General features: G+C 44.1%; 2 protein-coding genes across 2 annotated transcripts; both read right to left on the bottom strand.

Annotated features, from left to right (window-relative positions):
* Positions 1-14,367: 14,367 nt before the first annotated feature.
* Positions 14,368-55,132, bottom strand: LOC139381897 (F-box/WD repeat-containing protein 4-like). The gene is made up of 8 exons (XM_071125751.1): positions 54,865-55,132; positions 53,689-53,784; positions 53,102-53,191; positions 52,755-52,887; positions 52,402-52,487; positions 17,711-17,851; positions 15,463-15,604; positions 14,368-15,393 (listed from the first exon to the last, which is right to left on the bottom strand). The coding sequence occupies exons 1-8, from the start codon at positions 55,089-55,091 to the stop codon at positions 15,268-15,270; spliced, it is 1,041 nt and encodes a 346-aa protein (XP_070981852.1). The 5' UTR covers positions 55,092-55,132; the 3' UTR covers positions 14,368-15,267.
* A 4,790-nt stretch (positions 55,133-59,922) lies between these two features.
* Positions 59,923-66,673, bottom strand: LOC139381515 (fibroblast growth factor 8-like). The gene is made up of 5 exons (XM_071125128.1): positions 65,739-66,673; positions 65,605-65,641; positions 64,402-64,582; positions 62,340-62,446; positions 59,923-61,134 (listed from the first exon to the last, which is right to left on the bottom strand). The coding sequence occupies exons 1-5, from the start codon at positions 65,768-65,770 to the stop codon at positions 60,850-60,852; spliced, it is 642 nt and encodes a 213-aa protein (XP_070981229.1). The 5' UTR covers positions 65,771-66,673; the 3' UTR covers positions 59,923-60,849.
* Positions 66,674-72,089: the final 5,416 nt, after the last annotated feature.

Here is a 72,089-nt window from a genome sequence, read left to right as displayed (position 1 = left end):
CCCTCGCTTTTAATTCATCACCTTTTCCGTGTACCCAGGAGAATGAAAGGGGTTCTTCAACAAAAAGTCCATAACATTTCCAGCAGCGTTGGCCATTCTACCATTCTGGCGGAGAGAAATGCACACTCGCACTGGTAGCTAGCCAAGCTACTGAAGTTAGCAAGGCAAATTTAAATAATTGCACTAACTGGACACAAAAATAAAGTTCTAAACCCAAGAAAACAATGTATAATATACCTCCTCCATCTCCTGTAATTTGAAAAAACTCATTTGAATTGAATAATGTCCCAAAAATACTCAACTATCACTCTTAATCTCTATCCAACAATGTCACCAAGCTTCTCAACACATAGAACCCCATAATGCTCTGTGGCACAATCCCAATACAACACACTAGGTTCATTCTCTGATCCTACATCTATGATTGGATGAACATGTCAGTTCATACTGCAAAAGCTTTGATTGGTTGGAGGACGTCCTCTGGAAGTGGTCACAATTACCATGTATGTCTATGGAAGGGGGTGAGGCCTACCAGCCTCCTAGGTTTTGCATTGAAGTCAATGTAGCCAGAGGAGGATGAAAGCTAGCTGTCCTCGGGAGGACACCATGTTACTAGCCCAGACAGTGCTGTTGAAGTTACTGTGGACCTTCATTGCAAAACAGTGTATTTTAACCAATTATTTAGTGACATATGAATATATTTAATATCGTTTTATCTAAAAAAATATAACTTTTTTAATGCTTCACTATTTTTATTTTCATGGATGGTCGTCCCCTTTATTTTTATGGATGGTCCTCCCCTTCCTCCTCTGAGGAGCCTCCACTGGTGTGTGCCTTTCCAAATCATGTCCAATGAATTGCATTTACCACAGGGGGACTCCAATCAAGTTGTAGAAACATCTCAAGGATGATCAATGAAAACAGGATTTACCTGAGCTCAATTTTGAGTCTCATAGCAAATAGTCTGAATACCTTTGTAAATTACGATTTTAATGTAAAAACATTTTATTTATAAACTCTGTCTTTCAAAGATAATTCATAAAAATCCAACTAACTTCACAGATCTTCATTGTAAAGGGTTTAAAGTTTCCCATGCTTGTTCAATGAACCATAAACAATTCATGAACATGCACCTGTGGAACGGTCATTAAGACACTAACAGCTTACAGATGGTAGGCAATTAAGGTCACTGTTATGAAAACTTAAGACACTAAAGACGCCTTTCTACTGACTCTGAAAAACACCAAAAGAAAGATGCCCAGTGTCCCTGCTCATCTGTGTAAATGTGCCTTAGGCATGCTGCAAGGAGGCATGAGGACTGCAGATGTGGCCAGGGCAATAAATTGCAATGTCCGTACTGTGAGACGCCTAAGACAGTGCTACAGGGAGACAGGACAGACATGTGATCGTCCTCGCAGTGGCAGACCACGTGTAACAACACCTGCACAGGGTCGGTACATCCGAACATCACACCTGCGGGACAGGGACAAGATGGCAACTACAACTGACAGAGTTACACCAGGAATGCACATTCCCTCCATCAGGGCTCAGACTGTCTGCAATAGGCTGAGAGAGGCTGGACTGAGGGCTTGTAGGCCTGTTGAAAGGCAGGTCCTCACCAGACATCACCGGCAACATCGTCGCCTATGGGCACAAACCCACCATCGCTGGACCAGAGAGAACTGGCAAAAAATGCTCTTCACTGACGAGTCGCAGTTTTGTCTCACTAGGGGTGATGGTCGGATTCGCTTTTATCATTGAAGGAATGAGCATTACACCGAGGCCTATACTCTGATGCGGGATCGATTTGGAGGTGGAGTGTATGTCATGGTCTGGGGCAGTGTGTCACAGCATCATCGGACTGAGCTTGTCATTGCAGGCAATCTCTCGTTCAATTTATGTCTCAGTTGTTGAATCTTGTTATGTTCATACAAATATTTACACATGTTAAGTTTGCTGAAAATAAACACAGTTTAGAGGACGTTTATTTTTTTGTTTAATAGTTTAATATCCAGATTTGATTTGTTTTGTCATCATGGGGTATTGTGTGTAGATTGATGAGGGAAAAAAAATAATTCATCAATCAAATGTATTTATAAAGACCTTTTTTTACATCAGATGTCACAAAGTCCTACCCTAAAACCTCAGACAGTAAACAATACAGATGTAGAAGCACGGTGGCTAGGAAAAACTCCCTAGAAAGGCAAGGACTTAGGAAGAAACCTAGGGAAGAACCAGGCTCTGAGGGGTGGCCAGTCCTCTTCTGGCTGTGCCGGGTGGAGGTTATAAGAATACATGGCAATTAAGAACAGATTGTTCTTCAAGATTTTTAAACGTTCATAGATGACCAGCAGGGTCAAATAATAATTACAGTGGTTGTAGAGGGTGCAACAGATCAGTACCTCAGGAGTAAATGTCAGTTGGCTTTTCATAGTAGAGCATTCAGAGGTCGAGACAGCGGGTGCGGTAGAAAGAGAGTGAGAGAAAGACAGCAGGTCCGGGACAAGGTAGTACGTACGGTGAACAGGTCAGGGTTCCATAGCCGCAGGCAGAACAGTTGAAACTGGAGCAGCAGCACGACCAGGTGGACTGGGGACAGCCAGGAGTCATCAGGCCAGGTAGTCCTGAGGCATGATCCTAGGGCTCAGGTCCTCCGGGAGGGGAGGGACAGAGAGAATTAGAGGGAGCATACACCAGATATAACAAATTACACCAGATATAACAAACTGACCCTCGGCCCACAGCACATAGACTATTGCAGCATAGATTTCCATTTTAGAATAAAAACTCAAGGGGTCTGAAAACCTTCCTAATGCACTGTATTTAGTTGGGCCAACTTTTTGAATGTATAATATTGTATGTTTCTGGTTGTGGTACACTATATCTTTGTTTAGACAGGCAGCCCAAATCTGATTTTTTTTCCACTAATTGGTATTTTGACCATTCACATCAGATATTTCACATTAGATCTTTTCCAGATTTGATTGGTGAAAAGACCAATTAGTGAGCTGTGTCAGACACGGGATGTGTCGGTCAGGGTGTGTGTGTGTGATCAATTAATTCAGCTAATTAAAAGCACATTTTCTCCATTACAAAGTTCTACCATTGTCCCAAATGATACCCAATTCCCTACATAGGGCACTGCTTTTGACCTGGCCAATAGGGAATAGGCTGCCCATTTAATAACGCCATAGTGAATTCGAGGGGTAGCTCTGACTAGGACTCAAACGCGTGTCCAGCGACTGACATCCCAACACCTTAGCAGTTACACCGAGAGAATTGGAACTCTCGATGAGGTTGTTAGGTGTTGGGTTAAGGTCACTACACTCCCTCCTTCCTTCTGAAGAGCACTACCTCCTTCCTCCTTAAGTGTACACGCCTCTCCGATGGCCTTATGGGCGCCCTCCCACCACTGACACGAATAGCGGAAAAAAAAATATGAAAAAAAAAATGGAATTTATTACTCATGTATTAGCAGATAAAAATACTCCTCAGCACCCCCAACCCAAAACATCTTCCCGCTGCCATGCTTCCACCATATAGTGCTTTCAAACCCAAGGAGGAGCTGAATGAAGGCATGAGGAAGTCCAGAAAGCACAGGAGAATGCAAACTACTGCAGCTTCCTTTGTGGTCCAGCCTTCTGTTTCGGATGCAGTCTCACCTTACGGAGCAAAGGACTAGATTGATGTTCACCTAAGAGACCTTTTCTGATGTAATAAATTGGTCTCATTACTTGCCTATTTATTTTCCACCGATGAATGACTCAAAAACTGTGTGTGACAAAATACAGAAATCTGGCCAGTATGATGCATTTTGCATCATATTATGTAATTTTGCATCATATGATGTAATTTGCATCATATGGGCCACATTTTGGTATTTTGAAAGTTACATATCTTGAAAACGTGATTGCTGACAGGCAAAATATTTTGGGACTATATCAACAATGGACTAATGAAACAAATACTGTACCAAAAAATAGTTTTCGGGTGGAGTTTTCCATTAAGTTTAGTTTTTGCTTTAATTTCGGTTTCGTACACCAGCTTCAAAAGGCTGAAAATACAATATTTTTGCTTCGGAAAAATGTATTTCACTTTGGTTTAGATGGTAAAATGATTCTCTACACTATACTTGTTTTGGCACATACTCTGAAAATAGGCAAACTATTCGAATTTTAGCAACTAGGAAATGGTGGTTTAAAACTTTCTTTAAAACTTTCTCGATACCTGTAGAATAGTTGTATCAGAGTAGATAGCTGTAAACTTTCCTTTGGTTATATCTATATTGTTTATTACATATTTATTATAATATTAGGCATATATGTTGTTATTAATAATAATATATTGAACTTTCATACAGAATCTCAAAGTCGCTTTTCAAAAAGCTGGCAGTTCAAGGGAGACTGTCTTCCACAGCTAGATTATACAAATAAACAAATGTCAGAGAGAATAGAAAACCTTATGATAACCCTATAACCTTATATAACTTCCCTGGCCGGCCCTGTCCACCACACGTTTTCATTGGCTGAGGCGCATTCGCATACTCGAGTTGGTATTCATGTCATAAGAAGGAATTCCCCCCGACCATGCCCATAAATTGGGGAAAACAAACATTATTTCCCATTGACCCCCATCGTAAAAGAGCAAACTTCGTTGTCTATTTTTTCTCATACAATTTACTTTTTAAATGCTGAAAAGCTGCTCTGTTGTTCAATGCACATGTAACCAGGTCAACATGCTCCCATGTAGGGAAATGGAGCCTTCGAGAAGAGCTCTGTGGCTTCAAGCTATTCGGCGTGGGAGAGTGGGAAATGTGGGGAACCAGTGTCCAAGTAGGCTACATGTAGCTGTGTGTGGAAAACATTTTATGAATGGAGTTTAGGGTTAATTTCTGGATGACTTGATTGAGATTGATTCCATATCTCATTATCCTGGAATCTATAGGAAGTGTATACTGGATGATGATCAATAGCTGGAGAAGACAAAATAGTGCACTTCTAGGAACATGATAAAGGCAATACATTAATGTGACATTGTACAAAAAAACAAGAAAGCCCTACATGCTTGTTATAGAAATTAAATGTGGATCTCTTCCTCTCTTTTCCTCTGTCCCCCCTCTCTCTTTCCCACCCTCACTCATTTTCTTTCTCCCGCCCTAGTTCCCTCTCTTTCTCCCTTTCTTTCTCTCTCTCTACCTCCATCCATCTTCCTCTCCCTCTCCCTCTCCTTCGCTCTATCCCTCTCTCTGCGCTTGGTGGTTTCCTTTCCTCAGGGGAAGCCCTTTGAACCTTTCAGCCCAGTTAAAGGGAACAAAAGCAAACAAATCACATTGTTCTTTCAGGAATTTTTCTTGTTCACTGCCTTTCATTGCCTCTTTTTTTAGGCACTTCTCTCATTCATATCCCAGAAGTCAATGGTTCCTTACATCCCAGCTTGACAAGTCAGGAGGATACAAGCTAATCCCCTTAATCTGGTTTTTCTCCCGCGCGCAGCCACAGGGAGAGAGGGACCACAGAGAGTAATCCTATAGAGGACACAATAGGATTAGGCTGTGACTCTCAGAGTGACAATCAGGTATCTACTGACTGATCTGCAAAGTAGGGCCGACTTTCTTAAATTTTACTTATTTTGGCGGGGGGGGGGGGGGGGGGGGGGTTCTTTCTTTGAGGGCTGCTGGAGGTCCCTCTGACAGGCCTGTGTTCCTCAGCCCAGGGACCCGTGGATGACTGACAGGTGATGAGGGTGTGTGGGGTGGATGGAGGGGTTGTATGTTTGTGAGTGGGGGGGGGGGGGGGGGGGGGTAATGGTTGCCTTTCTTCATTCACATTCTGGTACAAACAGCGGTAAACACACACATACATTCACAATTAACACAATTAACTCAATCTTGCTGTGTTGCAGCTTTTTGGTCTTCAGCTGAGACAATTTCACAATCACAAAGTTAGAAAAATAATACCGAAATGTTCTAAATAAAAATTTAAAATAAATATACAATCCCAAAAAGCTAAATTACGCTAAAAAGTATTTTCCAGACGTTGACATCAAGTGGATTTCAGGTGCTGAATGAAAGGTTATAAGACATATTTTTCCGACGTCTAAAATATGTACAGTATATCACAAAAGTGAGTACACCCCTCACATTTTTGTAAATACAGTGCCTTGCGAAAGTATTCGGCCCCCTTGAACTTTGCGACCTTTTGCCACATTTCAGGCTTGAAACATAAAGATATAAAACTGTATTTTTTGTGAAGAATCAACAACAAGTGGGACACAATCATGAAGTGGAACGACATTTATTGGATATTTCAAACTTTTTTAACAAATCAAAAACTGAAAAATTGGGTGTGCAAAATTATTCAGCCCCCTTAAGTTAATACTTTGTAGCGCCACCTTTTGCTGCGATTACAGCTGTAAGTCGCTTGGGGTATGTCTCTATCAGTTTTGCACATCGAGAGACTGACATTTTTTCCCATTCCTCCTTGCAAAACAGCTCGAGCTCAGTGTGGTTGGATGGAGAGCATTTGTGAACAGCAGTTTTCAGTTCTTTCCACAGATTCTCGATTGGATTCAGGTCTGGACTTTGACTTGGCCATTCTAACACCTGGATATGTTTATTTTTGAACCATTCCATTGTAGATTTTGCTTTATGTTTTGGATCATTGTCTTGTTGGAAGACAAATCTCCGTCCCAGTCTCAGGTCTTTTGCAGACTCCATCAGGTTTTCTTCCAGAATGGTCCTGTATTTGGCTCCATCCATCTTCCCATCAATTTTAACCATCTTCCCTGCCCCTGCTGAAGAAAAGCAGGCCAAAACCATGTTGCTGCCACCACCATGTTTGACAGTGGGGATGGTGTGTTCAGGGTGATGAGCTGTGTTGCTTTTACGCCAAACATAACGTTTTGCATTGTTACCAAAAAGTTCAATTTTGGTTTCATCTGACCAGAGCACCTTCTTCCACATGTTTGGTGTGTCTCCCAGGTGGCTTGTGGCAAACTTTAAACAACACTTTTTATGGATATCTTTAAAAATGGCTTTCTTCTTGCCACTCTTCCATAAAGGCCAGATTTGTGCAATATATGACTGATTGTTGTCCTATGGACAGAGTCTCCCACCTTAGCTGTAGATCTCTGTAGTTCATCCAGAGTGATCATGGGCCTCTTGGCTGCATCTCTGATCAGTCTTCTCCTTGTATGAGCTGAAAGTTTAGAGGGACGGCCAGGTCTTGGTAGATTTGCAGTGGTCTGATACTCCTTCCATTTCAATATTATCGCTTGCACAGTGCTCCTTGGGATGTTTAAAGCTTGGGAAATCTTTTTGTATCCAAATCCGGCTTTAAACTTCTTCACAACAGTATCTCGAACCTGCCTGGTGTGTTCCTTGTTCTTCATGATGCTCTCTGCGCTTTTAACGGACCTCTGAGACTATCACAGTGCAGGTGCATTTATACAGAAACTTGATTACACACAGGTGGATTGTATTTATCATCATTAGTCATGTAGGTCAACATTGGATCATTCAGAGATCCTCACTGAACTTCTGGAGAGAGTTTGCTGCACTGAAAGTAAAGGGGCTGAATAATTTTGCACGCCCAATTTTTCAGTTTTTGATTTGTTAAAAAAGTTTGAAATATCCAATAACTGTCGTTCCACTTCATGATTGTGTCCCACTTGTTGTTGATTCTTCACAAAAAATACAGTTTTATATCTTTATGTTTGAAGCCTGAAATGTGGCAAAAGGTTACAAAGTTCAAGGGGGCCGAATACTTTCGCAAGGCACTGTATTTGATTATATATTTTCATGTGACAACACTGAAGAAATGACACTTTTCTACAATGTAAAGTAGTGAGTGTACAGCTTGTATAACAGTGTAAATTTGCTGTCCCCTCAAAATAACTCAACACACAGCCATTAATGTCTAAACCGCTGGCAACAAAAGTGAGTACACCCCTAAGTGAAAATGTCCAAATTGGGCCTAATTAGCCATTTTCCCTCCCCGGTGTCATGTGACTCGTTAGTGTTAAAAGGTCTCAGGTGTGAATGGGTAACAGGTGTGTTAAATTTGGTGTCATCGCTCTCACACTCCCTCATACTGTCTGGTCACTGGAAGTTCAACATGGCACCTCATGGCAAAGAACTATCTGAGGATTTGAATTTTTTAAAATTGTTGCTCTACATAAAGATGGCCTGGGCTATAAGAAGATTACCAAGACCCTGAAACTGAGCTGCAGCACGGTGGCCAAGACCATACAGCGGTTTAACTGGACAGGTTCCACTCAGAACAGGCCTCGCCATGGTCGACCAAAGAAGTTGAGTGCAGGTGCTAAGAGTCATATCCAGAGGTTGTCTTTGGGAAATAGACGTACGAGTGCTGCCAGCATTGCTGCAGATGTTGAAAGGGTGTGGGGTCAGACTGTCAGTGCTCAGACCATACGCCGTACACTGCATCAAATTAGTCTGCATGGCTGTCGTCCCAGAAGGAAGCCTCTTCTAAAGATGATGCACAAGAAAGCCCACAAACAGTTTGCTGAAGACAAGCAGACTAAGGACATGGATTACTGGAACCATGTCCTGTGGTCTGATGAGACCAAGATAAACTTGATTGGTTCAGATGGTGTCAAGCGTGTGTGGCGGCAACCAGGTGAGGAGTACAAAGACAAGTGTGTCTTGCCTATAGTCAAGCATGTTGGTGGGAGTGTCATGGTCTGGGGCTGCATGAGTGCTGCCGGCACTGGGGAGCCATTGAGGGAACCATGAATGCCAACATGTACTGTGACATACTGAAGCAGAGCATGATCCCCTCCCTTCGGAGACTGGGCCGCAGGGCAGTATTCCAACATGATAACGACCCCAAACACACCTCCAAGACGACCACTGCCTTGCTAAAGAAGCTGAGGGTAAAGGTGATTGACTGGCCAAGTATGTCTCCAGACCTAAACCCTATTAAGCATCTGTGGGGCATCCTCAAATGGAAGGTGGAGGAGTGCTAGGTCTCTAACATCCACCAGCTCCGTGATGTCGTCATGGAGGAGTGGAAGAGGACTCCAGTGGCAACCTGTGAAGCTCCGGTGAGCTCCATGCCCAAGAGGGTTAAGGCAGTGCTGGAAAATGATGATGGCCACACAAAATATTGACACTTTGGGCCCAATTTGGACATTTTCACTTAGGGGTCTACTCACTTTTGTTGCCAGCGGTTTAGACATGAATGGCTGTGTGTTGAGTTATTTTGAGGGGACAGCAAATTTACACTGTTATACAAGCTGTACACTCACTACTTTACATTGTAGCAAAGTGTCATTTCTTCAGTGTTGTCACATGGAAAGATATACTCAAATATTTCCAGAAATGTGAGGGGTGTACTCACTTTTGTGATATACTGTATATTCAGAACATTGTAAATACGTATTTTCTGGACGTCGAAGCAATGTCTTATGCGGATGTTGAAAATAAGTCTTATGCGGACGTTGAAAATAAGTCTTATATGGACGTTGAAAATAAGTCTTATGCGGATGTTGAAAATAAGTCTTATATGGACGTTGAAAATAAGTCTTATATGGACGTTGAAAATAAGTCTTATGCGGATGTTGAAAATAAGTCTTATATGGACGTTGAAAATAAGTCTTATGCGGACTTTGAAAATAAGTCTTATATGGACGTTGAAAATAAGTCTTATGCGGATGTTGAAAATAAGTCTTATATGGACGTTGAAAATAAGTCTTATGCGGACGTTGAAAATAAGTCTTATATGGACGTTGAAAATAAGTCTTATGCGGACGTTGAAAATAAGTCTTATATGGACGTTGAAAATAAGTCTTATGCGAACGTTGAAAATAAGTCTTATATGGACGTTGAAAATAAGTCTTATATGGACGTTGAAAATAAGTCTTATATGGACGTTGAAAATAAGTCTTATGCGGATGTTGAAAATAAGTCTTATATAGACGTTGAAAATAAGTCTTATGCGGACTTTGAAAATAAGTCTTATATGGACGTTGAAAATAAGTCTTATGCGGATGTTGAAAATAAGTCTTATATGGACGTTGAAAATAAGTCTTATATGGACGTTGAAAATAAGTCTTATGCGGACGTTGAAAATAAGTCTTATATGGACGTTGAAAATAAGTCTTATGCGAACGTTGAAAATAAGTCTTATATGGACGTTGAAAATAAGTCTTATGCGGATGTTGAAAATAAGTCTTATATGGACGTTGAAAATAAGTCTTATGCGGACGTTGAAAATAAGTCTTATATGGACGTTGAAAATAAGTCTTATGCGAACGTTGAAAATAAGTCTTATATGGACGTTGAAAATAAGTCTTATGCGGACGTTGAAAATAAGTCTTATATGGACGTTGAAAATAAGTCTTATGCGGACGTTGAAAATAAGTCTTATATGGACGTTGAAAATAAGTCTTATGCGGACGTTGAAAATATCAATTTTTTTGGTCATCGACTCTATGGAGAAATTTCAACTGCACATACATTCTCAATGAAGTAAGCATTATATCACAATAATATAGGAAAGAGGAGTCAACTGAAGATTGCAACAGATTATGTATTATTGCTCCTATCTGTCACATTCAAAAGCTTTAAAACTGGCAGTGATGACGTTTAAAGTAGTCCAACCTACAGAATAAGCCAACAGACCACTTTGAACAACAATACGATTTGCAGTAAAGGACGGTTACAGATTTGTTTATTATCTTGCTACAATTGTGATTTGTTGTTGTTGACCGACCTTAGTTGAATGCACTGTCAGTCGCTCTGGATAAGAGTGTCTGCTGAATGACCTAAATGTAAAAACAAACACTCGCAAAGCATGCTGTGTATTATTCTAATGAGCTCTGCACCCAAACAAGTACATATTTGGCCAGTGTGGACCAGGTCCTAATGTGAATGAATCATAGGCCATGTTTCACAAGTTTGAACATCACAAACACAGTAGAGTACTGTACAGTACGGTATGGTACGGTACAGGACAGTAGAGTTTAATTCAGTATAGTACAGTACATTACACTGTACTCTAAACTTGTGAAACATAGACGTCTATGATTAGTTCAGATTTGGTCTGATCCGGACCAAAATTAAACTTCTGTAGACATTGAAATGAAGGCTGGTTTGGGCTCCACCCCCCCAAAACAGAAAAACAGACAGCTAGTCTGGGGGATATCTTTTGATCCAGTTTTCCTCCATTACTTCAGTTTTTTGGGAAAACATGCATGTCCTTTTTTTATTTTAAAAGGTTTGTGTGAAAATAAAATAAATGGAGATATTTTCATCGTGCCAATATACAGGTAACTGCCCACCCCAAAAAACACTCGAGTAAAAGAGCGATAAAAAGTATATTGAAAGCAGGTGCTTCCATAGGTGTGGTTCTTGAGATCATTAAACAATTAACATCCCATAATGCTTAGGGTCATACATAAAAATGCCCAGCTGCTCATTATTTTGGCTACCATGGCTAGAAGAACTGATTTCAGTGACTTTGAAAGAGGGGTCCCAAAGGATCATAGTGTGAATGGATCTCAGTCACCAGATCTCAATTGATTCTGGAGCGGAAGCTGAGACAGAGTTTTTCACCACAATCAACAAAACACAAAATGATGGAATTTTTCAAAATGATGGAGTCCCAGACACGTATCCTATTAAGACACTTTATGTTGGTGACACTTTACCTGTATTTTGTCTGCAACCAATGGTGGCAGATGTGAGTGGTAGTGGCAGTCTGGTAGTGGTGTCTTGCATGCATTTACTCTCATCATCTGTAGATGGCAGCATTGGTACAAGAATTCAAAGCTCCAGCACCTTTTGGCACATAACTGCACACTGGTAAATCAGTGTAAAAACCTGCCAGCTCATTTATAACACAGTTCAACCACCTCCCCAAAACCAATCTCAACCCTGGTATGATGCTCTGATGCTCAGCCCAGCATTGCTCTGATATCTGATCCTCTCTATAGTTGTACCACAGCCCACTGAGCCCACGGAAACAGGGCTCACCTCCACTGAAAGGGAAGCCCTTCCTTCCATTCAAGTCCAATGAACTTGGCCAAAGAAAACACTGTGTGATTCTTCACATGTTCTCATGTTACTCTGCTAGTCTTGCTAAGTGCTAAGGGTAAATTACAGGTTATCCATTGTGAGAGACGTCCAGGGATGGTGGATTGCTCTGAGACAGGTGCCAGTGGGTTACTCTGTTGATCTCGTGTGAACAGTAACAGTAGTGGTACGGAAATGACAATTCTAATTGGCCAAATCATATTGTGTTGAAAACAGTTAACCACTATTCCTTCACACACACAGCCTGGTTTGTTCCATCAGCTGTCATCTGCTAACACGTTTTGGCATAAAGCTAATGCATTTTGGTGCGAGTCATGCAAGGTCGCGGCAGTATCAGACACCTTTATTTCCTCATCCATCATCTGCATGATCCAAGTGTGTGTGATTTACGTCTTAAACCAGGTCGCCACTAACCCAGACGCACCCCGATGCTCTTCACATGGTTCCCTCAGCTAAATATACCCTGCGTGTCTCAGCTGGCTGTGTTTCAGTTGAGGTCACGATGGTTTGCCCACTTCACACTTGCTACATGCCATATTTAGCCGCTGACTCTTCATTTAGAGATCCGGATAAACAAACAAAAAGCCACCAATGCCAGAACATTTAGCTGAATCTAATAGACCTGGCATGACAAGAACAAACCATTGATTTCATTATTTACGTCTGCATGTCTGACACGGGAATCATATTAATGATGTAACCGAGTTAATGTCACAAGAATGAAGGTATTGTGGCAGAGGGTGAGGTGAAATCCTTTGTCCCCCTGCTAAGCTCACCGTCACCTGTGTGACAGAGAGGTTTGTACAGGTGCCCTCTGCACCCCCCTCCTTCCTCCTCATCCGTTCCCTCCAAACTGACACTACTGAGGGAGAAGGGCAGGTACAGGCAAGGCCCACATCACTCACTCCTGAGTCTGTGAGACGATGGTGTGTGCAAGTGTTACTAGGTGAGTGTGGTGTGTGAGTGGGCTCTTTAGGTGTGACGAGAGGCACCACAAATACCCTTCTTGCAACCCTCAACCCAGCCCCCCCTCCACCACTTCTCTCCCAAATGGAAGTCTTAATTTCAGTCTTTTCCTGAGAGGGAGTTAGTTGGTTGGTGGGGTTGTGTGAGTCACTGTGTTGACCTTGTGACAGAACCTCAGACAACAGCACTACTTGGTACCAAGTAGTGTGGCCTGATGACACTTCAGTCTGTGGCATCCTCAGTGTGTGCGTGTGTGATTCCTTACACCTGCAAGGTCAGGCATTTCATACCAAGCCACACAGCAGGTGAAGAACGACGTTCTACACAATCAAATCATCATCCGTGCACAACCCATATTTCAGTCTACTGCGTTACAGATAACAAAATACTGGCCACACGACTGAACAGCTTCTGTGGGGCCCCACCCTGGGTCCATATGATTAATTCAACTCTGCACAGTCCCTGGGGGCCACATCTCCTGCATGGTTGTGCAATGTCTTTACGCAGCGTGGCCATTCCTCTTATCTGCTACCGTAATATTAGCTAATGGGAATATGATCTAATATATGCCATTAATGGCAAGCAGGGAGGGTCTCCGGGAATTCACAATGGAACCAAATGCACACACCACAACCCCCAAACCACCCTCCCTCACAACCCCAAGCACAACACAGAATAAACGCCCAACTATCTCTCCCCAATGACCAAATGAATGCGAGGAAAACGTCAAAATGAGACCCGTTTATATCTACAGTGTATGACGCACCGCCAGGTGTAAGTGGGGTTTGGATATGCGTCTAGAACTTTGATATGCCAGATGTGAGTATATTTTATCTTTGTCCGTTAAATGATCCTCACATTATAATGTGGATTTTCAAAGGTTAAACACTTCAATCCTGACTGACTGCAGGTGTTGAGGTCAAATGAATGGAAACCCCAAACACAGTTTTCCTATGTTACTGTCAGTGGCTAATATGGTTTTATCCCCTCAAAGCATCCGACAGAGCCCATAGTCACTCAAAGTGTGAGGTGGAAACACCTCACTGTGTGTTCTTCAATGGAAGCGTTATCTAGGCTTTATCGTGTGTGTGTGTGTGTGTGTGTGTGTGTGTGTGTGTGTGTGTGTGTGTGTGTGTGTGTGTGTGTGTGTGTGTGTGTGTGTGTGTGTGTGTGTGAGAGAGAGCCTCCAGGCCACTGGATTAGTCCTGTAACAACATGTTCTTGCGTGCCCTCTAGTCCAGGATCTGTGTTGCCCTGGCAGAGGTTTCCATGTTGGTGTCAGGGCGTAGTATCCGCATATACAGTACCAGTCAAAAGTTTGGACACACCTACTCATTCCAGGGTTTTTTCCTTATTTTTACATTGTTTAATAATAGTGAAGGCATCAAAACTACGAAACAACACATATGGAATTATGTGGGTAACCAAAAAAGTGTTAAACAAATCAAAATATATTTCATATTTAGTAAAGTAGCCACCCTTTGCCTTGATGACAGCTTTGCACACTCTTGGTATTCTCTCATCCAGTCACCTGGAATGCATTTCAATTAACAGGTGTGCCTTGATAAAAGTTAATTCCTTCCTAATGTGTTTGACCCAATCAGTTGTGCTGTGACAAGATATGACTATCTTCTGTATACCATCCCTATCTGGAAAGAGACCAAGTCCATATTATGGCAAGAACAGCTCAAATAGAAGGTGTGATGGGCTCTCATGAAGACCCAGAGTTAGCTCTGCTGCAGAGGATAAGTTCATTAGAGTTACCAGCCTCAGAAATTGCAGCCCAAATAAATGCTTCACAGAGTTCAAATAACAGACACATCTCAACATCAACTGTTCAGAGGAGACTGCGTGAATCAGGTCTTCATGGTCGAATTGCTGCAAAGAAACCACTACTAAAGGACACCAATAAGAAGAAGAGACTTGCTTGGGCCAAGAAACACGAGCAATGGACATTAGACCGGTGGAAATCTGTCCTTTGTTCTGATCAGTCCAAATTTGAGATTTTTGGTTCCAACCGCCGTGTCTTTGTGAGACGCAGAGTAGGTGAACAGATGATCTCCGCATGTGTGGTTCCCACCATGAAGCATGGAAGAGGAGGTGTGATGGTGTGAGGGTGCTTTGCTGCTGACACTGTCTGTGATTTTTTTTTAGGATTCAAGACACACTTAACCAGCATGGCTACCACAGAATTCGCAAGCGATACGCCATCCCATCTGGTTAGTGGGATTATCATTTGTTTTTCAACAGGACAATGACCCAACACACCTCCAGGCTGTGTAAGGACTATTTGACCAAGAAGAAGAGTGATGGAGTGCTGCATCAGGTGACCACACTGGGCTGCTCACAGCGGAGGATAGCTGCAACATCTGTGGCAAGGAAAACAACAGTCATAAATGGCCGTCACCCACACACAAATAGATTTTACACACACGTACCTCTACGCAGCGGGTCTGCCACTTATCCCACATCCGTATGACGCCGTCGTATGAGGAGCCACTGGCAATCATGTGATTCCCGTCCGTCTGGATGCAGTAGAGGGCACTGTCGTGAGGCTCCTCCCACTCCATGACACACTTCCTGTTGGACAGGAGGATGTGTGTGAAAAAGTAGACATCTGTTTCATTTGAAATACTATGAATTGCAGGAGGTGAAATAGTCCAAAACGACAGCGTTACAGCATTCATTAGGTTCAACTTACTTTGATGACCTAGGCGAGGACCACTACTTCACAGTACAGAATGTGACTGGAATTTGGAGAGTGTACTTTGAAGAATTTTAAGAAGGCAAATGTGTGTGTGCATGAGTAAGTTAGATTGTGTATGTTGGTGTGTGTTTTGAGTAGGGTGTATGTTGTGAGGTTTGTGTGCAAGTTTTCTGAGGATGCTGAAACTTCATCTGTTGTTTACGGAAAGGCGCTGCGGTGTTGGGAGTGCTGGCTGGGTTTGCGGTGGGGAAGGAGGTGGTGGTAGGGGAAATATTTTAGGAGTTCTGCCAATGGAGATCGATCATCCATTAGAGCCTCATCAATAAGTGATGCACAGGGACCGGGTGCAGACAGCAGGGCAGCAGAGGCGTCTGGAGTCAGTCTCACACACAAACACACACACAGGCGTGCACACACACACAGGCACACACCGTTTCTTCGTCCTAATTTTAGCAATCCAATGAGCACGAGGTCAATTCACTGTCATTGGGTCCTAAAGTGTTGAGAGACACCAGATATATCCACATATAGCCCTGATTCGACCAGACTCAAAGGAGTGTCCCTGTCACCAGACCACTTTACCTGTCTTGGCAACTGAGGTTAAAGTCAAGCAGTAACTTACTATTGTGTGTCTCTGAGAGAGTTTGGGCTATGTCGGTATCTTGGAGTGTGTTTTTCTGGGACAATGTGAGTCAAGAGTGCATGAGGTAGACAAGGCCCATTGGGCTGACTTCTCTTTCTCTCTCGTTTCCCCCCTCTCTGCCAAACCTATAGCCGACATGGTGAGAATGCAGCAGAGTTTGTAGAGAGAATGCATACACACTCTGACCATCTCACCCAGAGAATGTCACAGCCACGACACAAAAACCGACATCTCCACATAAAACTAAATAAAACAATACCACATCATGAGAAAACTATTACAACTACATTACCCAATTATAACTACATTACCCAATTATAACTACATTACCCAATTATAACTACATTACCCAATTATAACTACATTACCCAATTATAACTACATTACCCAATTCCCCCCAAAAAACACATTATAAATATAAAGAAATAACCCCAAAAATATGATGAAACAACGTGATACACAAAACGTACATATTCAACAAGACCATGAGATGATAGATCAATCTGATAAAATACACCACAACACTACACAACATGAACCCATAACAAGAGACAGGTGCTTCACAACACCAAGACAACAGTGTATATCAGACAGAGAATGAACTGTGTGTGTGTTGCTGTCCGCTGGTCGGATACCCTCCAGGCATCAGCTTTCAGCGGGAACCCAACGTCCAGACACCCCGCGCCTCCTCACTGTCCCAGGGAGCCTCCTGGGGGTGCTGTGTGTGGTGTGAATTATTGATGTCTAAAGAGGGACCCCCATCCCAGCCCAACCCTCCACTCAACTCCCCAGAGCTAGCTGACAATCAGCTTTTATTTGTGTTACTTGACTGGACCCCTCCCCACAAAAACACCTCACGCACACACATACACACACACCACCCAAATCAAATGGCCCCGTCTCCTTTGATAGCAGGACCAGGTTTGTTGTGGAAATCTGCAACGCTCCGCATCAATACGGGCACCGCCCAGTGAGGACTGGATAGTAACATACTGCGCTCTTTCTCTTTGGAAGATGGAGGGGAGGCAGAATGACTAGACTGTGTTGCTAGTGCTCTTATGTGTGCTGTGCTGACTCATAGCACGTGTATTGAAGTGTATGATGTAGCCGTGACGTTAATTCTCATTTTGGCACGGCTCAGAACGCTTCTTTGCAAATCATAATGCTTGGCCGGAATGAACAGTTTTATAATGTATATTGATGCATGTGCTATATTGGTGGCGGTACATTTTGCCATACAATACGAGCCACAGTACATTGACAATTTATACATACGTGAATACGAAGGGGAAAAAAAGTATTGATTGACAGCTTGCTTGATGGACGGACGGCGTACCTGGGGCTGAGGCGGAGGTCCCAAGAGCGGATATAGGCGTCGTAGTCACAGGTGAGCTGCTGGAAGGGCGACTCATAATCTATATCCACCACACCTGCTTCCCTCTGGGACTCTGAACCTAGACAACACAGCAACTCACACCTGAGAGACAGTGAGAGGGAGGAGGGAGAAATAGAGAGAAAGTAAGAAAAAGAAGAAAGATGAAGAGAGAGACAGTTCAGTTCCTGCACCTAAGATCACAGACATGTTACATGTACACTCTTCCCTCTGTATCAAAAAATGCCCGCTGGCTACTTTACGTCGAATACAGGAGGTCCATAGTGCTTCAAATGAGGATGTACAGTGTTCACTTACACCCATAAGCAACCACGAATAATCAATGGAGTCCCTACTAGGTATAACTCATTTTAGCTCAAAGTGAGAGGAAGACAACACACTTTTGTCACCGATCTAAGTCTTCCTTGGAGTTGATCCTTGATTCACCCCTAATCTCTCTGTGTATATCTTCATATTCCCACAGACAGCCCTCTCTCTCCATCTCTATATTCCCAATCCCACCGGCTCCAGACCACCCAGAGGAGATCAAAGTCAACACCTCTCTTATCTGGGAGAGGGCTCTGAGGCCGATTACAGGGATCCTCCCACGCTACGACACTGTGCGGGATGGAGGTGTGTGTGTGTGTGTGAGAGAGAGAGAGAGAGAGAGAGAGAGAGAGAGAGAGAGAGAGAGAGAGAGAGAGAGAAAAAAAAAAACGGCGTGGTGTGTAAAACATATATATTTGTGTGTATGGGTACACAAAGGACGTGTATGGGTGGGTGTGTGTATGAGCAGTACCATGCTCTTGTGATCACAGTCCTCTGTTGGCTGCCCCCTCAGCGGCTCTGATTATTGGAGAATAACTTGCCCTCCACAGTGCGGATTATTGCAGAATAACTGTCTCTTTGTTGCTGTTTAATTCCTCCATGACCGTGACTGTGTGCGAATCGCAGACCTTTGATACCTGCTCCCTAGCAACTATTTAAAGGTGCCCGCTGGCCCTGGTGACCGCACTCCCTTCCCCTCCTCGCTCGTGCCCCCACTGCCCCAAACACCAGGGGCAGACTGGTAATCCGCCAGCCTCACCCCAGGGGGCCATCTTATTGGACGAGGGCTTTCCTCACGGGGCGTCTTATTGGATGAGAGCTTTCTCAGCCCTGGGGTCTAAGCCTGGCCAATGGGGAGTCTGTGATGAGGCTCTCTCTCTGGGCTATGTGTCTGTGTGGGGTACCGACCTCTCATTTTCTTTTTACTGCTAAAACCCAGGGCTTAATGCATGCCAGACAAAGAACACCTATACCACTCAAGCCACACGTGAATAATTGACTCATAACTCAAACGTGTCTTATAGAGAGCCCCCTATATCCCTCAACCCACAAGGATATAGGCCATTCAATTCATAGCCTGAATACAACGTCTCACAGACACAATTGAGCTGATTGCACTTGAAGGTCTTCGTGGCCCTCTGAAACGCCCGGCACCAAGGTGAGATGTTAAAAACCCGAATCCATGAAAGCGCTCTTCACATCTGCGTCAATATATTAAAGCCCGTAATAGCACTGTGTGACGGATGGCGAGCAGCAAAACGGGATTGTCAAATTGTTAGGTCACCACTTTTATGAGCCTAGGAAAAGATTACAGGACGGAGCACAACCATATAATCTGTCAGAAGGACTGTATCTGCATGTGGGGCTGCCGCTTGCCTTTGAGAGCTGCGGCTTGATTGTGTGATCTGACCATCTCATGTCTGGGTCCACACCGTCACATACCTGAGTCTGGCCCAAAGCATGCCTGAGTGGAAAGACACATGGTTGAGTCGATAAAATAATACTGACGAGTCATTACCGTCACATAACAGAGTCGGGCCCATGAAGTGAGTGAGTGCCTTTGATATACAGTACCAGTCGAAGGTTTGGACACGCCTTCTCATTCAAGGGTTTTTCTTTATTGTTTGTATTTTATACATTGTATGATAATAGTGAAGACATTAAAACTCTGAAAAAAAACACATATGGAATCATGTACAGTAGTAACCAAATAAGTATTTATATTTTTGATTCTTCAAAGTAGCCACCCTTTGCCTTGGGACTCCCGAGTGGCGCAGCGGTGTAAGGCACTGCATCTCAGTGCAAGAGGTGTCACTACAGTCCCTGGTTTGAATCCAGGCTGTATCACATCTCGCCGTGATTGGGAGTCCCATTGAGCGGCGCACAATCGGCGCAGCGTCGTCAGGGTTTGGCCGGAGTAACCCGTCATTGTAAATAATATTTTTTTCTTAACTGACTTGCCTAGTTAAATTAAGGTTTAAAAAAAATGTATGACAGCTTTGCACACTCTTGGCATTCTCTCAACCAGCTTCATGAGAAATGCTTTTCCAACCGTCTTGAAGGAGTTCCCACATATGCTGAGCATTTCTGCGGTCCAACTCATCCCAAACCATCTCAATTGGGTTGAGGTCGGATGATTGTGGATGCCAGGTCATCTGATGCAGCACTCAATCACTCTCCTTGGTTAAATATCACTTACACAGCCTAGAGGTGTGTTTTGGGTCCTTGTCCTGTTGAAAAACAAATGATAGTCCCACTAAGAGCAAAACAGATGGGATAGCGTATCGCTGCAGAATGCTGTGGTAGCCATGCTGGTTAAGTGTGCCTTGAATTCTAAATAAATCACCAACAACGTCAACAGCAAAGCACCTCCACAGCATCACACCTCCTCCATGCTTCATGGTGGAAACCACACATGCGGACATCATCCGTTCACCTACTCTGCACCTCACAAAAATACGGCGGTTGGAACTAAAAATCTCAAATTTGGACTCATCAGACGAAAAGACAGATTTCCACCAGTCTAATGTCCATTGCTCATGTTTATTGACCCAGGCAAGTCTCTTCTTCCTATTGGTGTCCTTTAGTACTGGTTTCTTTGCAGCAATTTGAACACAGAGGCCTTTGTAGCAGGCCACTGTGTTCTTGGGGAACTTCAATGCTGCAGTAATTTTTTGGTACCCTTCCCCAGATCTGTGCCTCGACACAATCCTGTCTCGGAGCTCTACGGACAATTTGTTTGACCTCATGGCTTGGTTGTTGCTCTGACATGCACTGTCAAATATGGGTCCTTATATAGACAGGTATGTGCCTTTCCAAATCATGTCCAATCAATTGAATTTACTACAGGTGGACTGCAATCAAGTTGTAGAAACATCTCAAGGATGATTAATGAAAACAGGATGCACCTGAGCTCAATTTCAAGTCTAATAGCAAAGGGTCTGAATAATTATGTAAATAAGGTATTTCTGTTTTTTTATTTAGAATAAATTTGCACCCCAAAAAATGTTAATCGCTTTGTCATTATGGGGTATTGTGTGTAGATTGTTGAGGGACACTTTTTTTTAATCAATTTTAGAATAAGGCTGTAACGCAACAAAATTTAGAAAAGGGGAAGGCGTCTGATTATTTGTAATTACACTCCGGCCTCCCAACCATCCGCTCATCTAGTTGATGATCCCTGCCCTAGACCCACTACAATTTGCATACCGCCCCCAATAGATCCACGGACGACGCAATAGTCATTGCACTGCACACTGCTCTATCACACCTGGACAAGAGTAACACCAATGTGAGAATGCTGTTCATCGACTACACTCAGCCTTCAACCCCATAGGTCCCTCCAGGCTCATCACTAAGCTCAGGGCCCTTGGTCTGAACCGCTCCATGCTTAACTGGGTCCTAGACTTCCTGACGGGCTGACCCCAGGTGTTGAAGGTAGGCACATGGATCCTCAACAGGGGGGACCCACAGGGGTGCATGCTCAGCTCAGCCCCTCATGTACTCCATTTTCACCCATGAATGTGTGGCTCCGTAAGTCTCTAACTCAATCATCAAGTTTGCTGACGACACAACAGTGGTAGGCCTGATTACCAACAACGACGAGACAGCCTACAGGGAGGAGGGGAGAGCCCTGGCGGAGAGGAGCAAGGAAAATAACTTCTCCCTCAACGACAACAAAACAAAGGAGCTGATCGTGGACAACAGGAGACCGTAGAGAGAGCACGCCCCCATCCACATCAATGGGGCCTAAGTGGAGAAGGTTAAAAGCTTCAAGTTCCTCTGTGTGCACATCACTGAGGATTTGAAATGGTCCCTCCACAACGACACTGTGGTGAAGAAGGCGCAACAGCATCTCTTCAACCGAGAGCATTCTGTCAGGCTGTATCACCACCTGCTACAACAACTACACCGCTTGCAACCGCAAGGCTCTCCAGAGGGTGGTGCGGTCAGCCCAATACATCACCGGGGGCACAATGCCTGCCCTCCAAGACATCTACAGCACCCGGTGCCACAGGAAGGCCAAGAAGATCATCAAGGACATCAGCCACCCGAGCCACAGCCAGTTCACCCTTCTACCATCTAGCAGGCGAAGAAGTACAGGAGCATCAAAGCAGGGACAGAAAATTGAAGATGGCTTCTATCTCCAGGTCATCAGACTGTTAACCAGTCATCACTGGCCGGCCTCTGCTCGGTACCCTTTCCTGCACCTTAGATACTGTCACTAGCCAGCTACCACCTGGTAATCTACCCTGCACCTTAGAGACTGATGCCCTAGGTACAGTGCCTTCAGAAATTATTCACACCCCTTGACATTTGCCACATTTTGTTGTGTTACAGCCTGAATTTAAAATTGATTAAATTTAACAGAAATTGTCACTGGACTAGACAATACCTCATAATGTCAAAGTGGAATTATGTTTTACTTATTTATTTTTTTACAAATTCATAAACAAATTCATAAAAAGTTCAAACCGGAAATGTCTTGAGTCAATAAGTATTGTTATGGTAAACCTAAATACAAATTTGAGAGTAGGGAGTAAAAATTTGGTTAACAAGTCACATAAGTTGCATGGACTCGTGTTCAATAATAGTTCAATAATAGTGTTAAACATTATTATTGAATGACTACCTCACCCCACACATACAATTATCTGGAAGGTCCCTCAGCTGAAAAGTGAATTTCAAACACAGATTCAGCCACAAAGACCAGGGAGGTTTTCCGATGCCTCGAAAAGAAGGACAGCTATTGGTAGATGGTAAAAAAAAAAGCAGACATTGAATGTCCCTTTGAGCATGGTGATTTTTTATATATTTTTTCAAACTTTTATTTACTAGGTAAGTCAATTAAGAACACATTCTTATTTACAATGATGGCCTACCAAGAGGCAAAAGGCCTCCTGCGGGGATGGGGGCTGGCATTAGACATAAAAATGTCGGACAAAACACATCATGACAAGAGAGACACCACAACACTACATAAAGAGAGACCTAAGACAACAACACAGCATGGTAGCAACACGACATGACAACAACACGGTAGCAACACATGGCAGCAGCATAACATGGTAGCAGCACAAACATGGTACAGACAGCAGCACAAAAGGAAAAAAGGTAGAGACAACGATACATCACGCGAAGCAGCCACAAGTGTCAGTAAGTGTCCATGATTTAGTCTTTGAATGTAAAGATGGAGATAAAACTGTCCAGTGTGAGCGTTTTTTACAACTTGTTCCAGTCGTTGGCTGCAGCGAACTGAAAAGAGGAGTGAGCCAGAGATGTGTGTGCTTTGGGGACCTTTAACAGAATGTGACTGGCAGAATGGGTGTTGTATGTGGAGGATGAGGGTTGCAGTAGGCATCTCAGATAGAGGTCTTGCGCTGGGTATACAGAGATGGCCAGTTTACAGAGAAGTATAGAGTGCAGTGATGTGTCCTATAAGGAGCATTGGTGGCAAATCTGATAGCCGAATCGTAAAGTACATCTAGTCACTCGAGAGCACCCTTACCTGCCGATCTATAAATTAAGTCTCCATAATCGAGCATGTGTAGGATGGTCATCTGAATCAGGGTTAGTTTTGCAGTTGGGGTGATAGAGGACCGATTACGATAGAGGAAACCAAGTCTTTATTTAACCTTAGCCTGCAGCTTGGATATGTGCTGAGAGAAGGACAGTGTACCGTCTAGCCATACTCCCAAGTACTTGTATGAGGTGACTACCTCAAGCTCTACCCTCCGAGGTAATCACACCAGTGGGGTGAGGGGGGAAACTGTCACGCCCTGGTCTTGGTATTTTGTGTTTTCTTTATTAATTTGGTCAGGCCAGGGTGTGACATGGGTTTTGTATGTGGTGTGTTTTGTCTTGGGGTTTTTTCGTACGTATTGGGATTGTGGCTTAGTGGGGTTTTCTAGGTAAGTCTATGGCTGTCTGGAGTGGTTCTCAATCAGAGGCAGGTGTTTATCGTTGTCTCTGATTGGGAACCATATTTAGGCAGCCATATTCTTTGAGTGTTTCGTGGGTGATTGTTCCTGTCTCTGTGTTAGTTTGCACCAGATAGGCTCAAATCAAATCAAATCAAATCAAATCAAATCAAATTTTATTTGTCACATACACATGGTTAGCAGATGTTAATGCGAGTGTAGCGAAATGCTTGTGCTTCTAGTTCCGACAATGCAGTAATAACAAGTAATCTAACTAACAATTCCAAAACTACTGTCTTGTACACAGTGTAAGGGGATAAAGAATATGTACATAAGGATATATGAATGAGTGATGGTACAGAGCAGCATAGGCAAGATACAGTAGATGGTATCGGGTACAGTATGTACAAATGAGATGAGTATGTAAACAAAGTGGCATAGTATAGTATAAAGTGGCTAGTGATACATGTATTACATAAGGATACCGTCGATGATATAGAGTACAGTATATACGTATGCGTATGAGATGAATAATGTAGGGTAAGTAACATTTATATAAGGTAGCATTGTTTAAAGTGGCTAGTGATATATTTACATCATTTCCCATCAATTCCCATTATTAAAGTGGCTGGAGTTGAGTCAGTGTCAGTGTGTTGGCAGCAGCCACTCAGTGTTAGTGGTGGCTGTTTAACAGTCTGATGGCCTTGAGATAGAAGCTGTTTTTCAGTCTCTCGGTCCCAGCTTTGATGCACCTGTACTGACCTCGCCTTCTGGATGATAGCGGGGTGAACAGGCAGTGGCTCGGGTGGTTGATGTCCTTGATGATCTTTATGGCCTTCCTGTGACATCGGGTGGTGTAGGTGTCCTGGAGGGCAGGTAGTTTGCCCCCGGTGATGCGTTGTGCAGACCTCACTACCCTCTGGAGAGCCTTACGGTTGAGGGCGGTGCAGTTGCCATACCAGGCGGTGATACAGCCCGCCAGGATGCTCTCGATTGTGCATCTGTAGAAGTTTGTGAGTGCTTTTGGTGACAAGCCGAATTTCTTCAGCCTCCTGAGGTTGAAGAGGCGCTGCTGCGCCTTCTTCACGATGCTGTCTGTGTGAGTGGACCAATTCAGTTTGTCTGTGATGTGTATGCCGAGGAACTTAAAACTTGCTACCCTCTCCACTACTGTTCCATCGATGTGGATAGGGGGGTGTTCCCTCTGCTGTTTCCTGAAGTCCACAATCATCTCCTTAGTTTTGTTGACGTTGAGTGTGAGGTTGTTTTCCTGACACCACACTCCGAGGGCCCTCACCTCCTCCCTGTAGGCCGTCTCATCGTTGTTGGTAATCAAGCCTACCACTGTTGTGTCGTCCGCAAACTTGATGATTGAGTTGGAGGCGTGCGTGGCCACGCAGTCGTGGGTGAACAGGGAGTACAGGAGAGGGCTCAGAACGCAACCTTGTGGGGCCCCAGTGTTGAGGATCAGCGGGGAGGAGATGTTGTTGCCTACCCTCACCACCTGGGGGCGGCCCGTCAGGAAGTCCAGTACCCAGTTGCACAGGGCGGGGTCGAGACCCAGGGTCTCGAGCTTGATGACGAGCTTGGAGGGTACTATGGTGTTGAATGCCGAGCTGTAGTCGATGAACAGCATTCTCACATAGGTATTCCTCTTGTCCAGATGGGTTAGGGCAGTGTGCAGTGTGGTTGAGATTGCATCGTCTGTGGACCTATTTGGGCGGTAAGCAAATTGGAGTGGGTCTAGGGTGTCAGGTAGGGTGGAGGTGATATGGTCCTTGACTAGTCTCTCAAAGCACTTCATGATGACGGATGTGAGTGCTACGGGGCGGTAGTCATTTAGCTCAGTTACCTTAGCTTTCTTGGGAACAGGAACAATGGTGGCCCTCTTGAAGCATGTGGGAACAGCAGACTGGTATAGGGATTGATTGAATATGTCCGTAAACACACCGGCCAGCTGGTCTGCGCATGCTCTGAGGGCGCGGCTGGGGATGCCATCTGGGCCTGCAGCCTTGCGAGGGTTAACACGTTTAAATGTCTTACTCACCTCGGCTGCAGTGAAGGAGAGACCGCATGTTTTCGTTGCAGCCCGTGTCAGTGGCACTGTATTGTCCTCAAAGCGGGCAAAAAAGTTATTTAGTCTGCCTGGGAGCAAGACATCCTGGTCCGTGACTGGGCTGGGTTTCTTCCTGTAGTCCGTGATTGACTGTAGACCCTGCCACATGCCTCTTGTGTCTGAGGCTGTATAGGTTTTTACGTTACGTTTGTTGTTTTTATACTGTTCGTGTTTCTTCTTTATTAAACATGTATCAGAATAACCACGCTGCATTTTGGTCCGACTCTCCTTCACTGCAAGAAAACCGTTACAGGAACCACATGACCTTTGTTTTGGAGATGTTCAGAGCAAGTTTAGAGAAAGCTTGTTAGGCACTAAGAAAACATTGTTGTAAAGTGTTTAACACAACATCTGTTGAGGGGCCATAAAACTGTATCATCTGCATATAAATGGATGAGAGAGCCTCCTACTGCCTGAGCTATGTTGTTGATGTAAATTGAGAAGACCATGGGGCCTAGGATCGAGCCTTGGGGTACTCCCTTGGTGACAGGCAGTGACTGAGACAGTACATTTGCTGACGATACACATTGCACTCTTTGAGAGAGGTAGTTAGCAAACCAGGCCAAAGACCCCTTAGAGACACCAATACTCCTTAGCTGACCCACAAGAATTGAATGGTCTACCTCAACAAGTTATTAATTACACTTTGGATGATGTATCAATACACCAAGTCACTACAAAGACACAGGCATCCTTCCTAACTCAGTTGCCAGAGAGGTAGGAAACCAGTCAGGGATTTCACCATGAGGCCAATGGTGACTTTGAATCAGTTACAGAGTTTAATGGTTGTGATAGGAGAAAACTGAGGATGGATCAACAATATTGTAGTTACCCCACAATACTAACCTAACTGACAGAGTGCAAAGAAGGAAGCCTGTATAGAATAAAAAATATTCCAAAACATGCATCATGTTTGCAATAAGGCAATAAAGTAATATTGCAAAAATGGGCAAAGCAATTCACTTTTTGTCCTAACGTTTGGGCCAAATCTAATGCAACACAGTTACTGAGTACCACTCTACACATTTTCAAGCATAGTGGTGGCTAGATCATATTATGGGTTGGCTTGTAAACATTAAGGATTGGGGAGTTTTTTAGGATTAAAAATAAAATGTAATGGAGCTAAGCACAGGCAAAATCCTAGAGAAAAAAACTGGTTCTGTCTGCTTTCCACCAGACACTGGATGATGAGTTCACCTTCACGCATCGCACCGACAGAAACAAACATCTCTCTGGTAAGAAAAAAGGCGGGGGGGGGGGTATGCCTTATGATTAACAAGTCGTGGTGTGGTCATAAAAACATACACAAACTCAAGTCCTTTTGTTCACCTCACCTAGAATTCCTTACAATAAATGCAGACCGCATTATCTACCAAGAGAATTGTCTTCGATTATAATCACAGCCATTTATATCTCCCCCAACCAGACACCTCGACGGCCCTGAAAGAACTCTATGTAAACTGGAAACCACATATCCTGAGGCTGCATTTATTGTAGCTGGGGATTTTAACAAGGCTCATCTGAAAACAAGACTCCCTAAATTGTATCAGCTCATCGACTGCGCGACCCGGGCTGGAAAAATTCTCGATCATTGCTACTCTAACTTCCGCTACGCATACAAAGCCCTCCCTCGCCCTCCTTTCGGCAAATCTGACCACAACTCCATTTTGTTGCTCCCAGCCTATAGACAGAAACTAAAACAGGAAACACCGGTGCTCAGGTCTGTTCAACGCTGGTCCGACCAATCTGATTCCACGCTTAAAGATTGCTTCGATCACGTGGACTGGGATATGTTTCGAATAGCATCGGACAACAACATTGATGTACACGCTGATTCGGTGAGTGAGTTTTTAGCAAGTGCATCGGTGATGTTGTACCCACGGTGACAATTAAAACCTTCCCCAACGAGAAACCATGGATTGATGGCAGCATTTGCACAAAACTGAAAGCGCGAACCACTGCTTTTAATCATGGCAAGGGGACCGGAAACATGACCAAATACAAACAGTGTAGCTATTCCCTCCGCCTTGGCAATCAAACAAGCTAAGCGTCAGTATAGAGACAAAGTAGAGTCGCAATTCAAAGGCTCAGACATGAGACATATGTGCCAGGGTCTACAGACAATCACGGATTACAAAAAGAAAACCAGCACCTTCGTGGACACTGATGTCTTGCTCACAGACAAACTAAACAACTTCTTTGCTCGCTTTGAGGACAATACAGCGCCACTGACACAGCCCGCTATCAAAACCTGTGGGCTCTAATTCACCGCAGCCAACGTGAGTAATACATTTAAACGTGTTAACCCTCACAAGGCTGCCGGCCCAGATGGCATCCCTCACCGCGTCCTCAGAGCATGTGAAGACCAGCTGGCTGCTGTGTTTATGGACATATTCAATCAAGCCCTATCCCAATCTGCTGTTCCCACATGCTTCAAGATGACCACCATTTTTCCTGTTCCCAAGAAAGCTAAGGTAACTGAGCTAAATGACTATCGCCCCATAACACTCACTTCTGTCATCATGAAGTGCTTTGTGAGACTAGTCAAGGATCATATCACCTTCACCCTACCTGACACCCTAGACCCACTCCAATTTGCTTACCGCCCCGATAGGTCCACAGACGACGCAATCGCAATCACACTGCACACTGCCCTTACCCATCTAGACAAGAGGAATACCTATGTAAGAATGCTGTTCATCGATTACAGCTCAGCATTTAACACCATAGTACCCTCCAACCTCGTCATTAAGCTTGAGACCCTGGGTCTCGACCACGCCCTATGCAACTGGGTCCTGGACTTTCTGACGGGCTGCCTCCAGGTGGTGAGAGTAGGAAACAACATCTCCACCCCGCTGATCATCAACACTGGGGCCCCACAAGGGTGCGTTCTCAGCCCTCTCCTGTACTCTTTGTTCACCCATGACTGCGTGGCCATGCACGCCTCCAACTCAATCATCAAGTTTGCAGATGACACTACAGTGCGAGGCTTGATTACCAACAACGACGAGACGGCCTACAGGGATGAGGTGAGGGCCTTCGGAGTGTGGTGTCAGGAAAACAACCTCACACTCAACAAAACAAAACAAAGGAGATGATCGTGGACTTCAGGAAACAGCAGAGGGAGCACCCCCCTTTCCACATTGATGGGACAGTAGTGGAGAAGGTGGAAAGTTTTAAGTTCCTCAGCGTACACATCACGGACAAACTAAAATGGTCTACCCACACAGACAGCGTGGTGAAGAAGGCGCAACAGCGCCTCTTTAACCTCAGGAGGCTGAAGAAATTTGGCTTGTCACCAAAAGCACTCACAACTTTTACAGATGCACAATCGAGAGCATCCTGTCGGGCTGTATCACCGCCTGGTACGGCAACTGCTCCACCCACAACCATATGGCTCTCCAGAGGGTAGTGAGGTCTGCACAACGTATCATCGGGGGCAAACTACCTGCCCTCCAGGACACCTACACTTCCCGATGTCACAGGAAGGCAAAAAAGATCATCAAGGACAACAACCACCCGAGCCACTGCCTGTTCACCCCGCTATCATCCAGAAGGCGAGGTCAGTACAGGTGCATCAAAGCTGGGACCGAGAGACTGAAAAACAGCTTCTATCTCAAGGTCATCAGACTGTTAAATAGCCATCACTCACATTGAGTGTCTGCTGCCAACATACCGACTCAAATCTCTAGCCACTTTAATAATTAAAAATTGGATGTAATAAATGTATCACTAGTCACTTTAAAAACAATGCCACTTTATATCATGTTTACATACCCTACATTACTCATCTCATATGTATATATTGTACTCTATACCATCTACTGCATCTTGACTATGCTGTTCGGCCATCGCTCATCCATATATTTATATGTACATATTCATTCCTTTACACTTGTGTGTATAAGGTAGTTGTTGTGAAGTTGTTAGATTACTTGTTAAATATTACTGCATGGTCGGAACTAGAAGCACAAGCATTTCGCTACACTCACATTAAGATCTGCTAACCATGTAAAATTTGATTTGATTTGACCTTTCAGCAGGACAATAACCTAAAACATAAGGTCAAATCTAAACCTGAGTTGCTTACCAAGAAGACAGTGAATGTTCCTGAGTGGCGAGTTACAGTTTTGACTTAAATCTATGGCAAGATCTGAAAATGGTTGTTTAGCAATGATCAACAACATATTTTGACAGAGCTTGAAGAATGTTCAAAATAATAATGGGCAAATGTTGCACAATCCTGGTGTGGAAAGCTCTGAGACTTACCTAGAAAGACTCACAGCTGCCAAAGGTGCTTCTACAAGTATTGACTCAGGGGTGTGAATACAGTGCCTTGCGAAAGTATTCGGCCCCCTTGAACTTTGCGACCTTTTGCCACATTTCAGGCTTCAAACATAAAGATATAAAACTGTATTTTTTTGTGAAGAATCAACAACAAGTGGGACACAATCATGAAGTGGAACGACATTTATTGGATATTTCAAACTTTTTTAACAAATCAAAAACTGAAAAATTGGGCGTGCAAAATTATTCAGCCCCTTAAGTTAATACTTTGTAGCGCCACCTTTTGCTGCGATTACAGCTGTAAGTCGCTTGGGGTATGTCTCTATCAGTTTTGCACATCGAGAGACTGAAATTTTTTCCCATTCCTCCTTGCAAAACAGCTCGAGCTCAGTGAGGTTGGATGGAGAGCATTTGTGAACAGCAGTTTTCAGTTCTTTCCACAGATTCTCGATTGGATTCAGGTCTGGACTTTGACTTGGCCATTCTAACACCTGGATATGTTTATTTTTGAACCATTCCATTGTAGATTTTGCTTTATGTTTTGGATCATTGTCTTGTTGGAAGACAAATCTCCGTCCCAGTCTCAGGTCTTTTGCAGACTCCATCAGGTTTTCTTCCAGAATGGTCCTGTATTTGGCTCCATCCATCTTCCCATCAATTTTAACCATCTTCCCTGCCCCTGCTGAAGAAAAGCAGGCCAAAACCATGATGCTGCCACCACCATGTTTGACAGTGGGGATGGTGTGTTCAGGGTGATGAGCTGTGTTGCTTTTACGCCAAACATAACGTTTTGCATTGTTGCCAAAAAGTTCAATTTTGGTTTCATCTGACCAGAGCACCTTCTTCCACATGTTTGGTGTGTCTCCCAGGTGGCTTGTGGCAAACTTTAAACAACACTTTTTATGGATATCTTTAAGAAATGGCTTTCTTCTTGCCACTCTTCCATAAAGGCCAGATTTGTGCAATATACGACTGATTGTTGTCCTATGGACAGAGTCTCCCACCTCAGCTGTAGATCTCTGCAGTTCATCCAGAGTGATCATGGGCCTCTTGGCTGCATCTCTGATCAGTCTTCTCCTTGTATGAGCTGAAAGTTTAGAGGGACGGCCAGGTCTTGGTAGATTTGCAGTGGTCTGATACTCCTTCCATTTCACTATTATCGCTTGCACAGTGCTCCTTGGGATGTTTAAAGCTTGGGAAATATTTTTGTATCCAAATCCGGCTTTAAACTTCTTCACAACAGTATCTCGGACCTGCCTGGTGTGTTCCTTGTTCTTCATGATGCTCTCTGCGCTTTTAACGGACCTCTGAAACTATCACAGTGCAGGTGCATTTATACGGAGACTTGATTACACACAGGTGGATTGTATTTATCATCATTAGTCATTTAGGTCAACATTGGATCATTCAGAGATCCTCACTGAACTTCTGGAGAGAGTTTGCTGCACTGAAAGTAAAGGGGCTGAATAATTTTGCACGCCCAATTTTTCAGTTTTTGAATTGTTAAAACAGTTTGAAATATCCAATAAATGTCGTTCCACTTCATGATTGTGTCCCACTTGTTGTTGATTCTTCACAAAAAAATACAGTTTTATATCTTTATGTTTGAAGCCTGAAATGTGGCAAAATGTGACGTATCTCCTTCACATAGAGTTGATCAGGCTGTTGCTCAAGCTGTCTTCAATGGCTGTGCGAAGTTGCTGGATATTGGCGGGAACTGGGACACGCTGTTTGACACTTCGATCCAGAGCATCCCAAACATGCTCAATGGGTGAAATGTCTGGTGAGTATGTAGGCCATGGAAGAACTGGGACATTATCAGCTTCCAGGAATTGTGTACAGATCATGCTGAAACATGATGTGATGGCAACGGATGAATTGCACGACAATGGGACTCAGGATCTCGTCACGGTATCTCTGTGCATTCAAATTGCCATCGATAAAATGCAATTGTGTCCATTGTCTGTAGCTTATACCTGCCCATACCATAACCCCAACGCCACCATGGGGCACAACGCCATACACGCTGTCTGTCATCTGCCCGGTACAGTTGAAACCGGGATTCATCCGTGAAGAGCACGCTGCTCCAACGTGCCTGTGGCCATTGAAGGTGAGCATTTGCCCACTGAAGTCGATTATATATTCATTTAAGGATATGCGTCGTGCTGCATGACGCAAATGGTGATCACACCAGATACTGACTGGTTTTCTGATCCACGCCCAACCTTTTTTTTAAGGTATCTCTGACCAACAGATGCATAGCTGTATTCCCAGTCATGTGAAATTCATAGAATAGGGCCTAATGACTTTATTTCAATTTCCTTATTTCCTTATATGAACTATAACGCAGTAAAATCTTTTAAATTGGTGCATGTTGAGTTTATATTTTTGTTCAGTGTAACTACTGCTGTACATACCTTTTTTCTACTTATATTCTGCCCATACTATCTATACACTTCACATATTTATATCCCGTACTCTGACATTGCTGGTTCTGATATTTCTTAATCTCTTGTTTTTTCTTATTTTTTCTTTTCTTTTTTTGTTGGGATTATTTGTGTATTATTATTATACTGTTAGCCATTTGCTGCACTGCTGGAGGTAGGAACAAAAGCAGTTCGCTGCACCTGCTCTAAATTCTGCTAATCTGTGTGTATTGCGACAATTAAACTTTGATTTGATACCTATTAGATAGACAGGTTACAAATGTTTTAACAATTTTGCATTCAATTGCCCTTCCCTGTTACACACAACAAGCTTCCATTTCCTCTGTCACAAAGAGATTTAGGGCTGATTTAAGATGAAATTGTCAACCATGTTACAGTCAACCCTGTTACTTTATTTGGCACTTAATAGGCACTTAGTAAAGTTTTACAAAAATGATTGAACCTCTTGAGATGGGAAAACGTGTTTTTTTTTAGTTTGAATTTTTTCATGACAGAATGTTTAAATTAGGTGAAATCCTAAAATCAAATCAAATCAAATCAAATGTTATTTAAAACATACACATGGTTAGCAGATGTTAATGCGAGTGTAGCGAAATGCTTGTGCTTCTAGTTCCGACAATGCAGTAATAACCAACAAGTAATCTAACTAACAATTCCAAAACTACTGTCTTATACACAGTGTAAGGGGATAAAGAATATGTACATAAGGATATATGAATGAGTGATGGTACAGAGCAGCATAGGCAAGATACAGTAGATGATATCGAGTACAGTATATACATATGAGATGAGTATGTAAACAAAGTGGCATAGTTAAATTGGCTAGTGATACATGTATTACATAAGGATGCAGTCGATGATATAGAGTACAGTATATACGTATGCATATGAGATGAATAATGTAGGGTAAGTAACATTATATAAGGTAGCGTTGTTAAAAGTGGCTAGTGATATATTTACATCATTTCCTATCAATTCCCATTTTTAAAGTGGCTGGAGTGAGTCAGTGTCATTGTCAGTGTGTTGGCAGCAGCCACTCAATGTTAGTGGTGGCTGTTTAACAGTCTGATGGCCTTGAGATAGAAGCTGTTTTTCAGTCTCTCTGTCCCAGCTTTGATGCACCTGTACTGACCTCGCCTTCTGGATGATAGCGGGGTGAACAGGCAGTGGCTCGGGTGGTTTATGTCCTTGATGATCTTTATGGCCTTCCTGTAACATCGGGTGGTGTAGGTGTCCTGGAGGGCAGGTAGTTTGCCCCCGGTGATGCGTTGTGCAGACCTCACTACCCTCTGGAGAGCCTTACGGTTGAGGGCGGAGCAGTTGCCGTACCAGGCGGTGATACAGCCCGACAGGATGCTCTCGATTGTGCATCTGTAGAAGTTTGTGAGTGCTTTTGGTGACAAGCCGAATTTCTTCAGCCTCCTGAGATTGAAGAGGCGCTGCTGCGCCTTCTTCACGATGCTGTCTGTGTGAGTGGACCAATTCAGTTTGTCTGTGATGTGTATGCCGAGGAACTTAAAACTTGCTACCCTCTCCACTACTGTTCCATCGATGTGGATCGGGGGGTGTTCCCTCTGCTGTTTCCTGAAGTCCACAATCATCTCCTTAGTTTTGTTGACGTTGAGTGTGAGGTTATTTTCCTGACACCACACTCCGAGGGCCCTCACCTCCTCCCTGTAGGCCGTCTCGTCGTTGTTGGTAATCAAGCCTACCACTGTTGTGTCGTCCGCAAACTTGATGATTGAGTTGGAGGCGTGCGTGGCCATGCAGTCGTGGGTGAACAGGGAGTACAGGAGAGGGCTCAGAACGCACCCTTGTGGGGCCCCAGTGTTGAGGATCAGCGGGGAGGAGATGTTGTTGCCGACCCTCACCACCTGAGGGCGGCCCGTCAGAAAGTCCAGGACCCAGTTGCACAGGGCGGGGTCGAGACCCAGGGTCTCGAGCTTGATGACGAGCTTGGAGGGTACTATGGTGTTGAATGCCGAGCTGTAGTCGATGAACAGCATTCTCACATAGGTATTCCTCTTGTCCAGATGGGTTAGGGCAGTGTGCAGTGTGGTTGAGATTGCATCGTCTGTGGACCTATTTGGGCGGTAAGCAAATTGGAGTGGGTCTAGGGTGTCAGGTAGGGTGGAGGTGATATGGTCCTTGACTAGTCTCTCAAAGCACTTCATGATGACGGATGTGAGTGCTACGGGGCGGTAGTCGTTTAGCTCAGTTACCTTAGCTTTCTTGGGAACAGGAACAATGGTGGCCCTCTTGAAGCATGTGGGAACAGCAGACTGGTATAGGGATTGATTGAATATGTCCGTAAACACACCGGCCAGCTGGTCTGCGCATGCTCTGAGGGCGCGGCTGGGGATGCCGTCTGGGCCTGCAGCCTTGCGAGAGTTAACACGTTTAAATGTTTTACTCACCTCGGCTGCAGTGAAGGAGAGGCCACATGTTTTCGTTGCAGGCCGTGTCAGTGGCACTGTATTGTCCTCAAAGCGGGCAAAAAAGTTATTTAGTCTGCCTGGGAGCAAGACATCCTGGTCCGTGACTGGGCTGGATTTCTTCCTGTAGTCCGTGATTGACTGTAGACCCTGCCACATGCCTCTTGTGTCTGAGCCGTTGAATTGAGATTCTACTTTGTCTCTGTTCTGACGCTTAGCTTGTTTGATAGCCTTGCGGAGGGAATAGCTGCACTGTTTGTATTCGGTCATGTTACCAGACACCTTGCCCTGATTAAAAGCAGTGGTTCGCGCTTTCAGTTCCACACGAATGCTGCCATCAATCCACGGTTTCTGGTTAGGGAATGTTTTAATCGTTGCTATGGGAACGACATCTTCAACGCACGTTCTAATGAACTCGCACACCGAATCAGCGTATTCGTCAATATTGTTATCTGACGCAATACGAAACATGTCCCAGTCCACGTGATGGAAGCAGTCTTGGAGTGTGGAGTCAGCTTGGTCGGACCAGCGTTGGACAGACCTCAGCGTGGGAGCCTCTTGTTTTAGTTTCTGTCTGTAGGCAGGGATCAAGAAAATGGAGTCGTGGTCAGCTTTTCCGAAAGGGGGGCGGGGCAGGGCCTTATATAAAAAGGCATCGAATTGGTGTAACAACCCATCTGAGTTTGTCCGAATGTAGCCAGTCACATGATTGAGTCTGTGAAATCACAAGGTGAGTCATTATAGCATGCCGCCACGGGTGGTGTCTTACATTTGGACTGGGTTTGGACACATGGGAGATCAGAGATCACTAAGGGACACTTGGGAGATCAGAGATCACTAAGGGACACTTGGGAGGCGTGTAACCTGCTAAAGAGATCGCATGGGCAGTATACCCCAGAAAGATAAGAGGGATGTGCTGCTCTCACACCAATGTTCTGTGACTGTGACCCTACTCAAAACCTACAGAGCAGCTTGTGCTACTGTCCTTGGTTTTTGAGTCAATACAAAAAATGAAGGCCAACAGTGCAGTTATTTTGAGAGGTGAGTTGACTGTCCACCATAGGGGGGAGTGACTGATTGTTATGAGACGGTAGTGACTGTCTGTAGTAGAGGGTCTCACACTTACTAGACTTTTCACAGAAATACCCTCGGCTACACATATTACTGCAATGTAAACTTGTGAACTTGTCACGTCTGGAGTAGCGCATAGACCGACAGTTGCCCCCCTCTAAGCAGGGCAGAGTAAACAGACTTGTCTCGTTGAGACAACACTCTTACAGTTAATACCAGAGCAATGTTTTTGAAATAGCTGAAATGTACAGACATTGTTCTTTATTTTTTAGACTTGTTTTATAGATTTTTTTTACCTGAAATTGTAGTAAACGCCTGTCACATTCTGAAACTGTCGCCGTAGCTTCAAATCTCCCCAGGGAATTACCATGATTCACAGTCACAATTTGCTTTGACCTAATATAATGACTTCCATGATATTGATAAATTGAAGCCTGGTTTGTTCTAAGGTAACTTTAATACACTAGTTTAAGCCTAAGAGCTCCTATTTAGCTAGCTATGGTTCAGCTAAACATCAGCATTCAGATAACAGCCAGCACGTTGATATGAGGATGCAGAAATTGTGTTTAGCTAGTTAGCTAGCTTGCTAGTTAATGTTACCTAGCTGTGTAGCCTATATTATAATATGAATGACACTGTATGATATCGTTTTTACTGTACTTTTATATTCGTATTGGAGGGGTAAACGTTCATTATTTATACTCTAACGTTACTTGATCCTGAAGCATGTTGCTAGTTAGCTAGCTAGCTAGCTAGCGGGAGTTATCTGTGTATTGTCAGCTAATTTAATGTGTATGGACAAGAAAATAAACACTTTAATTGTCTGCACATACTTGTGAATTCTTCCATTATTAAAGAGTGTAATATGGTTTGTTTGTATTATTCAATAGTGTAATATGTTTTAGAAGAAAAGTTGGTTGGATTGTTAAATAGTTTGTGCATAATGGCTTGTGCTCACTTTGATATTTACGGACAATTTGAGCTACGGACCAAGAATGTAGCATTGCCAGCCACAACGAAAGGTAAGGCAAAGATGTAATATGAATTGAAAAGTAGAAATCTCTTTTGCCACTCCTCAGACTCTCCTTCATTTTTCTTAGAAGGAATAGGGCCTGTATGGTCTCACTGCAGGAGTCAGGTTGGCTTTAGGGCCACACACACTCACACACATACACACACCCAGTGTGTGAAAGGAACCATTAATGAATTGACAGACTTTTAAAAGGGAGAAGCTAAGGGCATTCTCTCTTGGTGTCGGGGGACTATTGAAAAGCAGTATGGGTGGGGGGGGGGGGGGGGCTCTTGTAAGGTTAAGTCTGGAGTCTAAACTGGGCCTGGGGACGTCCGCGCTGGGAAACAGCCACTCCTCTGAAAGGACGTCAGACAGGTAGAGAAAGAGTCCTGCTGGGGTTTTCAAGCCCTAAAACAAACAGAGGGGACTCAGGGAGCCACGCAACCCGCTGCACGTCCACCTAATTTAGCCCCGGAGCTGGGAGAACCGTGGGGCACAGAACTGGGCAGGAATGTACGGGTCGAACAATAGCCACCTTTAAATGTCACACGCGTTCTCTCCAAAAACAATGCCCGTGCAATTTGTATGACAGACCGACCTCCCAACGCAGACATTTAACCCCCTCTTTTCAGAGCGGAATGCCAGGAATCAGCCAGGCGATTGTGGGGCTCCTTTGACGGGAATCTCGGAGGGATGGTTGGGATCCTTTGATGCTTTTTCCCTGTTTATCCATGAGAGAAGGCACCATGAAAAGTTGGGGTGCGCTCGGAAGCGCCACTTGTGTGGGATCCATCTGTATGGCTGATCATAGGCTTTGTGCCATTGAGATGAAAAAGACACAGAATTAATTGCAATGAGTGATAAAAGAAACGTGTTAAATTAAATTAAAATCAAAGCCACGATGGGTGACCGGTCAAGGTTCCTTTGCCCCAGGTTCCTTTGTTCCTTTGCCCCACTTCTAGTGGCAACACTAGACGTATCAAGAAAGAGGAACTGATTCAAGAAAGAGGAACTGATTTTAATGAGACTGTTATAGAATCAAGGCATGTATCTGTCATAAAAAGGTCCTGATTTCTTGAAAAACAAAGGATACAATTCTTGATTTCTGAACAAATCAGACCTACCATTGTAATAGACAGAACAAATTGCTCCCTCTCTTCCTCCCCCGGTCTCACTCTCTCTTCTGTCCCCTTTCCTCTCACCTTTTTTCTCCCTCCTATCTCTCACCCTTTCCCTGCATCTATATTTCTTCACCTCTTTCCCTCTCTTAAAAAACTGTGGCAGCCCATGACTTGAGCATCAGCATATTTGATCTCGGTCACATCCTGTGCCACTATTTTCCACCATCGGAAGACAAGTCATTCCTGGAATCAGCAGTATATTTTGGTTCCTTTCTTGTTCAGATCCTGATGCACCAGCTGCTCTACTGGCTATGTTTGGTGCTGCAGGTGTAACATTGTCTTAGTTATGATGTTTTCTCTCTGATGTGTCTACTGTCAAAGGGAGTGTGGTCATGCTAATGCACAGGGTTGGGGTGGGCTGATGCTGGTAGTCTTAGTTTGGGGTGGAGGAGGGGGGTGGATAGTTATGGTTGTGTGTCTGGAGAGGTTGAAGGTGTTTTGTATGTGTGGGAGGGGATTATCACGGTCTGGGTGGGAGAGGGGAGGGGGGGGGGGGTTGCTGTGTGTGTGTGTGTGTGTGTGTGTGTGTGTGTGTGTGTGTGTGTGTGTGTGTGTGTGTGTGTGTGTGTGTGTGTGTGTGTGTGTGTGTGTGTGAAAGCATCTGAGATATGGGAAATAAAAGACAGTTGCAGATACACAAAGTGCCACCATAACCCTCACCCTGCCCTCTCCCAGACTGCTTTGTGTACCTCAGCTGATTACCAGACAGGAAGTAACAATGGGGGACACAGATCAGCCAGGCCACTGGTGCCAGTCATCACACTACAGTAAAAACATCATATTTTTCAGGACTGGGATCTTTACTCCTCCGCTGAGAGAAAAACACAAACCACAAAACAAAAGACCTGAATACTATACTACATGTATGTACTACACAAAGGCATGTTGTTCATGTTGTCTAGTACACCTTGTAACCGTGTCAATATACAGTACCAATCAAGTTTGGACACACCTACTCATTCCAGAGTTTTTCTATAGTTTTACTATTTCATACATTGTAGAATAAAAGTGAATACATCAAATCCACAAAATAACACATACGGAATCATGTAGTAACCAAAAAAGTGTTAAACAAATCCAAATATATTTGAGATTCTTCAAAGTAGCCACCCTTCACCGTGATGACAGCTTTGCACACTCTTGGCATTCTCTCAACCAGCTTCATGAGTTAGTCACCTGGAATGCATTTAATTTTTTACATTTTATTTAACCTTTATTTAACTTGGCAAGTCAGTTAAGAACAAATTCTTATTTACAATGGCGGCCTACAACGGCCAAAGGGACTGCAGTGACGCCTCTTGCACTGAGATGCAGTGCCTTAGACCGCTGCGCCACTCGGGAGCCCACAATTAACAGGTGTGCCTTGTTAAAAAATTAATTTGTGGAATTTCTTTCCTTCTTAATGCATTTGAGCCAATCAGTTGTGTTGTACAAGGTAGGGTTGGTATACATAAGATAGCCCTATTTGGTAAAAGACCAAGTCCATATTATGGCAAGACCAACTCAAATAAGCAAAAAGAAACGACAGTCCATCATTACTTTGAAAGTTTCTTCAAGTGCAGTTGCAAAAACCATCAAGCACTATGATGAAACTGGCTCTTCAGGAAGACCCAGAGTTACCTCTGCTGCAGAAGATATTGGAGTTAACTGCACCTCAGATTGCAGCCCAAATAAATGCTTCACTGAGTTCAACAGACACATCTCAACATCAATCGTTCAGAGGAGACTACGTGAATCAGGCCTTCATGGTGGAATTGCTGCAAAGAAACCACTACTAAAGGACACCAATAAGAAGAGACTTGCTTGGGCCAAGAAACACGCGCAATGGACATTAGACTGGTGGAAATCTGTCCTTTGGTCTGATGAGTCCAAATTGGAGATTTTTGGTTCTAACTGCCGTGTCTTTGTGAGACGCCGAGTAGGTGAACGGATGATTTCCGTGTGTGTAGTTCCCACCGTGAAGCATGGAGGAGGAGGTTGATGGTTTATTGTTTCAGTGGGGAAGAAAAAAAATGGAAAAACTAAAATACATGTGCTCCTTTGATTGGATTGACAGGTCGGAATTAGTGGCCTAGGTATGCATGGTGATGCATGGGAGGGACAGAGGTGAAAGGAGAGGAGAGGGGGGTGGAGGGGTGTAGTAGGGTCTGTGTAGAGGGTGGGGTGGATCCAAGGGGAGAGGGCCGGTAGGGGGGCTTCTGTTGGGCTCTGCCCAGGTCTCAGGCTTAGGGCCTCCTGCAGATTTGACTGACAGGGGGAGGTCCAACACCCTGGGGCACAACTACCATTTGATTATCTTTTTTCTTTCTTTTGTACAACTAATTAATTTACTATTTTTCCATTTTACTTCACAGTTTCAGAATCAACTGCTTTGGCATACAATGTCAAACTAAACGCGGCAGATCTCAAATGAAAAACAATGAGACAGAATAGCCAGAGAGAAGGAGAGATGGACAGAGAAGTTGACAGATAACTGTGCTGATGCAATGTTAGGTGGTTTGGTTGGCGTTTCTTCCTCTTGACGGCTGGGTGGGTTGGCAACAAGCCCCCAGTGTCCGGTCTGGGGCGTGAAGTCACTAGCTCTGCTGGTCAGCTACTACGTAGCAACCTAGCGGTGCCAAAAGCCCTTGTCTGCCCTAGAAAGCCAATGTAAATTACGATTGCCAGAACGGCCCCCCCTAAAAAATGTAGATGACCGTTTTGGGCTCAAAATTTTGTTTTTTATAATCGCTACTGTGAATTATTTTAAAGTTCACTACAAATCGTGATATTGAATTAAATAGTGATCCATTTCCGACTACTACATTTGTCGTCACAGAGGACCACGGGCTGACACAGACCAATCATGGGCCGGCAGGCAACGAGGAGGTTCGCGCCCTCATGCACAGATCTTTGCACGTGCACTTAAGGGGGTGTGGTGTGCTATCCAGATGACAGCGCAGAGTCAACGAGCCTGTCAAGTGGAGATGGAGGGGCTTGACCAATGTCTACGGGGCTGACAGAGGATGACAGAACAGAGAACAGAAGATGGACATGGAGATGGAGGATTGTCCTCACACTATGTTCGAAATATCAATTTGGTACGCAATTATAATTGAATAAGTCAATTATATATCAATTCCAAAACTACATCGTATGTCCAAGGTAATTTTTTATGATGACAAAATGATGCAGTTGCACAAATGATAAAGATAGTCTATAATCATATAAAAATAGAGATAAAATAATATAGTCCACTTTTTTCTCATGGGGTAATCCAATCTAGCCTAACCGAGTTGTGATCGGTTGTTGTGTTTTCAGGTGGAACAATCATGGTCATATGATATCCAGACTAGATAAGGTACTCGCGCGCACTTCACTTTAGTTCATTTGAGTCTGATTTTACAAAGAGAGTGACCATGCCGGCATGTTCTGTATTTAACTGTACTAATCGTCACTCGAAAGAGTCTAATCTTCATTGACTCTCTCCGGCAGGATGAAAATGACTACATCGACCATGATCCTTTGCTAGTTAAGGCCACTTTCATCATGAACCTTAGCAATTTTTTGGTGCCGCTTAGCTCCATTCAGCAATATGGCGCGCTTCAAATTCAAATACTTCCGGCTTCATATGCCATCGGAAGTTTTCTTTAGGATGACGCCAGCGCTATCACTATCTGCCGGTTTTAATGTCTAATGGTTTGGCGTTGAGACAGGGGCGTAGCATGGGGGGGTACTGAGGAACTGGGGCAGCTGTCAGGCCCGTTAAGTGGAGAGGTCCGTTAGCGAAGCCCATGTTAATTAGTGTTGGGTAAACTCATTTGGTCCAATCAGGGTGGCGGGCCCTCAGCGAGTATGACCTCTGACCCCTGGTGACACAGGATACAATAGGGTTAAGGTCACACTCGCTGGCTGGCCCTTATTACTCTCCATTACTCAGATTACTCACCACTCACTGGGCTCTGCTCTGCTGGGGCAGGAAGGGGGGGACAAACAGCACAGACTTACAATGAACCGGTTCTGTCCCTCCGAGCACTGCCCTGATGTAGGGTCAGACCACTCACTGATATTATAGCTGCTAAGGTCAAAGCCTCTCTCACCTGATGTGAGACAGGAGCCCCCTCCTTAAAACCCCTCAATCCCCAATCACCTCCCTGAGCTGCTACTACCACTCCATCCTGAAATCATCACATAGCCCGCCCCCATCTCTGTGGCCCCCAACCCTTCTCCCTTTCCTTCCCAGTCCACTCCTCATCATTAGGACATGCTGGGTCTCCGCTGCCGTTTGGGTAGACTCATCAACTGGCTGCATTATCTAAGGACCTGTGTGGAGGGGTCACACAAACTAACTCAGCTCCTGCTGGGAACTCAGCCAAACTAATATACACACACACAATCACACGGTCAAGCATACACGCACATAATTACAAAAAAAATACACAGAGGCATGCACATGTGCACATTGCCACAAGCATGCATGCACTCGCACAGGCACATGCGTGCTCTCCTACTGGGAGACGATCCCAACAGTACCAACAATGTTAGCTCCAAATCAACAAGCTGACTGCACAGGGCGCTCCACCCCTTCCTAAGACCACCGCAAATGCTCCACTTGTGGTAACCCATCCCCATTCTTAGCCACAACATCACTTTCATTTTCCCTAACAAAAAACTGGACAAAATCCTGGTCTAGGAATCTATTCAAACAAATGAAACGTTATGAGAATTATTTCTCAGTTAATAGGGGATTCTCCGATTCCCCCCCCCCCCCCCCCGGAAATAAAAAAAGTTACCTATTTGAACCCGCTTGGAGTCAAAATACAGGAAATCTAAATGGAGTCTGAAAGTCAAACACATCAAAATGTTAACTTTGTGTCAAACACCATAAAGTCAATGTATGGACTTAGGGAGCAGCATTTCCTCTATTCGCCCTCTGGTCTCTGGCTCAGTGACTCAGTGTTCTAATGACATATCCATTCTACATCGCTGTGGGTTAGTGGTGTTCTTTGGTGTCAGGCTGCACATTTTAAGCCACCAGCGTGGCTTTAGCATTTGGCTTGCATCACAAGTCACTACAAAAGTATACCGTTTCCATGTGTATGACTTTCAGCTTACTACCTAAACCTTCTGAGAGATGGGCTACAAGGGAAACAGATGGACACAATTTATCCTTCGCAGTATTGTAGCTTATGGGCAAAATAAAAAAGTGAAGCTTCATGCAAAATAAATCAAGTTAAACGTATAGTTTAAAATGGTATGTGGCTATCTGACAGCAAAATAAAAGGTTACATTTGACTTGACTCCAATCCTTATTGCCAAAGATGTAAAGGACTGGCACCACTTCTGTGAAATTCAAAGAATGCCACACAAACCTATCACATGAAAAGGAATACTCCAAACAAAACTAGTAAGTCACCATTTATTTAAACTAAGCCCTAGCCAATTACAGAAGAATAGGCTAAATAGTAGAGACGAACACAGACCCATGCAGGCGCTGGGAATGTAGAGGCATGGCGATGGACTCCAGGGGCAATTTAGCTATGCCCCCTGCCCCCCTCTTCCTCCCTCCTCTAGCCAAAAGAGGTTGTTAATTTGTTGCGCTTGACCCCCGGCATTGTGCCCACTGTGTATCTAGTTTGTAAAAAAGTGCTTTTATCTGCTCTCTAAATATGTCTGAGCTCAAAGGGTTATGATGCTTTTATATCAGCCGGGAGGGGGACAATGGCAGGGGCTCGCCCTGACCCACCCCACACCCCCCTCTGCTCTCACACACACACACACACACACACACACACACACACACACACACACACACACACACACACACACACACACACACACACACACACACACACACACACACTGTCCCCAAGCACCCCTCCCCACCCCCCATACCCCCCTCTTGGCCCTTTTGGCTTCTGTTTGTGTCCCCTCTGTCTGAGGTCACCAGGACAGCACCAGGACATTCCACACCCAGCCCCTCTGCTCTGCTCTGCTCAGCCAGCTGGAACGGAACAGAACAGCCCGCCACAATGTATTGAAAACACAAAACACCATCCAGTCTCGCTATAGTAACGGCTATCCTCTAACTAACAACAGCTCAGCATTACATTTCAGATTATGCCGATTATGAGCAAAGTGGATTTCTATAATGGATTACAACAATAGACTATGCCATTTAGCAGATTATTTTATCCAAAGTGACTTACAGTCATCGTACATATATTTTACACATGGGTGGTCCCGGGAATAGAACCCACTATCAAATAGAACAACACCTCACAGCAAAACTCCCCTATCTGACCTAAATAACTCGTATGCATATGTATCTGTACTGGTGTGTGTATGTTTTTAACTGAAAGATGCTACTGAATGTAAATGAAATATATGAACATGGAAATGTAGTATATGAACGTATTTGGATGGAGGCCTAAAGTAATGGGTCTCTCTTGTTTTTCTCAGTGTTTGTGTCAGTAGAACCTGTTTAGGTTATGTTTGTTCTTATTAAAAACGTGTGTAGTTCAGTCCTTGAGCTATTCTTGTCTATTGACTTTCTGTTTTATGTCATGCTGCATGTTTTGTGTGGACCCCAGGAAGAGTAGCTGCTGCTTTGGGAACAGCTAATGGGGATCCTTATAAAATACGAAATGCTATCCGGGCGCTGCAAGTGCCAAGCTCTACCAACTAGGCTTTTTCCACATTTTGTTAGGTTACAGCCTTATTCTAAAATGTATTAAATTGTTGTTGTTTTCCTCATCAATCTACACACAATACCCCATAATGACAAAGCAAAAAAAAGTTTTTTTTAGAAACGTTTGCACATTTATTAAAAAAATGAAAAATGGAAATATACATTTACATAAGTATTCAGACCCTCTACTCAGTACTTTGTTAAAGCACCTTCGGCAGCGATAACAGCCTTGAGGCTTCTTGGGTATGACGCTACAAACTTGGCACACCAATATTTGGGGAGTTTATCTCATTCTTCTCTGCAGATTCTCTCAAGATCTGTCAGGTTGGATGGGGAGCGTCGCTGCACAGCTATTTTCAGGTCTCTCCAGAGATGTTCGATCGAGCACTGGCTGGGCCACTCAAGGACATTCAGAGACTTGTCTCGAAGCCACTCCTGCGTTGTCTTGGCTGTGTGCTTAGGGTCGTTGTCCTGTTGGAAGGTGAACCTTCACCCCAGTCTGAGGTCTTGTGTGCTCTGGAGCAGGTTTTCATCAACTATCTCTCTATAGTTTGCTTCATTTATCTTTCCCTTGATCCTGACTAGTCTCCCAGTCCCTGTAGCTGAAAAACACCATGCTCTCTCATGCCGTCCCTGGAAGAGGTGCGTCACCTGAGTGGGTTGATTTACTGATGTGGTCATCCTGTCTGGGTTGGCGCCCCCCCTTGGGTTGTGCCATGGCGGAGATCTTTGTGGGCTATACTCAGCCTTGTCTCAGGATGGTAGGTTGGTGGTTAAAGATATCCCTCTAGTGGTGTGGGGGCTGTGCTTTTGGCAAAGTGGGTGGGGTTATATCCTTCCTGTTTGGCCCTGTCCGGGGGTGTCCTCGGATGGGGCCACAGTGTCTCCTGACCCCTCCTGTCACAGCCTCCAGTATTTATGCTGCAGTAGTTTATGTGTCGGGGGGCTAGGGTCAGTTTGTTATATCTGGAGTACTTCTCCTGCCCTATTTGGTGTCCTGTGTGAATCTAAGTGTGCGTTCTCTAATTCTCTCATTCTCTCTTTCTTTCTCTCTCTCTGAGGACCTGAGCCCTAGGACCATGCCCCAGGACTACCTGACATGATGACTCCTTGCTGTCCCCAGTCCACCTGACCGTGCTGCTGCTCCAGTTTCAACTGTTCTGCCTTATTATTATTCGACCATGCTGGTCATTTATGAACATTTGAACATCTTGGCCATGTTCTGTTATAATCTCCACCCGGCACAGCCAGAAGAGGACTGGCCACCCCACATATGCTCTCTCTAATTCTCTCTTTCTTTCTCTCTCTCGGAGGACCTGAGCCCTAGGACCATGCCCCAGGACTACCTGACATGATGACTCCTTGCTGTCCCCAGTCCACCTGACCGTGCTGCTGCTCCAGTTTCAACTGTTCTGCCTTATTATTATTCGGCCATGCTGGTCATTTATGAACATTTGAACATCTTGGCCATGTTCTGTTATAATCTCCACCCGGCACAGCCAGAAGAGGACTGGCCACCCCACATATGCTCTCTAATTCTCTCTTTCTTTCTCTCTCTCGGAGGACCTGAGCCCTAGGACCATGCCCCAGGACTACCTGACATGATGACTCCTTGCTGTCCCCAGTCCACCTGACCGTGCTGCTGCTCCAGTTTCAACTGCTCTGCCTTATTATTATTCAACCATGCTGGTAATTTATGAACATTTGAACATCTTGGCCATGTTCTGTTATAATCTCCACCCGGCACAGCCAGAAGAGGACTGGCCACCCCACATAGCCTGGTTCCTCTCTAGGTTTCTTCCTAGGTTTTGGCCTTTCTAGGGAGTTTTTCCTAGCCACCGTGCTTCTACACCTGCATTGCTTGCTGTTTGGGGTTTTAGGCTGGGTTTCTGTACAGCACTTTGAGATATCAGCTGATGTACGAAGGGCTATATAAAAATAAAAAAAATAAAAAAAGGTTAAAAAATGCTTCACCTTAGGGATGGTGCCAGGTTCCCTCCAGAAGTGATGCTTGGCATTCAGGCCAAATCAATCTTGGTTTCATCAGACCAGAGAATCTTGTTTCTCATGGTTTGAGAGTCCTTTAGGTGCCTTTTGGGAAACTCCAAGCGGGCTGTCATATGACTTTTATTGAGGAGTGGCTTTCGTCTAGCCACTCTACCATAAAAGCCTGATTGGTGGAGTGCTGCAGAGATGGTTGTCCTTCTGGAAGGTTCTCCCATTTCCACAGAAGAACTCTGGAGCTCTGTCAGAGTGACCATCGGGTCCATGGTCACCTCCCTGACCAAGGGCCTTCTCCCCCGATTGTTCATTCGGCCAGGTGGCCAGCTCTAGGAAGAGTCTTGGTGGTTCCAAACCATTTAAGAATGATGGAGGCCACTGTGTTCTTGGGGACCTTCAATGCTGCAGAAATGTTTTTGTACCCTTCCCCAGATCTGTGCCTCGACACAATCCTGTCTCGGAGCTCTACGGACAATTCCTTTGACCTCAAGGCTTGGTTTATGCTCTGACAAACCATTTCTGTGCACGGGGCATTGTCATGCTGAAACAGGAAAAGTCCTTCCCTAAACTGTTGCCAGCACAGAACCATCTAGAATGTCACTGTATGCTGTAGCGTTAAGATTTCCCTTCACTGGAACTAAGGGCCCTAGCCCGAACCATGAAAAACAGCCCCAGACCATTATTCCGTTAGACTGCCAGATGGTGAAGCGTGATTCACATATATACGGTGTACCATCCCATGTTCACTGGGCAGTTGTATCAATGACCAAATGTATGCTATGATGTAGACCACAAGTAGTGTTGTATCCATTCTGTACATTGAACAGCAGGCCTTGTCTCTCAGGTAGAGCAAGTGAACACCAGGAACACCTGTATGAGGTGTTGTGTAATGAGAGGCCTGTGAGCTGTGTGTTTGTGAGGTACGTATGAGTTGTGTGCATGGGTGTGTGTTTGAAGTAGCTTAGGAGTGTGTAAATTTGAGGTACCATATGTCTGTGGGTGTTAGGTGTGTATGTGAAATGTGAGTATGTGAGTTATGTATGTAAATGTGTGTGTGTGTGTGTGTGTGTGTGTGTGTGTGTGTGTGTGTGTGTGTGTGTGCGTGCGTGCGTGCGTGCGTGCGTGCGTGCGTGTGTGTGTGTGTGTGTGTGTGTGTGTGTGTGTGTGTGTGTGTGCGTGCGTGCGTGTGTGTGTGTGTGTGTGTGCGTGCGTGCGTGCGTGCGTGCGTGTGTATGTGTGTAATGAGTGGTTCAGAGGAGCTGTGATTATTCTCGCCTCCTGCAGTGCGGGTCCTCCGGCTCTGTGGGCCCCAGAGAAAGCGCCCTGTATTTAGCGTGTGGGAACGCACATTCTGCCCCTTATCGCTGCATTGTTGCAGTCTCTCTCTTTTCTTCTCTTTTTTTTAACTAATTGAATTCTTGACTCCTGAGCCACAGGCCCAGCCTGAGAGAGACAGAAGAGAAAGACATGAATTTCAGGCTTTTTCTTGCGGTTGAGTGGGGCAGAGCAGTGGGGGTGAAATTGGAGTGGGGGGGCTGGAGGGGGCGTCTCCCTGTACTTTGATACTAGAGGTCAGAGGTCAGCCTCCCTCCGTGGTGAGAAAGTGGCGAATCGGGGCGGTTTATCCAACAATCATTTTCTTTGGAAACTTTCAAAGGCATTGCCCCTGCAACATCTTTGTAGTTGTGCTTGAGGAATTCTAGACAAAACAAACCCCAAAAAAGCGCCCCTTTCTCACCTCTCCTCAGGGTAGCTTCTCCCTCCAGTGGCTTCCAGCCCCCTCTCCTTTACGAGTGGTCAGTGTAACCCCCCCCTCACTCCCCCACCCCCTAGTCTTCCCGACATACATTGTGTGCCTGCATTTTGGCGCTGAGAAATGGATTGATCTCATTGGCTCTTTGACACTGAGCGTCAAACCCTAATTGGTCCTTTGAAGTAGTCTGTTATTGGCTATCCCTTGCTGCTCACCCTGTAACACATGCACACAGGTGATTCTCTGGGTGTGTGAGTGACAGCTTTTGTGGTGACTCTCTCATGGACACACAGTTATCTGATTAACTGATTAACACCAGAGTTCCAATCAATCAATTTATCAAATTGTATTTGTATGGCTGAAGTTTTTCAAATAAGCCTATATTTGTGACAAAGTGTCCGACTTAAACCCACAATGAAAGAGCCAAGGTGACAATGGCAAGAATTCCCTAGGAGGGATAAACCTAGCTTTCATTCCATTGGTCCTAGACCATTTCCTTACTCTTCCTACAGAGCAACACAGCAGCAGTAAACAGCACCACAACTCAATGCAACAACTATGGTAGGAAATCCAATCAGCTGTGACGCCATGCTCTCTCCCGTTGAATAGTGACCTGCCTCGGCAGCTCCAGCGCCCAAGACTCAACCTGTTCGTTCTTGTTGGCCCAAGCCTGTCTGCAGGAAACACCTCAGTCAACTATTAACCACCTGCCCCGCTTCCTTATAATTCAAAAGCACATCACCAAGAGTGGAAAGTGAGGGTGAGAAGTGGAAAGAGAGAGGAAAAGAGGGAGACAGAGAGCGAGAAGACCAGTAACTGAACCCATTTTCACCCTCATCCTCTGTCACAAATACAGCAAGTCCTCATATCTAATGTGTAGTACGGGGTTGGGGAGTAGGTCTGTCCCTGAACATGTCAGAGTCAAGTCCAAGACCCGATTCGACCCCTTTTACTCAATTGCTGATCGATGACAGAAAACCTCATGGACATGGACCCAACAGAGCCCAGGCCTATTCCAGTAACCACGTGCCATATGAGGTGGGCTTCTGGACACATACAGTATCCCACAGCGTAGTGTGGAAAGATACACTTGATTGAGAAAAGCAATCTGAGAGAAAAGGCCAGGGCCAGATTTACTGCTGGGATCAATCTCGTCCAGCGCAGGCAGGGACAACACGGAGCCGCATCAGCCTTGGCATTTCACTGCGGCGACAATACACCTCTCTGTAATCCTCTAACAGACCTTGAGGTGATTTTCACTGTAAAACGAGAGAGAGGGAGATGGAAAACAAGGGACACCGAGAGAGGAAGATTACACAGAGAAAGGGGGAGCGGGGAGGATGAAGAGAGGGAGAGGGAAACATTTCAAAGCCCCCAGCCTGAACACTAGGGTCAATATAAAAAGAGTGTGTAGTGTAGCGGAGCGGAGGGATGACCATTGGGTAATAGCAGTATAGAAGTGGTACTATTGACAACAGAATATGGATATGACCATTGTTGGTTAGCATACACTCAATGGCATGACAGCATAACAGATACTGCGGGAAAGCAGCTCTAGAGGACGGTAGCTACAGTACGGTAGCATCGCTACAGCAAGGCATAGCCACGTTAGCAATAGTATGGCAACCCCCTGTCTCCTCCTGCCCCCTCTCTCTCTACTCTTTATATTTCTTCCTTTTTGAAATGTATTTAACCTTTATTTAACTAGGCAAGTCAGTTAAGATCAGATTGCTATTTACAATGACGGCCTACCCCAGCCAACCCAAACCCTGACGATGCTGGGCCAATTGTGCGCCGCTCTATGGGACTCCCAATCACGGCCGGTTGTGATACAGCCTGGAATCAAACCAGGGTCTGTAGTGACGTCTCTAGCACTGCGATGCAGTGCCGTAGACCGCTGCGTCACTCGGGAGCAGGGACAATTACATTGACAACACAAGGGGCTCCCTCTCTCTCCCTACAACACCAAATCAAAAACATGGCACCACCACCCCGTCGAATTTCGACTGTCCTTTAAAACAACATTAAACCATGTCATGCAACACAGTTGGAAGAGTGGAAAGCTGTACAAAAAAAATAGTTGTTTATCAGATTTATTTTGAGCCATGTCCTTATTGACAAGACCTGTGTCATGCAATCACTTAAAATGTATTGGCGGTACCATCACATCACTGACTCTGGCTATGACATCTCTCTCCTTGTATCCCCCTAGCTCTAGGAGTGATCAGTTTGAAGGGGTAGGTGAGTTTATAGGTTCATCAGTGAGTTGACACCTTGATTCCAAGGGGCCTTTTAATTAACCAGGTCATTGGCCAGTGTGTGGAAGGAGCAGATCCATTATCAGGGGGCAGCAGGCTGAGGCACGGCTGCTATTTCAGCCAGCAAATTGGAGAATTAATGAAGTGGATAATCGCCCCGTACTCTCAGAGCTGACGTCCTGGCTGAGCAGACAAGGCCACCGGGGCTCAGCGTGAGTGTGTGTCAGTGTGAGAGTAATATATACTGAAGGAGTGTGTATGACAGAGAGAGCGAGTGAGTTCATATTGTCCGTGACCCTGTCTGTGTGTCTCTAAAATAAAAGTGTGTTTGTGAAGTTGAGTTTCTGTACTGAATGAATGTATGGCTGAGGGGACAGGGGTCAATGAGCAGACACAGCCAGTCTCACTACAGTATCACAGTCTTCCAGGTCTATCCCATTTATATTCCAGTCAATGAATGGAAATGGAATGCATGAATCTGAACAATCCACCCAGAAGATGATGGCTGTCTCTGATCACCTGAATTGAACGGAGTTGACCCAGGGCCTGTTATCCGAGGGGAGCTGCTCTCTGTGATCGTGACTCATGGTGTTTCCACTCTGCCGCGGCTTTAAGGCCAGTTTGACGGATCAGCTGCCTGCCGGTCTGGGGCAAGTGGTGAAGCAGGGATACTGTTACAACCTTGTGCGTCTGTGTGTCATTAAGGGTGTCTGTTTCTGTGTGTGTGTGTGTGTGTGTGTGTGTGTGTGTGTGTGTGTGTGTGTGTGTGTGTGTGTGTGTGTGCGTGTGCGTGCGCGTGTGTGCGCAAGCAACATTAAGTATGTGGGTGTGTACATGGCTGAGCAATCAAAGGGCCTATGAAGGCAACCCCGCTTTGCCTTGATATCCTGTTTTTTCACCTCTCTCGATCCCTCTTTCACTGTTCCCCAGACCACCTGAGGGAAAGAAATATCGTCCTATGCAGTAAAAGAGGACAATGAACCCACTGCTAGGGTTCATCTAGCCCCAACCTCGACCATCACCTAAACCCAAATTGGTGGCTGGCAATTGTTTACATAATAATGGCATTACCGAAGCCAGTGTTGTACTGGACCTTGTCCTGAGGGGGCAGGACTCTCATATATGATGTTAATGTAGCTGTCCGACTATGTTGGAACATTCTAGGCATGTACGTACCTCCATGTGGGACTAATAGCCACAGACCACACCTTGTCATTCATGGGGATAGTGCCTCTGGGGCAGTTGGAAGACAAAGTCCAAATCTAAAAGAAAACATTAGGAAAATACTAACATTAAAACCATTGTAAATGCGATAAAACCATAGTTGTCTGTAATTTGACATTTAATATGCTAATATGACACAGGGTGGAACACACAGAGATTCTGATGGCAATTTATTCGCCCAGCTTGCATTTGACACACACTCTTGGGTTGCCACCCAATGGGACACTGCAGTAGAGCTCTTGTCAGCCAGAATCGTTTTAAAGAAACTGACACATTATGTGCTAGCACACTAGTGTGTGTCTTACCCGGGCTGTTCTGTCTCTGGAGCCGCAGACCATCAGTCCTCCTATGCAGCCCAGGCAGTTCACCTCCTGCTTGTGACCTGAGTACTCTAGAGAGAACCCATTCCTCCTGTGGTGCACCAGGATCTTACCATCTCTGTAAGAGACAGATAATAGTTAATCATAACAGACGTGAGTGTGCTTCTATGGCCGTGGGTCTGCAGTAGTGATGATGCTTCTATTTTCGTTAGTCTAAATATGTTCACAGCAGGAATGGCATATGAGTACTTAAGCAAAATGCTGGACTGAACTTCAACCACTGATAATATTCCTTCCAGGAATTTGGGTCAAGGCGATTATTGCTCGTTTACCTTCCTCCACTAACGAGGTGCACACTCCGATGTCTGCAGCCTGAGACAGATACAGCACATCCCCATTGAGGCTGTATCCATGGCAACAAGCTGTGGGGGGGAACACACAATCGAAACATTTGTTTTTCTACACCTCGCTTCAGACTTCACGGATTGAGGTGACACGATGATTAAAAGGAGATAATGATCCTCCCTTTAGTTGAAACCTTGTCAATTGCACAACCAGAAGGGAACACTTTTTAAAGTCATCTAAGGATGGACAGTAAGCCAACCATTGACTCTCTGGATAGGGCATAGCAGTACTCCTAATGAGCTTCTCAGCCCCAACATCGAGAACTATAAGCTATTCAGCAACCATTTTTCAAAGACATTAACACCTAAATATCTAATACCATTTACTTGTACACAGCTTTATGAAAACGAACTAACAATAGCGCTACAGGAACTCATTGTCAATTATTTCTCCCTAACCCTTCACCTTGCCAATCCCTGTCGTGTGTTCATTGGGGCTAGAGATGAGATGGATTAGGACAACTTCTGAATCTACACTATGTCACCATGAGGCCAAAACTCACAAACACACTCACTTAATCCTCCATTTGAGCGTGACTTCCTTTCTGCAGATCCCATGGCTCCAGTTCTGAGATACCTTCACTCTGTCCTTCAGCGGGATGTGGAGATACCTGTAACACGGACAGTGATGTGATAACACAATTATAACCCCCGAAGAATAACAAATAAACATAAATGCCGAACAGACGACGCTCACAAACAATTCCCTAAAAAAGGCTTAGAATTACAACATTGCATGACATGAATATCACACGGCATAGTGGGACACCTCAAACAGAACCATATTGTTTATATGCATGTTGCAATTAGGATCTAGAGGGGATAAGAGCAGCTAGAAAGATACAAGACTGGTCAGACCTCAACTCAACAACGTCATCCAGGTCTGGGTTCCCAAAAGCATCGTAGCAATAAGATCATCTTAATTCCATTTACACTAAATGGACGAAAGATTATCTTAGTGCTACAACGTTTTTGGAAAAACCCAGTCCAGAAAAGTAGCATATGTATTCACATGTGTTCAGGAGGCTGTGCCAGAGGGGGTGGATACGGGCTGGAGGAAACAGCCTGCTCCTCTCACAGAGCTGAGGGATGTGGTATCCTGTAGCTCTCAGCAGGAATGCCAAGTTCATTTACACTGGCGTTAGGCTGCATCTCAAAGGAGACCCATGGTTCGATTAGAGTGGCTGTCACTGTGGCACATGGAGCTGTGCTGGGGGGAAGAGGCAGTGATGCCAGGATGGCTCAGGTCCAATTCACAATGTTAGGTTCTCTAGACCAGTCAGTCAGACTCCACAGCAGCAAGTGGGAAGAAATAGGCTATTTCTTACAATGAATGTGTCATGAAATACAGTGTCGCCATGTCAACGTAACTACAGTCATTGACCGAGTATTTTATTCTCAGCATTATGTAGCAGCATGACTGTGCGCAATAAGGAATGTGTTATTATGCAGCTATAACTGATTTATAAACGCTGTAAGTCATATCTATAGCATGTAGCCACCAGGCTATCTGCATACATTTTTACAAAGAAACAGAAACGTATTCCTGGGGCACCATATTGAAGCATTGTAGCCCATGCACTACATGCTACAGTGTTGCATAATTTTGCATCAAGGAGGACAAGCGGTGTGACAGACTGTAGCAAGCCGGGAAAAGATGTAAACAACGCTTGGGAATTCATGATGCTTACTTATCATGAAAAGACCACTGTAGCCTACTGTACGAATAACAAATGTATTTCTTACACATGCGCTTCTTGTCATGACATTCCACTTTCTCTATCTTCCTCCTTACTGCGTCCCGATTAGCAAACTGGTAAACAGTTTTGCAAACTTGAGAAAGGCGACTCAAAGACTTGTATTCCAAATTTGACATGATGTGGTAGAGCACATCATCTGGTAACTGGAATAAGAACATTTTAAGTTCTTATTGAAGAAGGTTTCTCTTTTCCGTTTCTGTGTTGCTCTGTATATTTCTCTATGATGTGTATTGCCTCTTCTGTGGTAGTAAAAAAATAAAGTTCTAATAATAGCGGTAAACGATATTCCGTGTTTTCAGAGCGCGTTCAATAGAGAAGACACAAGAAGCCATTCCAAAACAGTAACAGCAGAGCACGCGATGACGTCATGCGGCGTAATGACGTCATACACCTATAATAACCTGTTGCCCTGTCAGGGTACATGTATGTAGCAGGCGTGAAAGAAACGCATGAAACTAGATCGCCTACGTACTGGTTTTGACGAGCAGGGGGGAAAATACTGTCGGGGAAGTTCTGTTCTGCATGTTCAACCAATCCAGTAAATGTTAATAAGGATGGAGTGTTGCCTTGTTAACGTCCAAAGGAAGTCCTGTCAAAGGCTCTTTCCATTTATCCTGAAAATCGGAACATCCGGCTGTTGGGGACATAGCAAAGTCTAGGGTATATGAAATTAAATGTCTCACTCTCCAATTATTATATTGCTTGTATTTGCAACAGTATAAGCAACAGTGACATGTATTGCTTTGCTATACTGTGGCATTTTGAGCTGTTGAAAACCTACACACACTTTCCACAGTGCTCTATAGCTAACTGCTGTAATGTTTTGTTTTATTCTGCAGCTTTATTTACTAACTCTGAGTTTAAGCTTGTCATTGCTTGGCCAGGTGGCCTCTTTGGCTGTTTTCTATTGGCTATTCTGGCATGGGCATGAGTTCCCCGGCAGCAGACATGCTCCGTGGCTTGTGGAATGCCCCTCAGTCCTTCTGAGGGGCTGAGGCATATTGACTGACCCAGTCTCTCTGATGTTTTTGTTGTGGGGTTTTTTTGTATGGCGAGCTTCTTGTCATTGCTGGCGGACCCCCATCTTGTCAGTATTTAAAGCTGTCATTGTCTGACATGTTTTTCTATTACAGCCACAATGGGCCCGTTTGATCAAGGGTTATGGTATGTGATAGGCTGTTTGATCAAGGGTTATGGTATGTGATAGGCTGTTTGATCAGAGGTCATGGTGTGTGATTTGCAGCTTCTAGGTGGCGCTTTCTATTTAGACCAAAGTGGCAGCGTAACCTTAGCTCATTCCGCGTTGTGACTGTGTTGCTCATAGAGAGGTGACGGAACTGAAACCAAGTTCCCTGCAACAACTGGATGGCGACCAGGTCAGACTCAGGTGACCAGGTCAAACCACTATAGGACCATAGGAACCACATCCCACATCAACATTATGATTTAGAAAACATTGTGATTTAAAAAACAACATCATTGACTCTCTGTATGTATCTGACGAATACTGTTTCTAAGCAAAAAGCACCTGCGGTTCTTGGGATGATGCCAACTGTGAAATACTAGAATACTGTGAAAAAGAGTACTGTGGAAAAGGCTTTATAATGCAAGGACAATGGTTTCAAAAATGTTCCAAAGTGTTTTATTTTCTCTGGACAAGTTTGTATGCATTGTAAATCATGTGAGAACCACATATGTTAAATCTCTCTGCATGCAAAGACCAAAAGCAATAAAATACCAAAAGTTGTACAGTGGTGAAATTACTACTAATATCGACCATTCAACTGTCGCAAAGCTCAACAGTTTCGTGTCACTAGCATCCATTTGTGCACATTCACATCACAAGGGTGCTCTAGCCTTCAGTTACAACAGGCAGCCCCAAAAGTCCTTGATCAGCTGTGCATAACGGCACATCACTGAAATATGCATATCGTTTCTTAGAGACGTGTCCTCTGTTGAAAGCTGCACACACTGAAAGGCCATGTCCCAAACACTGGGACATCTAAAAAAAATCATTTATGGGTCGGGTCTCCAGCTGAACTGACATGGCTAAAAGGAAATGAAGAGGTTGGGAGGAGAGAGCTGGGGAGCAGAGGGGTACGCGGGGGGGTGGTATTCCCTTTTGATCTTTTTAAGGCAGAGAGGGGGGACTCTCCCTGAGCAGGCAAACACATTTAACTGGTAATTGTTCAGATCATTCTGACAATCAGTCTTGGAAATGCATGGACAAACAAAAGTTTACAGCTCCAATTGGAAAAGTCAACAGGTCTCCCGGTAAGGCCCGTATAAACAAATGAAACGTATGAGTTGGAGCTCCACTTTGATCAGTGTTTGCGTTTCAATTATTCAGCTTGGTTTGGCTGCTGGCTCTTCCCTAACATTGAAGGAAGAATAAGGACATGGATTTAAGGGGGATCTCTGTCACATGGAAGGAAAATCAATACAACTAGTATTCTAGGCTCCAAGAATGAAATGAAGAAAACGGGAGTTAACTGTGCACTATTTCTGGACAGTGTCAAACACACAGAAACCTCAAACCCACTTGGTCATTGATTGCTGCTTATTGTGGTTTTCCTGTTGTTTTTTGTAATATTCTCTATATTGAGAAAAGTAGATGGTAAACATACCTGAGACCTCAGTATGAGTCTCCTGATCAGGATGATAATAAAGGAAAGTTTGTGGTATTTGATCTCACACAAAAGTTGTACTTTTTTTAAATTAAGATATATTTAGATGTTATGAGTTTGCAGGGCAGGGCAGTTTGCATCATTTTGCAGCAGTTCTGCATAGGGAGGCAGGGTCGTGCTCCTTGCTCACCCCTGCTATTCTCCTGTCTCAGCGGGGGGGTGGGGCTAAATTGCTCCCTAAGCAAATGAAGAAGGTAGTTCTTGTTTATCTGGGGTTAAGGACGATGGTTGTGGCTCAATAAAAAACGAAAGAAAGCAATTTTACCCCCTGTTTCTGCAGCAGAATTGCTCTGCATTTGCAAGGCTTCACAGGCTACACAGAAGGTGCGACTTTTCCCACAACGTACTCCTTCCCCAGTGTCTTCTGGGACTTTAAAGTCATAGGACCAACACAGAGCTGTAACAGAGTGGGCAGACTAGGGAGTCACTACAGAGAGCCCAGGGGGACAGAAACCCTGTTAATCCATCATGGAAGGACTCAATCAGATTAATGTCAAGTTTTGTGAATAGACCTTTTAATTCAGTCTTCAAGTATGGAAGAGCATTTCAACTCCTAAGCACTGACTTAACAATTAAGATGTGAGGTTAGATACGGTAAGATATAGTAAGGCGTAAGAAAGGAAGGGTGGGGGGGGGGGGGGGGGTAAAATCATGACCATAGAATAAAAAAGGCATTTGGGATAATGATCCTCCCCAAGACAACAGAATTCAGTCAACATTGAAAAATAGTTGTATGTTTTTTATTTTTTACCTTTAGGCAAGTCAGTTAAGAACAAATTCTTATTTTCAATGACAGCCTAGGAACAGTGGGTTAACTGCCTGTTCAGGGGAAGAACAACAGATTTGTACCTTGTTAGCTCAGGGATTCAAACTTGCAACCTTTCGGTTACTAGTCCAATGCTCTAATCACTAGGCTACTAGGCTACCCTGACACCCCAGAATTATATGCAGTAAATCTTAGACATAAATGCTCTGGACTTTCAAATAAGGGACATTACCAATTTGAATATACAATGAACAGACTCCTTGAAGTATAAGTTGCCAGTGAAGCCTGCCATGCTGCTCTTCATTGAGTTCCATAATTAGACTTTGCTCTGGCATACAGAGCTCAACCAGAAGGCCTTACTATGCCTTAAGTAGAACACACACCAGAACGATGGACGGCCGAGTGCAACCGAGTGCCTCTAACCAGAATATCGGACGTCATTTTCTGTTCATTTTTCGAAGATTCTACACTGTCGGTAGGTGGTCCCTGTAACACACAGTCATATCAAGATACTGAATAGCTGCCTGCTGCGCTTGGCTGCCCCTCATTCTGATATGTGTGGGGTTTTTACAGAGATGCATCACCAGGTCTTGTTCTGCCATGCAGAGCTGCATCAAGAGACCCTTCTGTAGCAAGATAGTTCTGCTTAGTCTGATATGGGGGAGCAAGAGAAGCAGAAGGGTTCAGAAGACATCTTGGAAAGAAATGAATCCCTGGAGACACTGTGGCCAAGGAGTTGTCAGAACCCAACCTCCCTCACTCAGCACAGCTCTCCACCCATGAGGACACCGTCCACAAACAAACACACACACACACCGGGGCTGTCCAATCAGATTATAAACACACACAACGGGGCTGTCCAATCAGATTAAGCCCTGAGGTGTTAAAGGAGTGAGATGAAAGAAAAACAGCCGTCTGCACACAAAGAGACACAGACAGTTACTGAACCTGGAGAAACCAAAGCCTTAAACAAACACATTGCTATCATCTCTGAGACAGTTACTGAACCTGGAGAAACCAAAGCCTTAAACAAACAGATTGATATCATCTCAGGAGGACCAAGCAGAAGAAGGCCAACACACTTCTTCTATATGCTAAAGGGCTCCAACATCAGTGACCTGCTGTAGTCTTACACTGCTTGCTATAGACTGCTGCTTGGCCTTCTAGGGGGGTAATTTCAAACAGAGCGAAGCAGGAGGGAATCTCTTTATCAAACTTTACAGATAGATATTTTTCTACTGCATGGTTGGAGGACGAAAACATTTCCCACTTTAAAGTTGACATTTCTAAGATCAACTCAGAGAAACTGCAAATAGAAAGACATCTCTATTAACAACAGAGCTCAAGGGTTTTAGATGTATGCATAAAGGGTTTGAAGGCTGGGAAGGGATGACCTTCTGTGTTACGTATCATCAGAATGCTTTTGTGATCCAAGTGACCTGTGCGTGTGCGCGTGGAGTGACTTAAGCCATCTCCAGTGTGTGCTTAATGACACTTCCACTTTCCAAGGCGGTTCAATGAGTGTACAACAACCACTTAACCAACAAGAGTTTAATATCAGTATTCTAATGTACATTTATTACACATTTTAAATAAATATCCCGTCATTAAAATTATTTGCACACATCCTCAAATAAAAATAGATTTATATATGTATAAAAACAGACAAACCAAAGGGCAACAAAATCAAAGGGAGTTTCCTACATGTCGATGCATTTTTACACCTCTAATTTAGTTAGAACTATAGCAAGAAACCTGTGATTATCAATGTAGCTGCCACATGTTCCATTGTGTGTCCTTAAAGCTCTGTTTGCTTTAACTGTGTTTGTCTGTATAGAATTCCAGACGTAGCAGGGGCACACCACAGTGTTCAAAGCAGAGGTGCCGTGGCTGTGTGTAAGACTGAACGCGACATTACCCAATACTGAGCTCCTGAACGCAGCATTTATGCTTTGTGTGTGTGTGTGTGTGTGTGTGTGTGTGTGTGTGTGTGTGTGTGTGTGTGTGTGTGCGCGTGTGCGTGTGTGGGGTGGGGGTGTACTGTATGTGTCGCTGAACACAGCATATTCTGGCAGTACGGTCGATCAGGGCCCTTCAAGTCTCTTGGAGCAGCAAGTGTGAGTCCAAACAACTCTGAACCGTCAAACAAAAGTAAAAACACAACCTAAATTACAGAGATGATAAAAAGTCCACTCTCTACGAAGAAAGGTCAGCACCCCAAATGTCTGATGAGTTATGTGAAACAACTTAACACAGGTCAGTACTAAAAGTCTCAAGTACAAAAATAGACTTCTTATTTGTTTCTGTTTTCTTTACTTTCTGAAAAAAATTGTAAAAACTACATGTTAGATATAGTAATGTTCAGTACAAAAAAAGAATGTCTCTAGAGGTTTTGGACAGAGGAGTTCATTTCAGCTTCAGTCAGTTTTTCCTCCTCCTCTTTTCCTCCCTCTCTGACCCCCCTCAGCGTTCGGCTGAGAAGCGTGTGCGTTTAGTCCTGGGGCTGAAGGGGTAGTGGACGAAGTCAAAGGGCTTGTGCTGGGCCGGATGGGTGGGATGGGATCCCAGAGGCAATCGTTTCATAAAATGGACCTCGCGTTGGTGCTGCCGCGTTCGCGAGCCTTTCCGAGGGCGTCCACGTCTAGTGAAACCCATGTACCAGCCCTCGTAGCGTGCGTTCCTCAGCGCCGTGTAGTTATTCTCCAGGACAATCTCTGAGAAGATGCAGTCGTGGCCTTGCCCATTTCTCTGTGAAAGACAAACACGCACACACACACATACATACCAGGTCAGTCTGAGGTTCTGAAGGAGCTTTCGATGAAGATTTACAGATGGAAAATATCAGATGTATGAAGGCTACCCCCGAACAGTATGTCCCTGCACACACACACACAAATACACATGCGTGCAGCCCTCCCCACACACATGAAGCATATGCTACAACCATTACAGGCCCAGATCAGAGAGGGGGGATGACAGTAAGCGATGAGTCTCCCCCCTCAGTAAACACAGAGACGCAGGCAGTGCACCAAGGACCACTCACGGGTCAGCAGCCTAAGACACCATCATAGGAGAAATACCTCAGGAGTTCAAATTCTTTATCAGCTTCATGTGTGGATAAACTAGACTAGTCTCCCTTCGGTACAATCAAATACATGGTTGACTAGCATCCATTCTATCTATCTCTACGTTTTGAGAAATGGTCCGACAGGGTGGATTTTTTTATTTTCCTGCTGGCTTCTACAGTGAGAGCGAAGGGAGTTTGTGCTCTTGTATTGTGAGCAGTAGCTAGGCCCTGCGTCCTCCCACAACCCCTCCAGCCCAAAATCCACTGGACTGTGACACGTCACACACCGGCAACAGTAACTTAGCTCAACAAGCTCAACCTAGATGGACAAAATGGGCTGTTAAAAATAAATCTAGCATTCATGCAGCCAGCTAGCAAGTGCAACATACACAAATATACACATAGTAATTTAAACACACACACACACACACACACACAGGCTGTTGCTGGGCCGGTATGGCAGAGAGAGGCAGCTCAGGGCAGATGGTGCACCTGGCAGGGTTCTGTGGGGGGGCGGAGATGGCAGCCCTGTTTATTAGCCAGCACAGCGAGAGAGGAGCAGAGACACCCTCGGACCCACAACACGTTACACAGAGGAGGAGACTTCCAACAACATACAACGACCCCTCTCACATGCAGAACCTACCAGAGGTGGACGGTTCTGGAGCCTAGCACTAGAGAACCAACAAACAGAACCACGGCCACACTGAACTATGGTAAGAACTGTTGCAGACTGGCCATACAAAATCCACTGGTCTTAGAACCCCCAAACAGAACTACAATATAATCAAACAGCGGAACCACCGACAAAGAACCTCGAAAGCCTGAGCCAATGGAAAATGATCATAACCCTCAGTGGAGTGCTCAGAGGAACTGTTCTCTCTACCTTTCCGACCAGCTTCCCCCTCTTGTTCATGCAGATGTAGAGTCCTGTCTCTGCTCCTTTGATCCGCACGCGACTTCCAAACGTGTCCGTCTCTACGACGAGTTTGGCTGAGGAAACAAAGGAGTTTTGTTATCAACCAGGCGTTGCCACTATTAGTAATGGCACGTTGCTCGATGACATCGTTTGGTTGATTCAGTTTATACTTTTATACGAGAAAACTCTATATATCATCAGACACACACACACACACACACACACACACACACACACACACACACACACACACACACACACACACACACACACAAAACCTGTGGGGACCATTCCTGAGGATTTACGCAAGCTTAAATTCTTGCAGAATGACAAAAACATGTGTACCACAATTCTTTGAAAACTGAAGAGGCCATCCTGGAAGGACTATCAACTTAAAAAAAAAAATCTTTACATTTCTACTCACTTCACACATAAGAACCACATTCATAGATCACGCTTGGAATCAGAAGAAAGAAAACACATAAACAGAAGTGTGTTCAATGGTTTATCTATGTGTCTATGTGTACTGTAAGTCTCACAACTGCTTCTATGGTTGTAAAATAAGGAGGCGTGGGTTTATCAAACTCAAATGTGTTTATCTATGTTGTTGTGGCCTTCCACGGAGGCACGCCATGTCGACAAAGCCGTTATAAATCAACTTTTCATAGGCTTACAAACAGTTGTTATTAGCACCCCCCTACCTACATGACGATGACACACACATTCATAGACCAACATTGGGAGAAATAAATAACCCATGGTGCATCTGGTAGTTTTACTGCTCAGCCTCTATTCTTGTTAAAACAGATCAGAATTCAACAAATAGGACTACGGACATTTCAAAATGTTAGCCACATGTATGTCCCTTATTAGAGATTCTAACCCCTCTTTGATTCATGCACACTGTGGTCATTGAGTTACAGTTATAATCAGATGGTTGGACTAAACAATAAAAGCCACAGCTGCAGACCCACACATGCAAGCTGCTACCAGGGTAAAGGCGCCACTGGCACAGGTGACCGGAGCACCTCCACACCCCCTGGTGCAAACCACAAACACACACACACACTCAATAAACCACATTAGACAGGATACACACAGAGCCAAAGGTCCAGTTTGCTGCCAAATTATATTTAATTCTAAAACCATTCAATGGCAATAAAAAAATTAAAACTTTTTATTTTAAAATAGAAATTCCAAGTGTGAACAAAATATCCATCTTTGTGAATATGCAAAAATGATTAGATAAATGTAGCCTGGCTGTCCAGGGGAAACGTAAAATGCAAGCGGGCTAGTTGGAAATTCAGCGCGGTCTATTTTTCATAGTAAACTGGTCAGAGTACAGAGAGAGAAAGAGCTATGCAGGAAATGTTCAGAATGTTAAGGTAAAATTATTTAGAATGGCTCTTCCAGACATGCATTTCTCTGGAGAATCACCTACAGCACAATATTCAATCCAATTTAAATTTGAGGTCCGCGGCCTCTTCTCAACAATACCTGATAGATACCGTGGCGTGTTATTTACCGTAAAAAAATAGAGAAAAACAACTTATGTTTAATGTAGTCGCTGTATTAGGTTACTAACCTCCCACTGTGCATAGATGTCAGTTCAATGTCTAGTTTGTATTTAGGCCTACATTTAGTTGAGTTGTCAACGTGAAATCAACTAAAATGTCACCATGTCATTGGATTTATGTTAAAAGTTGGGTGAAAAATATATGAAATGCCCTTACATTGATTCGTTTTTCACGTTGATTCAACGTCATCACATAGATTTTTTGGGGTTGAAATGATGATCCAACCAGATTTTACCCAGTGGGTTCTTGCACATGATTGTAATACAAAGAAAATGGGCCTTTAGACCCTATATGCCTATATGCATAGCCCACCACTGTTATATCCATAGGGCCTACGTTAATTTTAGTAAGTTAGTTTAGAGTTTTAAACTTAATGCATTTTGGCTAGTTAAAACTGAGAAAAAGTGTGAGGAACTTGAAACAAGTACACAAAGTTTGTATATTGGGCTTACCGTATACGTCTCCATCGTCTGCCATGGCGTTGATCTTCTTGTTGGGCAGAACCTGTACGTGCTTCCCGCTGGTTCGGCTGTAAAGCTGGTAGGTACGAATTAACCTGCGGCTCACACGGTCCGTCACCTTGCTCTGTTCGCTTACATGCTGCGTGAAATTAGGCGAGGACTGATTGGTTACCTGTCAGAAATTAAATGTCATCACAATCAGTATTTTGAAAAAAAATGGCCTCAAAGTAGGCTTTTACAGTTGCCTATGTTTTAAGCAACAATATCCTAATTTTGCTCTAAAACCAAAAGAAGCCAATTTGGAAATATGTTTCCATTTTTCTTTAGGCCTAATAACGCATCACTTGATAAAATGCAATAGACCATAATGATTTAATCCTAATGCCAAGGCCAACAGTTCCTTAAATGATGTATGCATCATTTGTAATGTAGGAAAACCTTGAACTGAAAAAGTGGGCGCAAGGTGCAACAGCGTGTGCGTAAAAGTGAGTGTAGGCAGATAGCGTGGTGTTAGATAGATACTAACATGTCTAAAATATCAAATAGGCTATACATAATAAATGTTTAATATTTCACTCACAATAAAATGGAGCAAGTGGGCATATTAATTACTATATTAAACGTGTCCCTATTTGACACTTAGCCATACGCCCTCGTGTCTGTTTCAAGAAACGACAGCTAAGGAACAATGATGGAAACTTCTGGCCCTAATATTTGAACCCCAAGAGATTTTTCAGACTTGCCTTTCCCCACGCGATGCCCCTTCTGTGCCCACGCATCCTGCGCGAGGGAAGTATGTTCGCAAGATACCTGCCAAGCTGTGACGCGGGCGGCATGCAGCGCGCCCGCTGCCCCTTGCGCCTTGGGGCCCAGCTGATATGTTATATCACAAATGATATGACGATCCATCACCTCTCTCTCCCTCACTGCTCGCTATTATTACCCCGTGCTTTCAGTCCCAGAAACCATATGTTTTAACAATTTACATTTGATGTTCTACGAATTTTCAAGATGCTAAAATAACGACATGTCGTCCAATGAGATTTACAGTTTTATCCAATAATGAATAAATCCACTGAGACTGAACCGTTTGTAAATTATTGGTAAATGAATCGAAAACGCGTGAGATATTTCAAATCATAATCAATCATTAAAATAAATGTTACATTTCAAATCACATGCATATGGACATACCTGGGCATAGTAGCAGAATGCAAAGAAGTGTAGGAACCTGAAAAGAGAAACATAAATTAGTTATTATACATTAGGGCACGTAAATCACACATTAATCAACAGAAGGAGAATTGAGAGTTGCAGGAAATACTCACAGATAACTCAACTGGGATGGGAGGCGTCGCATGTTGATTGTGTTGATTGTTCCTTCGATAAATGCAGCTGACAGGGCTTGCAGTGTTTCAAAATCGAGGTTATTTGGTAAAGATAGGCTTTGTGAAACACTGGTTTCGGTTGCAATCCTCGCTCTTCAAAGACTTCATTAAAATCCCAAACGACCAAGGCTGGAGGACGTGGTTATTTTTTTGTCGTTGTAAAAAAAATGGGTTACATTTCACGTCAAATAAATGTCCATAGCCTGTTTTGAAAAGACGGAGGGCTCACGAATTATCGTCAACCTTGACAGTGAAATGCTAAACTGAAAATGATCATTGATAACAATGATGAATGATTATTGATAAGTGTCTGTCTGTCGGTCAGGCGGCCCTCTAGTTTACCAACGTTTAAGTGCACTTAGAAAAGGTGCATTCAAGTTTTGTCAAAAGCGCTGGTGAGTTTTCTAATAATAAGAATACAAATGCAAAAGCAAACAAGGTCATCCTATGCCAATGAAGATGACAGTTCATTCGCTGTAATATTTATCTCTTTGTAATTCCTTCAGAGAATCCTCAGTAGCTATCTTCCAGTTTAGCCGGTTGTAGAGAGTTTATATATCGGGCTTCTCGGTGGTGGATAACGTGCGCGTCCCTTGCGTTCAGAACGGGTGATGTTGCCTCATTGATCGGTAGTGCAGGACTGGCGACTCTCCAGTCTCCCCTCCTCTCCTCCCATCGCAGGCTCCAATGTCAACCCCTTGTTCGCACTCACACCCCTGGTTAAAATGGAAGGACGATCTGCGAGGAACAAGCCCCCTTTTTCTGCAGAACAAAAGCCACCCCCCTCCCCCTGCATTTAAAACATATATTCACCTGAGGAAAAGTCAACACTTGCGAGGAGAAGCAGGAGGAGTCTTACATACCCAGTGCGCAATGACGCTTCTGCGCCGAATTACCGAAGGAATTAATGAAATAACAAGAGTTAACGGAACGTTCCTGGTAATTTAACATATATTAAAATCTATTCCAAATGAAAGAGAAAAATTCAAACACAAATTTGCAATCTATTTTAGTACAATGACCGCATATCATCAATGCAAATGATTTTGCTTTAGTTTACAGCTACATTATGGCTATAGATTTGGCCTGTTTTTCGTTTTAAGGATGAAACAGATGTGTCACTGGGATGAGTACAGACTTGTAAAATGCGTATCTTGTGTATTGCCTGAGAAAAGTGAGAGACTGACATAATAACAGGATTACAGGCGATTAGCGTTTTTAAAACACCCCCTCCCTGCATTTGATAAAGGGAGCTGCATTAATCTCCAGTAGCCTACTTCAAGATAGAATCCATAATTGAAACAATAACAAAGCGTACTCCCCAACCCTGTTTCACCAAAAAGCTAAGGGATGGGGCTGGAGAAATCGAACTACTCTCACATTCATAGTCAGAGCTATGGATGCAAAGACTGTATAATTGACAAATGTATAATTTTAACCAAGTTTTGAGGCTATACAGTGTTTGTTTACCTTTACGCTGTCAACAAAATTTGGAGTAAAACAAGTTTATATTTTGGGTTCTGGTGGGGGTACGACAGCTGAACAAAACTCATGGGCCATTTATAAATTATATTCTTTAAGAAGCAATGGGTATATATCATTAATAGAAACACAAATATCCCCCCCCCCCATGCTAAACCCCCTGGTATTGTAATGGTGAGTGGTAAGCATGCCCTGGGGGTATGATATTTGTTATTCTGTAACTTTCACACTCATCATTATTCACGACTCATTCAGGACTATCCGTAAACATTGTAGCATCCACAATAATGAGGAAGTGTTTATAACATATTCAATACTTATTTACAATAAAAAGTGACTCCAAAATGTCACAATACATTATTTGCCATTCATTTATATCCGGCACAAAATCATCTGAAACACAACCAAAACAAAAAGCAAATGCATCCAACACGTTTGTAGAGTCACAAGCTTGATGTGATCATTGCTTGCTAGGGAAATTGAACCAAATACTAAACTTTTGACTACTTTAATACACCCCTAACATGGTGGGACTATGTACAAAAAGTGCCTTCATTTCTGAATGGTTCACCCGATATGGGGGAGAATACCCTTAAATTAAAGCTATCAGTCTGCACTTTAACCTCATAGTCACTGTATCATTTCGGATCCCAAGTGCTGGAGTACAGAGCTTAAACAAAAACAAATGTGTCACTACTGTATATAGCCTACAGTATACGTCCAAAAATGGATGTAGTGACTAAGGATTCTAGCTTTAAACGGCCTCTCTCACCCAATGTTTCTCATGGGCTCTTGGACATTGAGGCTTTAAATGAAGAGAACTAGGGTAGATAAACAAACATAAGGGCACATGTATATCTTTGCAAAATGGGACCTTACATTAAACTGAAACAATAGCCTATTGATTAGCCTATCCAATGGATCATTCACTGTTCCGAATGCAACAGACTTCTTAAACGAAAACGCACTTAATTATGAGAGAGACCAGACAGAACAATTTATTAATGAGTTGTGTGAGAGGACATTCTCACCTCGAATGGGTGAAGGGGCCATTAGAGGGGACATGTCTTCAAATGAATCAGTCAATTATTTTATTTTGGTTAAGAGACTTATCAAAGCCCCCTTAAATGCAGACTCCACCCCACCCTGTATTATATGGAACCCAGAACATGCCCATCACCAAGAAGACCATCTGGTTTATTGATTGCCTGCAATTAATTAGGCTGTGGTCCAGCAAGCACAGACTTTCTGGTGGTCGGATCCAGAGTTTAGTTTCAGCGACGTGATGGTCAGACAGACGCGCAAAGGCATGCCACTCATTTGAATATTTGATTGACATCATTTGAAGTTTATATTTTAAATTAATGTGTAGGACCTACCCTAACTTTACTGACTGGCTTACCACACACCCCCGCAGTGCGGGTTGTGGGCCCCCTGGAGCTCGCCCCCCTCCCCAGATATCATATGAACATGATATGACGCACACAAAAAAAATAGAATTACGGGAAATTGGCTTTAAAACTGCAAATGCAAACTGGCTGTACCCCCGGCTATAGTCCCATTTTTGTAATTTATATTATGAAAAAAAACTTTAGAGCCCATCGTAAAATCATTCATTGAAACATGCCTTTATGCATTCGATATTTAATTGTCTAATATTGTTATTTAGCCTATGCGTTGTCTGTTCTGATTAGTTATTTGTCAAACCAATAAACAGACTGAATAGGCCAGACATTATTTGGACTACATAGATACTACAAATGCGTCAATCCATCTCTCAATCATGCGTCTCATCTCATGCAAGTGAGTGCCTACTAACCTTTTTAAGCACACTATAATGGATGGACGCAGTACTCTGTCACTGACAAATCACACGATCAATTGTCCTTGTCACCCTGCCCGCAGTTACTCATCTGAACCACTAGAGGGGACCATGTCTGTCTAATACTCTATTACATTGGTACAAGAAAGAATGATTATGTTAGTAAACGCCAGACATTTACACTATATTGAACTAAAGCCATCTTTAGTTCCTAAAATATCCCTAACAAATGGTCAGCAAGATTATACAGAGATGTAATGACTATTAAAATGAAAGGGTGAATGTATTTGATAATCTCTCATTGATGGCAATTTCACAATGCTTAACTTTAGTCATCTGTGAGTGGTAGGCCTAGCTCTTGAACTGTCAAGCTTCTCATTGCTAGCTGGTTTGTATTTATGTTTCCTTCCCATTCTCCCATTAGCATTGTCTACTTGTTCTTTCTATCTGTGTGTGTGTGATGAGCGGCAGGTAGCTGCCACTCTGCAGCCCGGCACAAGGCCTGCCTGCCCTCCCCTTAACCCCAGGAGACCCACATCTATCAGCAGCTCTGTGGGGGTCCCCCACCACCCTCCTCCCCCCACCACTCCTCTCTCTCTAACTCTTCCCATCTCTCTCCCAGTTCATTCTCTCTCCCACTACACCTCTTTATTCCTCCATTGCTATCCCTATTCACTCCCCTCCCACTACCTCTCTCTCCCTCACCTTCGCCCTCACTCTCCCCACAGTCTATTTTTCCCTCCCTCTCCCTCCTCCCTGCCTGTCGCTGCTCCCTCAAGCCCTCTCCTCCCTCCTTCTCCCACTACCTCTACTTTCCTTTCCATATCTTCCCTCACTTAAAGTTGACGTGTTACGGGGGCCTATAAGATCAGAAATATGTCAAACACACCTTCCCTCAGTTTCTCTTACAGAGATAAACACCACGTTCACCCAAGAGAAACTAGACGCTTGCTAATTGGCATGTCAGCTCTCTTCTCGTAAGAGATTGGGACAAAACATAAACTCCATTAAAACGTAAATATTGATTAGGCTATTTATAAAATGACAGATGAAAAAGATATTCCGGGCTGGTAGACTTGGGTAACAGATCATATATCCATGTTTTATCATTGTGGACAATCAGGAGTACTAAATGTTCCTCCAAAGTCATAATATGGGTTGCAGCCTTTTGTCAGTCATACCTGCCTTCTGGCATTCTGCAGTGTCCCAAACCTTAGTGGCATAGTTAAAAACCTAATAAGCTATAGTAATAGAGGATCAGTTCTAGGATGACAGTGTCACAGGACAGGTCTACAACACACAAAGCTGAATCAGAAATGTGAAAAAGAGTTCAACATTAACATTAAAGTAACTGTTTCACGACATCTACTCGGATGTTGCCTAAATGCCTGCAGTCACCCAGCCCCAGTGACTTTCTCAGGCATCTTGCTCCGGAGGTGTGCTTTTCAACTGTTCATCCATCTGGAGAGAGAGGAGAGCGAGAGGGTCTCTCCCTGGCATGTACTTATTGAGAGCCCCCGACAGCTGATCCATTCCCAGTCTCAAAGCCAGGGGTGCTATCATAGCCCCGTTGGGTTCACCCAGATATGTGTTTTCACTGAACACGTGTTAGTAATACCTATTCCTTATGAGCTCCCAACAACACCATGGTTTTAGCATCTAGCCTGCCCTTTGTTTCAAGACTCCCTCGTCATGCCAATAGAAATGGGGTACGAACCAGGCAAACAGACCATAATAATACAAGCGGTGCTCTGTCTCAGCTCGCCAAACTGTGCCCTAGATTAGTCTATTCCTAGACTATTTTTATATTATATGCTCTATTCCACTCAATTTCAATGCCGTTTCATTGTTTACTCAGTTTTTGTGGGGTCTGTGGTCTCTGAGAAGGTAAAGAATTTGCGGTGTTAAGGTGTGCTGTAGCTGAACAGTAGGAGGTACCAGACAGAAGGTGACCTCTGACCCCTGATTACACGCCACTCTATCACACACACTTCTAATTACACGCACAGACCCACACACACTCTCAAGTCAGGTGGCCTAGGTTACAGCCTTGGGGCAGCAACTGAAAGGTCGCTGGTTCGAATACCCGAACCGACAAGGTGAAAAATCTGTCGATGTGCCTTTAAGCACGGTACGTAACCCTAATTTGCTCCAGGTGTGCCGTACTACTATGGCGAACTCTGTAAAACAACACATTTCACTGCACCCATCCAGTGTATATGACCATAAAAACACATTTTACACTTCTCTCTGACACACACTCCCCAGGCCTTCTTCTTCTGACCCAGCCATGCAAGGTCACATTCAGCGAGGCAAAAGGACACGCTCTCTACAGTTCTGCCCCTCTGTCATACATGTAGTATTTGGTTCATGCATGTATCACACCTATCGCTCGTGTGGCCTTGAGTTCTGTCCTGTTTCATATGAATAATGTTCGGTTCACATGTTTTACACACCTTCAGCACTCAGGTCAAGCATGTTTCACAGGTGGTGGCTAAGAAGCCTAGCGTGTTTCACAACATGAGTATTAAGGGCCACTCCATGTGTCAGACACACAAGCTTCGCATTGTTCACCCGGTCAGCTCGGCATTTGGTTGGTGGGACGTGGGAGTGATGAATCTGGATGCCCTCCAAGCATTGCCATGTTCTCAGCGCGTCCACACAGGTCCCTGTGCATCTTTAGACTGTTTTTCACATCTTTCCTTTGCTAACAACATCCATGCTGCTTCGAGGTGAACACAGACACATGGTTCTGAGGCAGTAAAATACTGGGCAACTTGCCGCTGCTGAGAATTCGAGGGGCTGAGTGAGTGAAAGTCTGAGAGCCGCTGCAAGGACCAGACTCAGCTTTCCAAGCACACAGACACAGACACAGAGAGACACAGAGAGACTGACAGACAGACACACAGACACAGACACGGAGAGACACAAACACAGAGACACAGAGAGACACAAACACAGAGACACAGAGAGACACAAACACAGAG

Source organism: Oncorhynchus clarkii, chromosome 23 (genome assembly GCF_045791955.1).
Source record: "Oncorhynchus clarkii lewisi isolate Uvic-CL-2024 chromosome 23, UVic_Ocla_1.0, whole genome shotgun sequence".
In the NCBI taxonomy this organism is placed as follows: Eukaryota; Metazoa; Chordata; class Actinopteri; order Salmoniformes; family Salmonidae; genus Oncorhynchus; species Oncorhynchus clarkii.
The sequence above is the reverse complement of the archived record's forward strand: the minus strand, read 5'-3'. Positions and strand labels throughout refer to the sequence as shown.

Bases quoted from the DNA above. Each gene is read 5' to 3' on its own strand.
- LOC139381897 (XM_071125751.1), bottom strand. From the start codon at position 55,091: ATGTTCTTATTCCAGTTACCAGATGATGTGCTCTACCACATCATGTCA. The intron at 53,192-53,688 runs GTGAGTGTGTTT...TCCCCCCCACAG, and splicing joins ACGCTCAAATGGAGGATTAA to CTTGTTGCCATGGATACAGC. The intron at 52,888-53,101 runs GTAAACGAGCAA...TGTCTCTTACAG, and splicing joins CACCTCGTTAGTGGAGGAAG to AGATGGTAAGATCCTGGTGC.
- LOC139381515 (XM_071125128.1), bottom strand. From the start codon at position 65,770: ATGCGACGCCTCCCATCCCAGTTGAGTTATCT. The intron at 65,642-65,738 runs GTGAGTATTTCC...TTCTCTTTTCAG, and splicing joins CCATCCCAGTTGAGTTATCT to GTTCCTACACTTCTTTGCAT. The intron at 64,583-65,604 runs GTATGTCCATAT...AATTTCTGACAG, and splicing joins CATTCTGCTACTATGCCCAG to GTAACCAATCAGTCCTCGCC.